Source organism: Lepidochelys kempii, chromosome 7, assembly GCF_965140265.1.
Source record: "Lepidochelys kempii isolate rLepKem1 chromosome 7, rLepKem1.hap2, whole genome shotgun sequence".
Lineage (NCBI taxonomy): Eukaryota > Metazoa > Chordata > Testudines > Cheloniidae > Lepidochelys > Lepidochelys kempii.
In genome coordinates this window covers 60,774,651-60,846,091 of record NC_133262.1, presented here as the reverse complement: position 1 = coordinate 60,846,091, position 71,441 = coordinate 60,774,651, and the positions used below count along the sequence as shown (strand labels likewise).

At 49.7% G+C, this 71,441-nt stretch overlaps 1 protein-coding gene and 1 pseudogene across 2 annotated transcripts; both read right to left on the bottom strand.

The window, feature by feature from the left end:
* Positions 1-21,505: 21,505 nt before the first annotated feature.
* On the bottom strand, positions 21,506-64,330 carry CALY (calcyon neuron specific vesicular protein). 2 transcript variants are annotated; one of them, XM_073353108.1, is made up of 5 exons: positions 63,920-64,330; positions 45,470-45,619; positions 34,211-34,330; positions 29,124-29,237; positions 21,506-22,775 (listed from the first exon to the last, which is right to left on the bottom strand). In XM_073353108.1, exons 2-5 carry the CDS (start codon positions 45,605-45,607, stop codon positions 22,572-22,574), a joined length of 576 nt encoding a protein of 191 aa, XP_073209209.1. In that variant the 5' UTR covers positions 45,608-45,619; positions 63,920-64,330; the 3' UTR covers positions 21,506-22,571. The 2 variants fall into 2 exon arrangements, with proteins under 2 accessions (XP_073209209.1, XP_073209208.1); XM_073353107.1 differs by having other exon boundaries at positions 45,470-45,622; positions 63,920-64,328.
* On the bottom strand, positions 49,272-49,426 carry LOC140915441 (U1 spliceosomal RNA; annotated as a pseudogene).
* Positions 64,331-71,441: the final 7,111 nt, after the last annotated feature.

Here is a 71,441-nt window from a genome sequence, read left to right as displayed (position 1 = left end):
TTAGGAGAACTGGAATGTTAGAGAGAATCATGAACTGCTCAGAGACAATTAATGCAGAGAAGCAACAAAATTCATCAAATATATGACTGGTTATGACTTATTTACTTGGTCTTAAAAGAGAACAACAAGGACCTGAGTCTCCTCCCGGTAAATAACCCCCTGCTCAGCCAATCAGAGTAGAGACTGCGGGGTGAGAGGCTGAGGGTTCTAACCAGAGAGCCCAAAGGATGGCCCAGGTCGCCAGTGGGGATCACTGTCTGAACACTATATCATCCCCACATTTTTGGGTGGACCTTCCACAATGGGAGCTGCAGAGCCCCTACCCCCTCCCCGCGACACACACACACCCCCACCTCCTGGTGGTGGGAGGGGAACAGGGGAAAGGACAAAAGTAATAAGAGATGAAGAGAAAGGAGGGAAGGATGGAGGAAAAGGTAAAACACAAAGGACAAACCCTAATGTCCCCAGTGATTCTAAGGGACAAAATCCTAGGTGGCGAATAAAATTCTGCCACCTTAAGCTAATGTTTTCCATGCCTAGCATTCAGCTGGCACCAGATGGATCAGACTGAACAGGTTCCAAACCTCTCGGAGGCTCTTACCTTCTAAACAGGGACGTCTGTTTTCTAGTAAAATCAGTCAAAGGAAAGGAGAAAACTCGAAAGAGGTTCCTCCTCGTGCTCACATATGTGAACACAAATACTCTCTCAGTCCTCAAAGACAGACCTTGAGAAGGAGACTTGCTGAAGCAAAAGCCACAGGGGTCTCTGAGGTTTCCCTGGCCCCACGCCCCTGTCCTGCCGGCTGAGGTCACTATCTCTCTGTGAGGTCACCAGCTCCCCACCACCTTTGACCAATAGGCTGAGGTCCTGCAAAAGGCTTTGTGATGTTACTGCCACACCCACCCCTCCCCTGCAATGCTAATGTCCTGCCGCTGGCTAGACACTTTGGAGGTTTGAGCTACTCCCTCTGGATCACCCCACTCAATGAGTGTTCATTCTAGGAAGCAAGCTGGCTAGACAGTAAAACATCAGAGGCTGCTCCCAATGCTACACTCAGTTTTTCAGAAATTAGTACACTTTATGGCCAGAAGAGACCATTAGAGCATCTAATCTGACCCCCTGCATATCACAAGCCTCCTGTATACCACAATAGCTACTGTTGGGGCAAACACATTCCAGAAAGGCATCTAGTCTTCATTAAATGATATCAAGAGATGGAGAATCCACCACTTCCCTTGGTAGCTTGTTCCTGTGGTGAATCATCCTCGCTGTTGAATATTTGTGCCTTATTTGTGATATGAATCTGTCTCTTTTCACCTTCCAGCCATTGGGTCTTGTTGTGCCTTTCTCTGCTAGATTAAAGAGTCCTTTAATACCCAATAGTTTCTCTCCATTAAGGCACTTCAACGAGGTCACCTTTCAATCTGCTTTTGATCAGCTAAACAGGTTGAGCTCTTTCAAATCGCTCCCTAGAAGGCATTTTTCTCCAGCCCTCAGAACATTTGGTGGCTCTTTGCTGCCCCAGCTCCAATTTCTCAACATCTTTTTCAAATGAAGACACCAAAACTGGATGCAGTATTCCAGTATCAGCCTCACTGATGCTGTGTCAGCTCCCTATCCTACTCACAGCTCTGCTCCTATGTCTAATGATGGCTCTAGCTCTGTTCACCACAGCATCACACTAGGAGTTTATGTTGAGTGGCTTCTCCACTATGGCCCCTAAATCCTTTTCAGTGTTACTGCTTTCCTGGATACACTTCCCCATTCCGTAGGTGTGGCCAGCAGGCCTTGTTGCTAGGTATAGGACCTTGCATTTGGCTCTGGTCAAACTTGTTTTCTTTGAATGAGCCAGATTGCTCTGCATCACTGCCCTCTCCTCATCAGTAATTACCACTCTGCCAGTATTTTGTCGCCCACCAATCTTATGAGCAGTGATTGTATGTTTTCTCCCAATTCACTGATTAATTTTTTTAAATAATTTTGTCCTTGAGAGCTTCTTCAGACCCTTAGTATGCAGGACCTGCTCCCAACTGCACAGTGAGAAAAGGCTGTCTAGCGCTGCTAGTACATAGGAGATAAACACAGAACAAACACACATTTAGGAGCTGTTTGTTCAGAGCCTATGGACAACAATGTGGGGGTCAGCAGCTTAGAAATGCACTACAGACCTGTAGTGTAGACAGGTCCCAACTGTGTCTCAGTTCCCCACCCTGTAAAATAGGGGCGGGGGGAGAAGAAAACCTGGATTCACTCTATTTGACAGTTGGGGAATCCGAGGCACCCAGCTGTGAAGAGACTCGCTCATGGTCCCAAAGCCAGGAATAGAAAACGGCAGGTCTTCTGATAGCCAGTCTTGGTACCTAGCCCTAGTTTTTCTTGCCTCGCTGCTCTAACTTTAGTCACAGCCTCCATGTCTTTGCCTCCATGTCCCTTAACGTCACGTCACTGCAGAAGAAAGAGTTTGTTCGCCAACTGGCTCTAATGCCTGCGGATGTTGTTCCAAAAGACATGTTCTGGCTCAGTCACATGTTATGGTTGTCTGAAGGAACCCCTTGGTGACATTCTAGGGCCTGAGTTATACAGGAAGGGTGATTAGATGCACATAATGGTCCTTTCTGACCTTAACATCTGTCAACCTATAAATTTTCTGCTGCTAGGAAGATAATTCTGGACCTATTTTCTCTCATTCACTTTCAGTTGGAATAATTTAAATCCAGGCCAAAGGATTTCCTCTTCCATTGTGTGTTCAGCACCTTCGAGAGCAAACAGTTACTGTTAGCCCACAGGTCTCCAGTTTCAACCTGTCCCAGGGTGAGATGGCCAGGAAAGGGGTTGGAGCTCAACTGCACCTAGACCAGGTTATGCAGCTCCCTAGGCTGAAGAGAATACGTGTGGGGGTCATGTGACAAGAAGCAGCATGCGCCTAGGACCCAGGCCTGCTGAGAGATATAAGGGCAGCCTGTGCTCAGCCAGTAGAGAGACGCCAAGAGGAGCAGGCATGGGAGGGGCTTGGAGAATCCTTTAAAGGTCAGGGACGATCCAGGAAGGGGCCAGGCTGAGCACTTAGGACAAGGCCCTAGGAGGGAAAGACAGGGCAGTTTAGGTGATGGGGCAGATTGGTCCTGGAGCCTAAACCAACCGGACTGACAGCCACAGGTGAAGGTGATTGTCAGGGCTTATGCCCTTTGTACCCAAGGTAGATTTGATAGTGGAGAAGACTTATGCCATAAGGGGGAAGTGAGTTAACCCCACAGTCACCCAGTGAGTTTATATCACAAATACATACTTGGAAGGATACATGGATTTTCCAGTCTCTTCTTTCTAGGAGTCCCCAGGGCTAAGGTAAAACCTCTGCTGCCCCTCCCCATTCTGCTCACCTCCAAGATGTGTTGGAGTTTGTCTGTGCTGGGGGCTTCTGTTAGCAGGATCTACAGCTCATCATCCATGTTCTCTGGGCAGGTCTTGCTCAGAGCCTGCCAGCAGAAGGAGACTATGGGTCAGGGTTATGGAACCTGGAGCTACACCTACCAGGATGACAGCTGGCTCTGCAGTCCGTGCCCAAAGCAGCTCTCTGCAGAGGGTCTGGTGCACAGCAGGGCATGGAACAGCCAAGCTGCTGGGAATGGGAGCTGGGCTTCTGGGCCAGAAGAATCCAGGAACAAAAGCACAGCCTGCAGAAAGAAAGGACTGCCCACGGAGGGACAACGTAATGTCCCATGGAGGGAAGAGGCTCTCCCCCACTCCATTTCTTAACCTCATGGGCCGTTCTCACGCTCTGCCAACCCCACCTCTCAGTAGTTCCTGCTGTCCGAGGGAGCAGGGAGCAGAGGCCATCCTGCTGCTGGGACAGAGGTGGAGGATGATGTTCTACCTGCATATGGGTGTTGTCCTTTCTCATGCCCATGGTGAATACACCAGGCAAGGGAAGCTCTCAGGACATGCGATTCCAGCTCCAGAGCCAGGGGCAGCTTCAGCTTGCTGGAAGGCGACTGTGTATGAGAACTTGGAGTTGGGGGGAATGAGACAGACACCAACATAGACATGGAAGTTTGGGGAAATGGGGGAGAGGCTGGTGTTGGGAAAGGAGGGCAGGGATTTGGGAAGCAACACCTGAGGATCAAACACTGTCTAACTGTCAGTTAGGATTATCCCCACTTCAGAGAGGGGGAAAGTGAGGCAGCACGTGGAAGCAGGACCTGGCCGATTGGGCTGAGCATCTGAAAAATTGCTAGACCAAAGATATAAAAGCCATTAAGTGTCAAAAGAACATTCGTCATGGAATTGGAGAGTTCAAGGCTCGCCAGAAAATGTGTAGCATAGGCATAAACCAGCATGCGCTCTGCCACCTCTCTGGTTTTGGAGACAAGGGTACGTCTCTTGGAGAGAGGGGTTAGAGGATCTTTCTCTGAGACACACAACTGTCAATAGTTGGGAACAGAAACCCCATCTGTAATTTTTCTCACTGGCCCTGACACAAACGCCCTAGTTCAGCGCTCCGACCTCAACAGCCTGCCTACAACACAACAGCCCCACCCTACTCTCTGCCAACCTGGGTTTCTACTTGTGGGCACTGGTCCCTCTAAACTGTGCGCATGCGCGCGCCCACACAGATCCTAAGCCCCACACACACGGGAAACACCGCATGCACAAAGATTTGCACAGAAGCACAAAGATTTGCACAGAAGAAATTTTTTGCGCACACAGCCTGTCAAAAATTAGAGGGAACGTTGCTTGTGGGTAACCCCAACATATCCCCAGTCCTGAATTTCATCAAAACCATATTTTCTGCTGTGCCCAGCCTCCTTTTGGAGCACTCAGAGAAGTAATAAGGTTTAAAGACACTGAAGCTCAGCTTATTCCTTTAACTGGAGTTAACAATCACTTCAAGTCAAACAGCAGTGAACGTGAACGTGTTTTACTTAGATTAAAAGTAAAACACGTTCACTAACAAAAGCGAGAGGTTTTAAGTGTATTTAAGTACAAGGGATAAAGAAAAAGTGGTTACAAGCAAATAAAAAAGTGAAAATATGCTTCCTAATGGTTAAGACTTAACTCAGGCTACAGTCTGGTTCAAGATAGATTCCTTACCAACTTGTTTCTTTCCAGCCATGGCTGACTCTCACACACAGGACCATCCACAGAAGTACAAGGTGCTGGTTTCTCTGGTCTTCCTAGAGGAAAGATGCCAGAATGACTGTTTCCCCTTATCTCTCTCAGATTTCATTGACCCTATAACAAGAGGTGTGAGGACCTCATGTGTTCTTCCCTTCCTGCGGGCTTCCTATCCTCCTGCTTATTCATATGTAAATAAGGTTTCCACTTCTTTGATTCCACCATGCTACCTTCCACTCCTATCCGGGAGAAACCTATATTTGGTCACAGATTTCAAAGCATAGTATCAATGAGCATCAATAATTCCTCCTATAGTATTAAAATTGATATTTCACAGATATTAATCACCAGTGTGTCACCAGCTTTCAGAAAAAGATGTTACTTGAGACACTTTACTACAGTTTATTATATATAATCAGTTGATTCAATTGCTTATTCTCTGGGGTTCAGACCCCCTGGCTTTATAGACCAGTAAACCTTTGAAATGTATCCTCAAATAAAGTTCCTTTTCTCCTGCTAGGAAGAGCTGCCATGTGGTCTGGTGAAGACTTTATACCAGTTCCTCCCCTGCTAGTAACAGCTGAGTGATTACCTCCTCCCCGATTAGCTTGATGGCTTTGTTTACCTTTTATGTAAATGCCACCTTCATGGTCTCTGCCTAATGACCAGGCTGGTCAGACAAGCAAATACACATTCTCTTATCCAGGGGCATTGTAATGAGGTGGCTCCCACCTCTTGCAAGTACCCCAATGTTCTTGCAAAGTGTGTGTCTGCACTTCTTTCAGTCTGTGGTGACCCCTTCTGGCAGTTTCTCATGTCTCAGCCTTCCAGCTGAGTCTCACACAGTCTGTATGGAACACAACTCAAACAGACCCCTTCTGAGGTCTTAGTTCAACAAAATCTTTAAGCACTGCTGGCTTAGTAGGGGGCCATGCTCCCAGGAGACTTTTCACCCACTCTGGCCTATTCTGGCCCCAGCTCTCCACCTGGGCCTCTTAACAGTTCAGATCACCTTTGGGGATTTATCACTGGCCAATTGTAGGCCACTTCCCCAGTGGCTTTTTTTTTTTTTTTTTACACTACTCAGGCTCCAAGCAACTACCTGACTCTGGCTCAGCAGCTCCTTTTATATAGCCCTCCTGGGCCCAGATTGGCTGCTCCCTGCAGCCTCTGATTGGCCGCTTCCCATGCAGCCTCTCTATGCAGCTTGGAGGACTCTTCTACTACTCTTTTCATGGAACAGGTGTGGCAGGACCCAGAGGCCTCCTGCTGGAGGCCTCTGGGCCTAGTCCACATGGTCACAGGCACATTGGATGATGCATTACTTGCCAAACACATTTTAAGAACATAATTCTAGCACATATCCATAACTTTGTACACATCCCACACAAGAATATTAATGATCAGCAAGTTATTAGTTTTCCAGTTATATAATATAGGCCACCTTTTCGTATATATCATGACAACAGCACGTTAAGTGTAGATAGCGTGACAAGCCTGACAAGAGTTGCTGACAGAGTAATGAATCACTAATTGACCTCTGTGTTGCACTCATCTTATAGTAATTAGATCACAGTTCCTTACTTTGCTTATGAGAATATCATGTGGGACTATGGTCAAATGCCTTACTAAAAATCAGACAGATCACATCTACTGCTTCTCACCTATCCACTAGGCCAGTAAACCTGACAAAGAAGGCAAATAGGTTGGTTGGACATGATTGGTTCTTGACAAATCAATATTGGCTATTATGTAACACTTTATCATCATCTAGGTGCTTGCAAGCTAATTGTTTAATAATTTGTTCCAGTAACTTTCCAGATATCAAAGTTAGGGTGACTGGCCTATAATTCACTGGGTCCTCTTTGTTCCCCCTTTTAAAGGTAAGTACTATGTTTGCCCTTCTCCAGACCTCTGGGCCCTCTCTTATCTTCCTTGAGTTCTCAATGATAATTGCTAGTGGTTCTGAGATTGCATCAGCTACTTCTTTAAGTACCTGAGGATGAATGTCCTCAGGCTCGCTGATGTGAATACATCTAACTTACCTAGAAGTTCTTTAACCTGTTCTTTCCCTGTTTTGGCTTGCATTCCTTCCACCTTGTTGTTAATATTAATTGTGTTGAGTATCTGGTCACAATTTTTAAATGAAGATTGAAGCAAAATAGGCATTAAACACCTGAGCCTTCTTTATGTCATCCATTATTATCTTGCCTTTCCTGATAAGTAGAGGGCCTACATGTTTCTTCATCTTTCTCTTGCTTCAAATGTATTTAAAGAATATCTTATTGCCTTTTGTGTCCCTCGTTAGACGTAACTCATTTTGTGCCTTAGCCATTTTGATTACCATGAGACTGATGAACCTGGCCTGGCTGCTGGTCCTGTCCAACATTGCCCCTTCTCAGATAAGGTGCCAAGATATGGTTGCTGTGCGGTTAGAAGATATAGGCCATATTATTTGCAGCCTTCACGATTGGCAAGATTCCTTCATGGATTTGCACAATACCCTTCCCTCAGCTATTGACTGGTTAAGACACTTACACTAACATGTTTGACTCAAACAAAGTAAGTAAATGCAGTCACAATACCAAAGTTACATGAATGAATCCAAACTGTGGGGTTAGTCTAGTTTTTCAACTTTTTAGTAATTTTAAGGCTATATTAAGATATTTAAAGCACCAGTTATTATGCCATAGAAATTCTGCTGATAGTGTGTGTGGGGGCAATAGACGATGAGAATATCTTAGGGGGGCTAAATTATTCATTGTGATTCACCACTGTGTGTTACTTCAGTTTTATACCTATGCAACTGCACTGAAATTTAGTGAGTAATATAGAGATGAGTCAGACCCAATATTGGTTACAAATTCAAGCCAATTTTCTGTTCACAAGTTGTCTGCGCATCTGCCCTGATTTCTGCAAATCTCTAGTTCTAGTGCTCACTCCTCCATTCCAAGCTCCTGTCGGGGGAAGGATCTATGACAAGCCAGCATTTGATTTCCATGGGAGCTGGTGTCCTAATGACCAGCCCTTTTTGAACCTCCCTCTGCAGTTATGGCACACTGGACCCCCCTCCAGAACAAGCCCCCTCTACTGGGGAGCCTGCAGGCAGCCCCTGAGTCTCCACCTTAGGTCTCTGCATGAGCATTGATTTTAAGCCAAGGAGTAGGCTCGGTCTGGGCTGGACGGTGTTATCCTTGAAGCAGCTGGTGAGAGTCATTGGCCCCAAGATAGGGCCACAATGACGACTCAGGGGAACCACCGCCATGGTGGGATTGATCAACTCTGACTGGCTCTTACTGCCAGCTGTGTTCCACGTGGGATCTGACCCCGCCCTGGAATGGTCAATCCTGGGTTGTGACTCCAGTCGATGGCCCTTGCATACAGGCTAGAGCATGTCATCCTGAGGGTCTAGGGGAGCCACTTTTTGCCTCCAGCAATAGTTGGGCCCAAAAGCACTGGTGGAGCTGTGGGTAGGCCCAGCTCTGCTCCCTAATCCAACCAGCTGCCCAGGACCCCCCACACTGTGCATACACACCTCCTTCTTGCAGAGCCACTCCATACCTAGGTGCTGGATCTGAAGCACGAGCAGAGGCAGCTGGGAAGGCTTATGGGAACAGACCACCCCATGCTCTGAATCAGCCCTTATAGTGGCATTCACTGCCCTGCCTCTCCTCTCTCTGCTGCCTGCTGAAGTCTGAGCGCTCCCACTCCTGCCCTGGGGCAGTATTGAATCCTGTAGTAGATCAGCCCACTAAAGAGCTGGGATGTTGAAGGGAGGTGGGGGAAGGGGATCAGCCCCATGAACCTCTTAGGCCAGCTATTCCTGTTTGCATCTTATTCTGGATACGTTCAATTTCAAGGGGGTTAACAAGTGAAGGTCAGGCTGCTTCCACCTACATGTGGGGCCAAGACAAGGCAGAGCTCGCCAGTGACTGGCTTCCTGACAGCCACCCATTTCTTCTCCTCCAGCACCTGGCCCTGAATTTTCTGGGCGTCATTTGTCTGAAATCCTTGGCTTGTAACATGCTCCATAAATACTGGCTGGGTAAAGGTTGTTCTAGTCTTTTTCAATGAGCAGCAAACCAAGTAACAGCAACAGCAATCCAAGGACAAATATTCTGCCATTTGGAACAGATGAGAACTGTAGCTCTCTGCGCTGCAGAGGTCCATGCTGTGAGACAGATTTATAAAGCTCAGCATTCAAAACCTTGCACCTTAAAATGAGGCATTATACTTAGGAAACCTAAAGGTAGCATTTGTACAGAACAGAGAGGCTGCCAGCAAGGCGTGGATCTCCTCGGGAGAGCCAGAAGATGAAGTAAATGACTGATCTTTTGAGTTCTGAAATCCATATATGTAACAGTGCAGCTCTGTAAATTGTAAGGGTGCTAAAACATTTAATACAATCATCATCTTTCATAACGAACAGGCCTCTGTGCACTATCTGGCCTGCAAGAAGATAGCTCCTGGGGATTATGAAAACGCTAACAGCTTGTGCCAGGAAACGAACCAAGAAAAACACTGAACCTTTGAAAAAGCTGGAAGCATTTTTCCTTGTTTAGAGGTTTTGCTGAATTATTCCTCAGAGTCCAACCTAGTTGTACAGTAGAGTCTGCTCTGGAAGACTAGCTTGCGAGGCAGCCCTAGGTCTGCCCTTTCATTGGGTAGCTGAGTTAACCTAGTGCTTGAGCACCGTGTAGTATCCTATAATCAGGTCTCATTGGGTTGACCTTTTGGATCAGCATATTTATACATATTTTATAACTGAATAATCCACCACGGCAGCCTCATGCTCAGCAGGTCAATGATAGAGGCCCAAAATGGGCAGACAATCAATTTCTAATGTAAAATGTCTTCCCACTAAGTGGACTCTCTCATGAAGAAATTAATACGTCTGTCTTCAGAGCAGGGTTTGAATAGTGAGCAGTAAATATGGCCAAGAACCATACACAGAACAAGAACAAAACAAAATGTTGAACAGGTGCTCAGTAAGTGCGCACCACCCATCCTGTGCACTGAAGGAGGCGGGGTCCTGTGGAAAAAACAGTATATGATTATTGTATGCAGTGTAGTTGTAGCCGTGTTAGTCCCAAGGTATGAAAGAGACAAGGGGGGGTGAGGCAATCTCTTTTATTCGACCAACTTCTGTTGGACAGAGAGAGAGAGAGAGAGAGACACGCTTTTGAACAACATAGCTCGTCTTCAGGTCTGGGAAAGGAACTCCTAGCTGCACTGCAAAATGCCAGGTTACTCCTGGGGGAATTCTGCACCACTGCGCAACACAGAATTTTACAGAATTAATGTGCACGCAGAATTTCCTTTCCCCACAGAAATGGGCTACAGTGTTACTGGCCACCACTAGGGGCCACTGGACCCGGCAGAGCCCAGCTCGCATATAGAAGACACTGCCAGGGAGAAGGGGAGGGAGCTAGAGAGTTCCTGGCAGCTGCAGTTCCCAGCATTTCCTGAAGGAAGGAGAGGGTGGCACACAGGAAGCTCCATGCAAGCTTGGGACGGAACATCAGGCTGTTTCTTCATCTGGATCCCTGGGGCAGGAGGGAGTGTGGGTGTATTGGCTGGGGGCCCCTCCATGGATGGGTTCTGGGAGGGAGGGGGGCAGGTGTCTGGACTTCTTGCTGGGCTTGGGGGAGGGCTGAGAAACAGGAACTGCGTTGTCATAGGGGTTTCTTTAACTCTCCACTCCTGTGGGGAATTTGTGTGTGTGTCTCTATTGCCACAGACATACTTGCAGTCAGATATTTTGAAATAAATTACCAAAATAATTGAAACACGTGGGATTATAGAGTATTATTTTGACAAATAAAATTTGCAGAATTTCAAATATTGTGAGCAGAATTCCCCCAGGAATACAAAGTGGAACAAACTATTTATGCTAAACAGTTAACACACATTGTAGGGGACCATTCAAGGTAGAGAGGCCCATTAACACCTATGCAATTATAGGACAAGAAGAGTGACTATCATAATACAAAAAGAAAAGGAGGACTTGTGGCACCTTAGAGACTAACTAATTTATTTGAGCATAAGCTTTCGTGAGCTACAGCTCACTTCATCTGACTTCATCTCACTTCATTTTTGCGGATACAGACTAACACGGCTGCTACTCTGAAACCTATCATAATACACACATAGGTGATGTAATGGGGTGTACTCACCTCTCACAAGCCTGCACTCTCTCAGTTTGTGGTGGGTCTTTGATGACTCAGCCCTCAGGCCACAGTAACACAGTCTGAATGTGAGATAAAAATCAAACCCCTTCCAAGATATACGTCCAACAGGGGGCCTATTTCAGCACACTCTATAAGGTCCCTCGAGCTTCAGCCCTATCTCTGGGCTCACTCCTCAATCAGTCCCGCAGGACCCATTGTAGTATCCTGGTCAAACTGTATCTCAGCCCTTTCCTGGGATCTCTCAAATTGTCCCTGCTCTGCAAGCAGTCCCAGCCCTGGTGTAGGGCTCCATCCCAGGAGACTCTTCACCTGTTTGGGCCTTTTTGGCCTCAGCTCTTCAGCTGGACCACTAAAAGGAGTTCAATTCCCCTTCTGGGGTGCCTCAAATTCCAGGCCACTTTCCCAGTTGCCAGTGGGGAGGACCTAGGCCTGCCCTCTTCTCTGGGTCCCAGCCGAGGGACCCTATAGATAGCAGCCACCCACCATGTCCCTTTAAATAAACAGCATCACTGTTATAATTCCCTGGGCCACTTCCCCATGGCCCCAGCACATTCTTCACCCTTACCTTAGGGCCTTGTCCTGATTGAGTCCCAGCAGCAAGACCAGTGCACCTTCAAGTTCCCCGCCAGCCTCTGCCAGCACTAGTCTCTCTAGTGTCCTGTAGCTCCCTCAGCCAGCCAGGCACACCATCCACTCTCCTCCAGCTCTAGTAAGAAACTGAGTGCTGCAGTGCAGCTCCTTTTATATGGGCCTGCTGGGCCCGGATTGGCTGCTCCTTGCAGCTGCTCTGATTGGCTGCGTCCCACATCAGCACTCTAGGCAGCTTGGAGGACTCTCTCCACAGCCCTTTTCTGGGATAGGGTGTGGCAGTGACATGAGACCTTCAGCAGGGGGCCTCAAGGCCTAGCCCACTCCATCATAGGGGGCAAGAATGAAGGCTGCACAAGCAACCTTAATCCTGGCATTTCCTAACTTTTCACTGCTTGACTTTGCAACTTAATAATGTTCTATTAACATAGTTTTTGTGTACATACATAGGATTTACATTTCCATATGTATTGATCCGAGTTCTTTCCTTAGGTTCTTTAAACAGCCATGGGAGAAGGTAGCAGACATCACACATTTGCTCCTCTCCCTTCAGCATGAGCTTCCACTGCTGTCAGGGGGATGTCAAGAAGGACAAGCAGACCCCTGAGTCATGAATGAGTCTGAAGGTCGAGCTAATTCCCAGCACACAGATGCATCAGACTTACCAAGCAGTCTAGTCACACCCTACCAGGCCCTGAGTTTTCACCGGCATTTGCTTCCATATTGTCCTGGTTCATATTTATTGATCTTACTTAGTTCTTGGATGGTCTGTTCTTTCACTGTAGCAAAGTGTCCTAGAATCAAAGTAGTGCAAAAAGCCCTAGAGAGAGCCATTTCCAAAGACATCCTCTAAGATTGCTCCTGCAGCTGCACTCTCTCAGTTCCTACTGGCTGCAATTTTTGCAGGCACAGTCATTTGAAGGCAGGTGCAAATATTCAAAGTGAGGCTTCGAACAACTAATTGCTTCTTTATACCAGCTAGCTAGACATCTTGGGTGGGATTTCCAAAGACACCTATGGAATTTAGGTGCCCAGTTTCTATTAATGCCTACCCTTAGGCAGAGGTGAAAGTAAGTTAGAGGACTTACCGGTACACTGGAGTCCTGAGCAGGGGGCGTGGCCTCAGCCAGAAGAGGTGGAACCTTAAATCCCCAGGCCCTTTAAATCTTGATGGTAGGTCTACACAGCAAAGAAAAACCCAGGTCCGTGGCAGCTGACTCGGGCTGAAGGGCTGTTTGTATGGACTTCCAGGATCGGGCTGGAGACAGGGCTCTAGGACCCTGCAGGGGTGGGCGGTTCCCAGAGCTCGGGCTCCAACCCGAGCCCAGAAGTCTACACAGAAATGAAACACACTCATGGGGCTTCTGCAGCAGGACTGAGTTCACTGTACTGGGTCAGCAATGGGTTTTTTTTTTGCTGTATACACATACCCTTCAAGCATTTAGTCTGATTCCATTAGCATTAGCTCACTTGGGCTCTTTAGTCATCCACTCCCTATCCCTAATTTGGAGTACTGGTCAGAATTTTCTGTGCAGAAAATGTTTCTGATGGAAAATATGGTTTCATCAAAAACAGTTTCCTGTGGGAAAATTGGAATTCCAGCAGGAAAACTCCGGAGTGTGAGAAAGTGTGGTGATTTCCAACTGGTTAAGATTGCAAAGCAGTATGAAAATGTAGGTTTGATTCCTCTTTCTTATTTTATCAAATCCTCCGGTGTAAGACTTGGAAACTCACAATCAGAAAATCTTGACAGGGGATTCAAAAATCCCCATGGGAAGAATTCCTGCTTTCCAGGCAGCTCTACGAATGTGTTTCAAGATCTGATGCAGCTAGAGTCTCAGGCCTCATCTACAACAAATTCTTTGCCAGTACAGCTATCATCTATACTATCTGTACTAAGCTGTTCTGGCAGAGCCCTCTAGCATAGGGTCAGCTTATGCCAACAGAAGGCATTTTTTGCCCAGCATAACACCACCATTCTTATGACATTAGCTATGCTGACAGAAGTCCTCTTCTGGTGGCACAGCTGTGTCTATATGGGGGTGTAACAGGGTCCATGACCTGCCCCTCCTCCGGGGGCCCACTTGCTGCTCAGAGAGGCTTCAGGGTTGTGCAACACCCATGTCTTTACTTCCTTACAGTTATCCATCACCAGTATCCATCTATTTACAAGCTTTACAGCTCCCTCCCAGCCTTTATAGCCTTGGCTTGTCAGGCCAGCAGGTGTTGCCAATCCTCAGACCAGCATCAGGCCTTTTCATCAGCCCCCAATTGGTTTCCCCTGATTGGAGCTGACTGCGCAGGGGGCTAATTAGGTGCTTTTGCAACAGCACCCTGCTACATACTTCCCCCTTTAAGCCAATGCCAGGGCTGACCTTCCTCGGCCCTGCTTTTCTCAGCCTGGGGTTCCACTCTGGGAGTGGCCTCCCTGCCCAACTGGGTGGTCCCTGAGCTCAACCCTGTGGGGTTTTGGCATGCCCCACCCACAAAAGGGGATGGGCCATGCCACAAGTCCACCTCCTCCCAGAAGTCATCACACCAGTCGCAACCTTGGGCGGGTCGCCCCAGATGTTCCATCTCCCCCACCAGGGAAGGAAAGAGATCAGAGCCAACTGCCCTGAGCCTACCCAATCCCCGGTTCGGGCCCTCTCCCTCTTGGAGTTTAGGCCTCCCCCTTGTGGGTTTCTATCCTCTGACCTTTCTTTAGCTTCTCTGCCTCTATCACAGGGATTCCCTCCCCTGGGTGGTCCCGTCCTGGGACATTTGTTCCTTCATTGGTCCTTCCTGTAGGGTCCCTATCCTGGCTGTGTTGTCTAGGGTTTGTATCTTTCTCCCCTTGAGATTGTGGGGACTCCCCTTTCTCAGGGTCCACCCCCTAGGGGCCTTGCCCCCTCCCTCCAGGGTCCTCTCTCTCGCTTTCTCCATTGGTCTTCCCCCCTTGCCCTCTTTCCCTTTTGCGGAAGGGTTCCAGTCCAACCCCAGGACCACGGGGTAGGGCAACCCCTCTATTACCCCCACCGGCTTCCAGGCAAACCTTCCCTGCACCTCCAAGGGTACCTGGGCCACAGGACTATACTTCCCATCCCCATGGATGCATTCCACCAGCATCCTTTCCCCAGGGATAAGCCAATGCGGCTTTACCAAGTGCCGCTGTATGAGGGAGCGGGTTGAGGCCGTATCCACTAGACCCCTCTGAGGCTATCCCACGCCTCTTCTTCCCCCCCACAACCTTGGTCCAACCACAAAATTCAGCGTCCCCACAGTCCATCACCAGGCATTCAAGGCTCTTATGCCCTGGCTGTCCACAGCACCAGCATACAAGTTGTCCCGGGCGTCTAGGGGTTCCCTTGTGCTCCTCCCGTCGCTTGTCTACCGGCTTCCCAGAGGGGTGCTCACGGGGTTTCTTGCCTCCCTCTGTATCTCACAGGGTCCGATGCTCCCTCGAGGGGAAGTCTGCCTCTGCATATTCCTCTGTCCTTTCCACGGTGGCTTCTGTGGGGGCAGGCTAAAGTTACCACAGCTAGACCAGCATTCTATCTGGGAGGCACTGTACAAACTGTTTGAGTATCACCTGATCCGTAATCTGCCCCACTGTTTGGGCATCGGGCCTCAACCACCACGTCACCCAGTCCGTCAATCTCTGGGCGAAGGCCTGGGGCTGCCCGAAACTTTTGCCGGTATTTCTCTGATGAAAGCCCCAGGCAGTTCAAGATGGCTGCCTTCACTGTATCATAGTCTCTAGCCTGGGCATCCGTCAGGGCCATATACGCCACCTGCGCCTCCTCAGCAAGATATGGGACTAGCCGCAGAGCCCAGCTTGTCCTGTCCCATCCTGCACCCAGGGCCACCCGCACAAAGGTGCCCAAAAAGGAGTCAGGGTCATCTGCCGGGGCCACCTTACAGAGGCTAAGGCCCAGGACTCCCCTCACAGGACTCAGCAGTTTCTGCAGGAGCTGCTGCTGCACCGTTGCCTGTTCCTTGAGTCCTGCAAAGTCTGTTGTTGCTCGGCCTGCCAAGCCAGTAAAGCTTGCCCTCTCCAGCTGGTAGGACTGCTGAAAGGCCTGCAGTGTCTTCTGCATCTCCCTATGTTGCTCTGTGAGCCACTGCAGAGTGCCCTCCATCTCCGGGTCACCAGCAAAGGATCCTGGACAAGCCCCCATGTGTAATAGGGTCCACAACCCACCCCTCTTCCTGGGGCCCGCTTGCTGCCCCAATGAGGCTTAGAGAGGCTTCAGGGTTGTGCAACACCTTTGTCTTTATTTACTTAAGGTTATCCCACCACCAGTGTCTATCGATATACAAGCTTTACAGGATTATTCAGTCTCATTTACAGACAGCATCAGCCTTCAGCTGGGAGGCCTCCAGTTCCCTCCCTGGCTGCCCCCTTATAGCCATTGGCTTGTGAGGCCAGCAGGTGTTGCCAATCCTCGGGCCAGCATCAGGCCTTTTCCATCAGCCCCAATCTATTTCCCCTGATTGGAGCTGACTGGGCAGGGGCTAATTAGGTGCTTTTGCACCAGCACCCTGCTACGGGGCCGGGGCGGGGAGGGTGATGGCATAGATATGATGGCTAGGGGCATGTGATTTTTTCACACCCCTGACCAAGGTAGCTATGGTGAAAATACTTTGTAGTGTAGACCAGGCCTCAGAAATCTCAGACAACAGAAGATGTGAAGGTGTGGTTGGTTTTCCATCTGATGATTATAGGAACAACGAGGGTCTCATGTGACATGGCCAGAGGCTTCCTGATGTTTGGACTGTGTTAAATTAAATATTTAAACAGCTGACCTGTGCACTTGCTTGTTCACTTCTCAGTCATAGGAGCTTCGAGGATCAACCAGTAAAGGTGGGCTGGTGTAGCTAAGCCAGATATGCTGAAGTCAGAACTTTCTCTTGTGGCCTCCTTCAGCAGTAGTTCAAAGAGCAGCCAATGTTTGCTTGTATTGCAAACTCACCATTTCAAATTGATTTTCCCTATGCTGTGCCTTGGCTTGCATTGTAGATCTAACAGCCTGCCTTCTCCGCAGCATTGATCTCCACTTCCTGGGATATCTACACACCATGCTGAGCAGAGCCCTGAGCATGTCCCTTCTAACTCAGCCCAGCATGGCGGTGCGATGCACATGGAGAAGTGAATTCTCCACGGCACTTGAAGGGTCTGTTTATTCTGCTATGCAGCCTACACCTTAACTGATTTTCCCCAGTGAACTTTTCAGATCAATTTGTGCCTGACCCTGCACCCCTTACTCTGCCAGGCAGTTCTTACTCATCTCATTGGCTTAGTGGGACAGCTAGGGCTGGCAAATTTCTAATCACACAAAACCGAACACCCTAGCACCATCCATGCCCCAACCCCCTGCCACGCCCCCCGAGGCCTCGCCTCCCACTCACTACATTCCCCCTCCCTCGGTGGCTCGCTCTCCCCCACCCTCACTGGGCTTGGGCAGGGGCAGGTGGTTAGGCTGCAGGGGGGTGAGGGCTCTGGCTGGTTTGGAGAGGTTTGGAGTGTAGGAGGGGTCTCTGGGTTTGGAGGGGTCTCAAGGCTGGGGCAGGGGGTTGGGGTTGGGGATGGGGTGTGAGCTTACCTGGGCTGGCTCCCAGTCAGCGGCACAGCAGGGCTGAGGCAGGGTCCCTGCCTGTCCTGGCACCACGCTGGGCCTCGGAAGCAGCCAGCAGGTCCAGCTCCTAGGCAGGGGAGCCAGGATGCTCCATGCACTGCTCTCGCCTGCAGGCACCGCCCCCATCAGCTCCCAATGGCCACAGTTCCCGGCCAACGGGAGTGCAGAGACAGTGTTGGGGGCAGGGGCAGCGCGTGGAGCACCCTGGCTGCCCTGCCCAGGAGCTGGACCTGCTGGCTGCTTCTGGGGATCAGCGTGGTGCCAAGACAGGTAGGGGCTAGCCTGTCTTAGCCCTGCAGCACCACCGACCAGACTTTTAATGGCCCGGTCGGCAGTGCTGACCAGAGCTGCCAGGGTCCCTTTTCGACTGGGTGTTCTGCTCGAAAACCGGATGCCTGCAATCCTAGGGACAGCTCATGGAGGCACGGACTACATGCGTATGTAGCTGGAGGGCTTTAGTATGTGATCCCCATTCTTATGACATTCTGTGGGTTGGGTAGGACAGAGCCTGTGTATAAAAGGGCGATGCTCAGAGAGGGAGGAGTCCCACACTCAAGAAGTGAATAGTGTTCCATGTTAACGCCCCTGTTTTCTGGAGAAAGAAGGAAGTGTAGGAACTGCATGCTGGAGAGCTAAGCTGCAGTGCATGGCTCTTCAGCTATCAGGGATTGGATCTACTTCGTGCGTTTGGTCAGCGGGCACGGACGGCCCCGCTGACCCAGCGGCGGGACTTTCGCCTCCCGCCACTGTCAGGGCCCTGGGCTGGAACGCAGTGGAGTTGGGTGGGCCTGCGTTCCCCTACCCCGGCGCTCCCCAGCCTGAGGGGCATGCTACTGACTCGTGCCGGCGCTCCCCGGCCTGAGGGGTGCGCTACTGACTCTGGCCGGCACACCTTCCCCGCTAATTCCCCAACGCCCGGAAGGTGTGGCTGAGGCCTGCCAGTGAGACCATAGCTCTCCATCGCCCTTAGGGCTCGGAGGACCGACCGAAACCTGTCACACCCTCCCACCACACTCTCCTAGACTGACATGGAATTCCCAGGCAGATACTTCCATTTCCTTTGTACTGACATGGCCCTGGGCACAGCTAGAGAAACAACTCCTGGAAGAAGGCCTGATGTTTAAGTGTTACAAGGTCCCCTTGGAAATTGTACTGCAGTTGAAAGTAAACCTTTGTTCCTGTCTAATTCCTGACTGGGCCATGTACTCACATCTATAATTGTATTCTGTTAGTGTATATTTCTGAGCAGAGTACTTCAAATTGCTTTCTTACTGCACTCATGTCATTACATGGAGTATCAGGTACCTATCTCCATTTCCTGTCTATTTACATGTAAATATAACTGTACATAGAAAGAAATAAGAACGGCCAGACTGGGTCAGACCAATGGTCCATCTAGCCCAGTATCCTGTCTTCTGATAGTGGCTGGTGCCAGCAGCTTCAGAGGGAGTGAACAGAACAGTACAATTTATCGAGTGATCTGTCCTCTGTCATCCACTCTCAGCTTCTTGCTGTCAGAGGTTTAGGGACACCCAGGGCATGGGGTTGCATCCTTAACCATTTTGCCTAATAGGAAAGCAGACCTGAAGAAGAGCTCCATGTGGCTCGACAGTTTGTCTCCCTTACCAACAGAAGTTGGTCTAGTAAAATATATTATCTCACCCACCTTATCTTTCTAATTAGGATTATGTTTTCCAATGTGCATTTATCATCATTAAATTTAATCTGCCACTTTGTCTAGTCACCCAGTTTTGTGAGACCCCTCCCTTGTAACTCTTCACAGTCTGCTTTGGACATCTACAAACTTTGCCACATTGCTGTTTACCCCTTTTTCCAGATGAACAGCCCTGGTCCTAGTGCAGATCCTTGGGGGACCCTGCTATTTACCTTGCTCCACTGTGAACTATTTATTTAAGAAGGCCTGAAATTTGTGCAAGTCCATGGAACTTCTGCAGAAGAGAAAAAGAAGGGGAGATTGCTGGGAATTGTAGCTATAATCTCTGCATACAGGACAAAATGCAGCTACCAGCATATGTCACTTCTTGGTTCTCCACCAGTCCTGAGGTTCAACAAGGCCACCTGTATCCAGTGCAAAAAACTTCTTGCCAAAGCTCTCTATTCCTCATTCACCAGGCAGCCAAGAGGACAGAGCACAGATCTGTGTGGATTATGCCTGGAACTCCAAAGGGGAGCCGTGTTCTAGCCACAGCCCTTCTTGGGGCACCTGCATGGTGCTCTTCAGAGAGCAAGAAGTGGAGACTTCTGCAAGCTGTGCATATCTCCCACCTGCCTGAAACCTCCCTGCTCCCAACTGCTGCATGACTGTACCAGCTCGGCCAGCACTTGGCACAAGCACGCTGAACTCTGCTTTGGGGACAAGGAGTTCAGCAGATGCTGGGAGAAGAGTTTTCCATGTAAACGTGAATGATACCTAACCCTATTGGGGAGGGACATCCAAGACAGCTGACAGACCAGAGGGTCTCACAGGGAATCTTGATCTCCACCCATCACTGCAGAGAGCGGGGTGTCTCCCCCACAGGTGAATGATAGACCCAGAGTGGGCTCTTCCTGGCTGCAAGCCCAGGGGAAGATGATGAGAGACTCCCTTCTGGGTCACCATATGGAGGGACCAATGAAAACATGCAAAGTCAAAAGCGGACTCAAGAAGCTGGGCTCTTTTACCAAGACTCGGAAAGTCTCCCTGCCAAGTACAGCTCAAAGCCTTTCTGTCTGCGCACAGGGAGGGAGTGCAATTGGATTGGTCTGTCATCTTTGGCAAAGGATGAAAACCAGATGGAGAACCCACCGACAAACTCCAAAGGTGCAGGAAGTGACTTTAGCGGCTGGCTGAGGGAGTGTTTGTTCTTTCCCTGCCGCACTGTACTGGGCCCTAGAGGGCACACTGATGATTGGAAAGGTCTCATATTATTGCATTAGCTGTTACGTGGGTCAGCACCATGGAGCTAGGGGTTCTCCATCACTCCAGGGAACAGCTAAAGAACACAGGCAGCATGTGGGCCTGTGGCTAAGGCAGGAGACATGGGTTCGAGTTCTACCTCTCCACACCCCCTCTCTGTGAAACAGAGTGACCATACTGGGCTCCTTTGTTCAGTGCTGTGCAGCATCAGAGCCAGGAGTGTGTTACGGTCATGGATGACTTTTGTTCTAGTTCCAAAAGTGGATAATAACGAACGAAGCCAGAGGTTAGAGAGAGAGACAGCCCACCCGGCGGCATGCACTGAAAAATCTTGACAACCCTGCAGCATTGTAAACCTTCTCTGTGGCACCTGGCAGCCCCAGAGGTGCTAAGAGCCTGTTGCTACTGGGGAAAGGCTGAGGAGGCTGATTCTCCTTGGGCATTCTCCCAACCACTCTGTTGTACAAGCAACTCCTACAGCAGAAAGGGAGTAAGGAAGTGTTTGAATATAGATTAGGGCAAGCCCAGGGTTTGGGCTCTGATTTTGAGGCTCAGTCTGGACAGAGTCTGGGTTCAGACTCCAAACGAGCAAAACTGGCCCTTTTCAGATTTGCATTGAACCCAAAACCAAGAACCTGGGGGCGTGCAAATGAAATATTTAACAGCACAGATGTTTCAACAGGGAGGACAATTGTGTGGGGCATTCCTTAAAATCAGACATGCCCTAGTTCAACCAGGAGTTCTGGGCTGGTGCAAGAGTCACTGGGTGAGGCTCTCTGGCCTGTGCTATACAGGAAGTCAGACTGAGTGATCAGAATGGTCCCATCTGGCCTTAAAATCTAGCTCTGAAGCTATTAAATTCCATGGCACTTTTCCCCATGCCAGAGCAATGACTGCATTGGGCTCCTGACACAGGACCATGCTGCAGTGACAGTGAATTTGATTATCACTGTTTACACTTCCGTGTTAGGTGGCTGGACTTGGCACAGCTGTCAGCATTGCTGAGTTCTTGCAAAGAAAGACTCAAACCCCCCCCCCCAAACCAATTACAACCGGGAGAAGAATGAATAAGCCACGGTGAAGATGAACATTTATTTTTACTTACAGAAAAGCTGCTGATCACCACATTCATTTTGGCACTTGGAAATGCTTTGTTGCAAGGTGACAAATCACAATCTCTATAAAAATGTACAAAGTGGTGTAAAATCGCCAATGATGTTCCACAACGCGAGGGCCTAAAATCAGTATACACACACACACACACAGACAAACACACGGTGCAAACGAGAGTGGTACAATGATTTCACACCAACCAGATCCTACAGCCTTGAAGATGTGTTAATGACCAAACAAAAAAGGTACCCTAGCCAGCAGCAATGTAATTAAATGGTGTCAGATTTAGCCTGGTAATTAGCAATCAAATTGCAACCAAGACTAGCGAAGCATAAATGACATTTAAAAGCTTAACTCAAATTAAAGTGCAATGCGTGTTAACATTTGCCTCCATACAGCACTGGATAGCAACGCTGAAGCACTTAGCTGCTCTAAAAGGTTGCTGTTTTTGTGGTGTGCCCATAGCCTATTTTCTTCCCTCCTGCCATGAAGGTGGTCATGGGCACTCAGCAACCACCGTGTCAAAAAACCATTAACGAAACACGACTGGACAGGGACCGAAAGGTCCTTCTGGGGCTAATGCAATGTGTGCAGACAAAAGCTAACCCCTATATAGCACGAAGAAGAGTATTACTTCAGTCCATCTCAAATTATCCATGGAGGTGCAGAAAAACGCATCTCAGCCTTGGCATGGCATGGCGTTCTAATGGCTACTCGGGCACCGCGCCGACAGATTCCCCCTGCAGCCCCCGTTATAAATACACAGAAATAAAGAAAAGCAAAGAATAACCGTTCAGACAACGTTTTTATGCTCAAGAGATTGGGGGAGGGGCATCTCTCAGAATGGAGCAAAATCTCTTCTCTGTGCCAGAAAGAAAACAATTTTGTTCCTGCCCTAGGCGCCCTTTCAGCATTGTCTTTTTGTTGGTTGATTTGGGACACAAAACTAGCTTTGAATGGGTTAATACTCTCCTTGAAGTTAATACACGCACTCCCGGAACCACAGTCCAGGTGTGTCTGGCTCCTGTCCCTTACTGCTGAATGCCAGCCGGATCCTCTTTGCCTTTCTCACCTTCCTTCAAGGCATTAATGACCGGTAACCAAGGGGATGGCAGTTCAGGGATGGTTTTCTTGCCTTGATTTAAGTGGTTAATGGCCGTGTAGAGACTTCCTTGGGGTCCCACTTCCTGCTCCGAATAGTACATCTCCAGTGCGGCGGGAGTACAGTGCTTGTGCTGGGGAAAAGAGCAGAAAATGCCATGAGCAAATGAGACCTGCAGGCTTTGGTTAGAGAGCAGAGGGAGCAGTGACACTGGCTGGGCCCCAAGCTCCCTTGTAACCAATAACTGTGCTGGGTCATGCTCTTCCATGTGGCAAGAGAAAGGATGCAGATAGCTCAACCCACTGCAGTGCCTGCTGATCCACTCCCTGGGGCGGCATCTCTTTACACTGGCATAACTCCACTGACAACACGGGTTCCTCTGGTTTGCACCAGGAAGCAGAATTCTGCTCCCTGTCCAATTGTCCGAGCTGGGAAACAGGGTGGGTGGGCTCTGAATTCTGCCGCGGTGACCATTCCCCTATATATGCTGGGTTCCCTTGCCTGCCTACGTCCCCCATGATCCCCCTCTTGGTGCTGGGAGGCAGCCGCATCATGGGAGTTCGTGGCTGTGTTGCATTATGGGAGATATTATCTGGTCAGGGAGCCTGGCCCATAGAAGATATGAAGTAGTTGGGACCTGAGGCATCTTAACTACAACTCTCTTGAGGCCCTGCATCAGGATCCCCATGCTGAAATATTCATTTTGGGAGTATCTGGTTTTTCCACAGAAAACAGGCACTTTTCTTGAAAAGCCCAAACCCCCATTTTCTGTCAAAAATCATTTCAACTGAGAATTTTTGACAATCCCAAATTCCTGAAGCCAGGTGATTTCCCCTGAGTTTGGGATTTAACGGCAAACATCTTATGCAGAGCTGGTTCCAGCTTCTGAGGGGTCCCCAATCTCATCGAGCCACTCTCCCCACAGGAAGCACACGCAGGAGTTAGGACAAGAGAAAGGCTGGGCCCGCCCAGGGAAGGAGCACAGTGGGGAATTTCAAAAGCCTCTAAGTGATTTAGTAGCAGGATCCCGGCTGCTGTCCTACGTCAGATAGGGCCTTTCCATGCCAGGACAGCAAGCGTATGTTTAAACACGGCAGCCAGCCCTTTTGAAGTAACCTGGTTTAAAACTCTCGTGCAGGCAGGGCAGATTGCATTTTAACCCATGTTTGCTGGTGGCTCCCCGCTAGGGTTCACCTTGACCAGCTAACACGTGTTAACTGCAACTTGCCCTGGCTGCCCTATAGTTTGAGAACATATTAGTTCAAGCCTGCTAGGGAGCGTGTCTTTAAAACTTGCCTTTTATCCTAGTGGGGAGAGGCCTCAGATGTCCTTAATGTGCTAGATGGGCCAAATCCTGCCTGCCTGAGTGGGGTAAACCTAGACTATTAGCTTCAACGGTGTCAGCGTGGGAGGCAACATGGTCTGGGAGGTAGATGGGGAAGGGTAGGGGGGCTAAAGGGGGAAGGAAGGACGGGGGGACCTTCTGCCTCATCTCTGCCCCAGCAGTGCTGTCACATGGCGGGGGAGCCTCTCCAGCAAGCTCTCAGTTCCTTTGTTTGTAATGGGCATGTGATTGTTCACTGCAGCCGAGGCACCCAGCACTGGCCAATAATCAGGGCTGTGACATGCACACAGATATCAATAGCAGTGAGTGGAATTGGTGAGGTTTGAACTTATGCGCTCCTGGATCCCAGCTCAGTGCATCTTCCCTGCTTTTGCCCCTTTTCTGAAGCCCTCAGAGAAGATGGACACCCTGTGCTCAGGGACCCATGAGAAGATGGTCTATGCTGTCCATGTTGGCCAAGTGGAGGAGGGTGGGGGAAGGGGGCCACTGCTGGGCACCTTGCAGTCTCCACAGACTGGCTGAGCAGAACTGGGCAGCCCATGGTGTCCCATAGGACTTGCTGGAGTTAGGCAGGGATCCCCACACAAACGCTGCTGGGGACAGACAAGTCCCCCAAAAGACCCCGGGGCTGAAATCCCGGCCCCACTGAGGCCAGGGCAGTTTTTGGGGCCAGGACCCCCAGTATCACCCCGAGCTCTATGGGTCTTGCATGGCACACTATACAGGAGGAATCTGAGACTGGTCCCAATGAGCTGGGTTAGATGCCCCCTCATAGTTCTGACCCTTGGGACTCTCCAGGGGGCTAGATGTTGAGCTGGGGCCTGCCCTTGTCCACCCCTCACCTGGCTGACTTGCCTCCCAACAGGCCAGTCTGTGCTGTGCTGATGGAGCGCCCAACACAGCCTGCCCCTGCCACTGCTCCCTGAGCCTGTTGCTGGGGAAGCATCACAACAAACCAACAGCTCCCACTCTTTTCAACACGCTGGCCAAGCAGGCCTGACATTTCCCCTGCCAGCTGTTTGCCTCAGGCTGATTTTGGGAGGGAAATTTCAGTCAAAACAGTTCAGCTGTTTCAGAGAACTGCTTTGCCCAGGTTAGCAAATTCTTTTTTAAATTTGGCCAAGTTATAAACCTTCAAAAAATCGCATTTCACACATGCTCCATAGAAACTTCATAGATGTTAGCAGGCAAATCTCCAAAGGTTCTGCCCCCACTGAGCATGCTCCATCCCCTCACATCTCCCCACTGCCTCCTGTGGAAAAAATAGTCTGTGATCACATCATTACAAACTGTATCAGAATGCATATGCACAAGGGGGCAGAGTTAAGGTTGTACAGGCAGTCTTCATTCTGGCATTTCCTAACTTTTGAGTGCTTGGCTTTGCAACCTTAATTTTCTTTTAACTTGTGTGTGTCTGTCTGTCTGTGCATCGATGTGTGTAACTTATCATACATGTTAACAACAAACAAAATCTATGTTTAGTGACAGTTCAGGCTGATGCAGGACATATCCCATCCGTCCAAAAACTTAAAAGCTTGGAAATAAGCAGTTAAGTGGGAAGATTCCTGCATTCCTTGCCACCTCCAATGCTCCACAGAGCTCACTTCCATCTTCAGCCAATACTTGCACAGGCCCCAACGGCATCAAATTTGCATCTAACACAAAACCTTACCAGTGATCTCAGCTGTGTTAAGACAGAATATGTTCCCAAATGCATGGAATGTGTGACAGTCAGATGGGCTGATTTGGTCATATAATAGATATGAGGTCACATTTAAAGGGTTTGGGTTAGTGACAAGTCTTAATGCAACATTAACTGCCACTGAATGTAGTTTTTGTTTGCTAATTTCACACTTTTTTCATCCAGCTTTGGAGTAGCTGAGCTGTTCCCAGAATTGAGGAGAAGGGGAGCTGCCCCTGCCTGAGAATCAGAGGGAGAAGCTATGGTGCTGGGACTGCTTCTAGGTCGACCCTTCAGAAGGGTGTGAGTAGCTGAATGACATGCCTCATTCAGTTCTGTGTCTGTTAACATTGTATCCCATTGGAAAGTTACTGAAAGAGCAGTTCTCCCTGTTTAGCGGTCAGCTGGAGGGATCATAGAATATCAGGGTTGGAAGAGACCTCAGGAGGTCATCTAGTCCAACCCCCTGCTCAAAGCAGGACCAATCCCCAACTAAATCATCCCAGCCAGGGCTTTGTCAAGCCGGGCATTAAAAACCTCTAAGGATGGAGATTCCACCACCTCCCTAGGTAACCCATTCCAGTGCTTCACCACCCTTCTAATATCCAACCTAGACCTCCCCCACTGCAACTTGAGATCCTTGCTTCTTGTTCTGTCCTCTGCCACCACTGAGAACAGCCGAGCTCCATCCTCTTTGGGACCCCCCTTCAGGTAATTGAAGGCTACTATCAAATCCCCCCCTCACTCTTCTCTTTTGCAGACTAAATAACCCCAGTTTCCTCAGCCTCTCCTCATAAATCATGTGCCCCAGCTTCCTAATCATTTTCATTGCCCTCCACTGGACTCTCTCCAATTTGTCCACATCCCTTCTGTAGTGGGGGGACCAAAACTGGACGCAGTACTCCGGGTGTGGACTCACCAGTGTCGAATAGAGGGGAATAATCACTTCCCTCTATCTGCTGGCAATGCTCCTACTAATACAGCCCAATATGCCATTGGCCTTCTTGGTAACAAGGGCACACTGCTGTAATCCCCAGGTCCTTTTCTGCAGAACTGCTTCTTAGCTAGTCGGTCCCCAGCCTGTAGCGGTGCATGGGATTCTTCCATTCTAAGTGCAGGACTCTGCACTTGTCCTTGTTGAACCTCATCAGATTTCTTTTGGCCCAGTCCTCCAATTTGTCTAGGTCACTCTGGACCCTATCCCTACCCTCCAGTGTATCTACCTCTCCCCGCAGCTTAGTGTCATCTGCTGTGGCACCCTCTGTGCCATTAATCACTCCCCGAAACACTCCCTGCCTCTCCTGGACTTTCCAGAATTAGGTACCGCCAGGGGAGGCTGCAGCAGCAGGTTGCCCTGCATTACACCTGCCAGGCTGCCTACTGCACAGCCCCTAAACACGAATCTTTGTAGCCTGGGCTGAGAAGCCAGACTCCGCAGGCTCGGATTGTCACAGACTCATAACCTGTGTGGACTGGGCATGGAGGGGGACACGAAGCGAATGCACTGGCTGGTGGGTTACAGTGTGTGATCAGCGAGAGAGGAGGGAAGCCTGGGTATCTGGGTGACACCCCACAGTTCATCCCAGCTTCACAGTGCTCTCTTCACGGCGTGAGCATGTGCCGCCCCACCCACACAGCACGTCAGCACTCGACCTTCACACCCCTCACTTAGGGAAATGTGGCCTGACCAGAGAGGAGAATGGGAAGCTAGAGGCACCCGAACTACAATGCCCACAAGGCACCTTGGCAGCACCTCACAATGGAAATATTTTGGTTTTCAGGCTGCCCGTTTCTGGACCTTTCCTTGGAAACCAGGCACTTCCCATGAAATATTTCATTCCCTCAAAACCCCAATTTTCCATCAAAAAAGATTTCTGACCAGCCCTACCCCAGCTGCCTTGGCCATGCCCCTCCCCAGACAGCAGCACTGAGGGTGGCCATGGGCCCCTGGCAGGACCGGAGTTGTTGGCACCTTGTGCCACTGCTGTCCCCTCCTTGTGAACTTTCCTCCAGGTGGGCTCCTCCCACTGGGTCAGCACCAGCTTCCACTGGCAAAAAGCCCTGCACTGAATTGGGCCCTCGGCATGGTCTCTCCTTACTGCCCCCCACCCGCCCCCAGCCCGACATGGCAGGCTGCATCCCTCTGATATTCTGCCCTCCCCCCTTCCCCCCCACAGGCCAATTACAGGAGTCAATGCTCACCGGGAGGAAGCACAAGGAGAGTTCTGCTCCAACACCACACCCTGGAGCCCCTCCCCCCCCGCCCTTTGTACCTCAGCTGCCCAGCAGTCACAGCCTGCCGGCCTGAAGATGGGGGGATATTCCGCCCCATGAAACCACCCACTTGGCTTCTGCTGCTTGTGGCACAGACACAGGGTTTCTTTTCCCAAAGCAGTAAACATGTTTCCACTGGGAAAGGGCCAGTCTTAGTGGCATCCTGCACCTCTGCACTGCGCTCTGAAATCGCCCAGCAGGGGCACCAGCTGGAGGCCAGTCTGGGTGTGTACAGCAATGGTGTGCAAATGGCTCACAAAGCCAGAGTGCTGCCAAGGGGGAGAAATAACACACTGGACTGATCCTGGGCAAATGCAAGCTAACCAGTGGTTGGGAGAGGGTGTGATACACACGTACTCAGTAAAAAGAAAAGGAGTACTTGTGGCACCCTAGAGACTAACCAATTTATTTGAGCATAAGCTTTCGTGAGCTTGGAAAAAAGCCCTGGAGGGAGAGCTAGAAGTGTGCTGGAAAGCACAGCCCCAGTGAGCTGCCACACAAAGCAGTAAAACAGCCCCTACGTTTTGGGCTGCATACAAAAGGGCATCAAGTCAGAAGAGGGAGCTGATTCAGATTCCCTGGGGATAGACAGGTACAACACAAGAGCACCAAGTTCAGTTCTGGGCATCGCAGTAGCAGAAGAAGGTAGGCAAATCGCTACACCAATCCATATGCTTGTACCACTGGGCAAATTGTATCAGCAGATCTCTCCTTCAGATCGCTCATGGGACACTTCGCCCCAGTCAAGAGGAACAGGCATTTTGCTCTGCAGGTCAGATGCTTGCCGGGGTCCCTCTGGAGGATGCCTGCGGATGTGGGGTGTCCCAAGGAAGAACACAGCCAGCGGCTGTGACCAGCTGGTTACACCGCTCACCCACGCTCAACTCCACCTCCATGTGAACATTGCTTACAAGACACTTACTGGGAGAGACAGGCCAGTGTCGGGGTTTGGCAATTGGCCTTCTCCCAACAGTCCCAAAGGGAGCTCATCCTGCAAAGCCGAGAGCATGGTTAGCGGAGGGCCCTCAGTACCAGGCAAGATTGGGGCCCATACACGAGCCTGGGCTCAGCATAACGCAAACATTTGACACTGAGGAGATAGCAGCATTCTTCCTTGCCCAGCACCACCATCAGTAAGGCGATAACTGAAACAGGCCGGAGGGAGACAGGGGTCATCTTACCTTAAACACAAAGCCCTCTGGGCAGCTTAGCTGGTCATACCACAGCGCCTTGTACATGACCAGCATGAGCAGGCAGGCCAGGAAGGCCACCGTGATGAGAATCAACCCTGTCAGCTGGAAGGAAAGGGAACAAAACAGAACAACTGGCATGAACCCAGATGAAAATTTTTGGCAAAAATCCCCAAACCTGAAGGCACTGACAGACAATGAGAGAGGGTACCCTGCCTTGATGAGACCACCATCATAGCCAGGCCAGGTGTCCACACAGACCTTATAGCAAAAGGGGAGGTGTTACCTCTGTATATGACACTGGTGGGACCATCACTGGATACCACGTCCAGGTCTGGTGTCTGGACTTCTGATCAATTGGACCAACTGGAAAGGGTTTGGAAGAGAGCGACAAAAATGATTCAGGTCTGGAAACCTGCCTTGCGGTGACAGACTAAAGAAACTCAGTCTGTTTCATTTATCTAGGAGAAGGTTAAGAGGTGACTTGATCATGGTCTACAAGTATCTCCTTGGGGCAGAAATTTCTAATAATAGAGGGCTGTTTAATCTTGCAGAAAAGGGAGAACAAGATCCAGTGGATGGAAGCTAAAGCCGGGCAAACTTGAAATAAGGAGCACATTTTAAATGGAGGTTAGTTAGTCCCTGGAACAGCTCACCTAGAGACATGGAGGGTTCTCCATCACTTGGAGTCTGGAAAGAATGTCTCTTTCAAAGGGATTTGCTCTAACTCCACTGCATGTTCTGGGCTGCCTGCAGGAGTCACTGGCGGGAGGGGGGCTCACTAGCCTGTGGTGGGCAGGAGGACAGACTGGATGGTTAGAACTGTCCCTTCTGGTCTCTATGGATTCCAGAGGGAAGCAAATGGCCATTGCAGCTGCGGGGTGGGGAATACATGTCGACCCAAGATAAGTAGATAGAGTGACGTCACTGGCAAGTTACTCATACCCTGCTGGGGGAGAAACGGCCCCCAGGAACTGGCCCTGACAGAACGTGTGTGACATCATTTATAAATCGCTCAAGAAAGCCGCTTCTCCTTCCACAGCATGGGATGGAAATGCCCGCTGCTGCTGGTGCTGCAGAGCACGGGCAGTGTCACAGCACCTGCCTCAGGCACACCGGCTAAGACCAGGCACCCAGTCTGCGTGGATATGAAGAGAGAAAGTCAGCAAGAGAAGGCTCATTTTCACTTCCAGACCTTGCCTGGCTGGCTCTGGGCGGTGCAAGGTCTGATGTTATTTGCAGCAGTGGCTGCAAAGAACTTTCACTGCTTCCTCCAACAGAAAGCTTCCTGTGGGGGCTGGCTTGTTGGTTCTGAAGTTCTATTTTTGGCTGTGACTCATAGTGTGAGAGCTGCTATTTACAGCTGCATTAAAGCACCAGGGCCCAGGTGTGAGTCAGACAGTGAAGACAGGGATCTCTTGCGTCATCTCTGCCCATTCCAGATTGTGCCACTTGTGCAGAGCCAGCCTCTGTGGCTCAGCCTCTGGCCTCTCCATCACCCGCACCGGTGCAAACTCCCTGATCCCACAGGGGTTGTATACTGTAGATGAGGGCACGGTCAGAGCTCTGCAAACACCTGATTTTCCAGTTCGCTGCCCTAACCAAAATGTTCCCCAAAAATGGTTTTGAGTCCAACTAAACATTTAGTTTCATTTTTAGAGCTTTAACCTTTTTCAGTTGTTTTTTTTTCCAAAATAAAATTGAAATCCATTTCAAAATGAGACGTCGTCTCAAAAGGAAACATTTTATTTGGAGGGATTTTTATTTATCAAAACAATTAAGCGAATTCAACACAAATTCACAGAATGTTTTGGTTGATCTAAATCTGCCTTTTTTCAGTAAAATAATTACTGGAAATTTTCACCCAGCTCTGGGACCGACCTCCCCGCAACCCCGCTCCGTGCGGGGATGTGCTGCAGCTCCCAGACTTATGAGGAACTCACAGGTGGAACTCAGAGCCAGTGGAAACTTTGTGAGGGTCACACAGCTTCTGAAGACGACTTGGGCTTCCTCCACTCCCCAACAGACCCAACTGCTCTGGCAGACCCAGTGGATTCTAACACAGCCCCTTCTGTTTCTCCAAAGAGTGGCCAGCCAGCCCACTCCCTTCACTGTGATTCCTAGGTAATGCTAGGTGAGTGCTACGTGGATCCCATGGCCATTTATTTCACCTTGATGCTTAGACGTGTTGCAGAGCTCCGTACGGGAAGCAGGAATTCCCCACTACCAGAGCATGCTGCATTCAGGTACATGACTTGAATGTGACTAGGTCACGGTCCTGGTTTTTATAATGCCAGAGGGAATTTTCCATATCCCACGGGAACCTGGGGGAGAAATGGGCCTCTGGGACCAGGCCAATGAACAGAATACACCAGTACACCAGGAAGATGCTGGTGAGGACACCAGAGTTAAGACCGAGCTGAGTTTTGCGCTCATACAAGGGACACATCCTCTTTGGAAGAGCACACCATATCCTCAGCGCGCAGCCTTTGAGTATCGAATGGATTGCCTGGGAATTTACAAATGTACCCATACATTAGTGTAGAAGTTAAAATTAAACTACAAACGAGTCCTTTAGGAAATGAAACATGCTGCATCCGACAGGTTCTTGTCCCAAATGGCCTTATTAGAACAGCCCAGCCTCTTCAGGCTTCCCATGTAGTTAAAACTCACTGAAATCAAGTGATAGACTCCATTTGAAGAAATTAGGTTATAATTTAACACAGTTATTGAGGCTGTTGTATCTAATTGTTGTGATTTTTTGCAAACCAAAAGATACCCCAAGATGGAGTTAAGGCTAAGAGTACGTCAGTAATTAGGGTAAAAACATTATAGGGATGGTGCAATTATCCCCCAAATAAGTGTTATGAATCCAGGAAATTCAGAGGGAAAGTTTAACTTAACAGAAATCCTACCATAGTAATAGGATATGGAAAAGCATCCAAACAACCTTAACTCGGCTGTGCAGAGATGCCGTGCAATCACCCTACATTTATGCACATTAGCGGGTTTACTCCCAGATAAGATGAAGCTGATCTTCAGAGACACATTAGCTCGTTCTCTTTTTCTTTTCTTTTTTTTCTTTTTCCCCTCAGAAGATATGAGGTGGAATCTGAGTAGGGGGAGGGGGCAAAGGAAATGCATCATGAGCCTGGTTTTCAGACCGGGCTCTCGGTTTGTGGATGCAAAGACACAGCTAGATGCACCTAACAGCTTTAACCAACCCTGGGCACATGTCACCGCAGGAACTAACCCATGGCTGTCAAAGAGGTGGTCAGGTTGAGACTGGACTGAAAACCAGGCTGTGTTTGTACAGGTGTGGATGTGGCTATGGCCTCAGCACACCGGACCAACAGCCCAGGGTCTGGTACCCAACAATAGTCAGGACCAGAGGCTGCAGAGGGAGGGGCAAGAAAGCATAATGGGCATGTCTGGAATAAGCTGTCCGGGGAGAGAGTGGGGGTGTCTTCCTGACCCATCTTGTCTGGTTAATGCCCTGCCTGAGGGTGTGTGTCTCTTGTACCTTACTGGGAACGTTATTGCACTTATACAGTCTGACACAGCTCAGGGGTTTCAAGTGTCCACAAAGCACATGTGGGGGAATGAAGAAAGCTACGGTCAGATTCCCCCTGAGCCAGGGGCTACTCAGTGTGAATAGGGAGGGCAGAATATGGCCCCCAGAGACCTCTACATGCAATGGGGAGAAGGATCGAAATTCAGGAGTGAGAGGTAAGACAGTTGAGTCCTAAAACGGGCCCTAAATAACGTGCAGCTAAGGACAATGATCCTGGAAAAATCAGAGGGACAAGAAACAACCAGTGTGGCTTCTCAAGGGACCAGAGACAAAGCACGCCAGGGAAATTGGGAGACTGCAGAACCTTTGGATTTGGGCCCCCCCAAACAGTCTGCATGTCTGGAGGCAGAAGTCACCGGACAGCTGGTTAACCCAGTAGCAGTGAAACCGGCTCATATGGAGTGTATTATGCCAGTCCACATCAGCCGTGTGGAAGGGATTCTGCTGTCACTGCCCATTCCACCTGGTGTTCCCTGCAGACGCCCCTGCCAAGTGCATGTCAGAGCCAGGGGGTGTGTGAGCCTGGGGGGCAGGAACAGCAGCAGTGACCAGCTAGCCACACCCTTGTGCTGAAATGGTTACAAACCCCTCGTCCCCAGGCTCCATCCTGCCTCTCCTCTAAGCCTGAGGTGAATGAACTACAGGGATCTGTGGTGTCCAGGCTTATGGCACTGCCCCAGGCCCAGGGACCCCAAGGTGGAGGGGCTCAAGAGATGGGCAAACGCTGCAGCTCTGGCACTTGGTTTGGCAGAGCACTGAAAATTCAAACCCAGCTTGTCTGAGTCTGCCCCTCACCCACAGCTCCACTCCTCTGCTGTCCCCTGAACAAGCCCTTTCCCAGCAAGCCCCATTTCCCTCTCCCTCCTCCATTGCCACTTGAGCCTCTGTGGGATGCTGGGGGGTGGCATCTCCTGAAGAAAACCAGATCCTGTTCCTGGGAGCAGCCCCGCACCCCATCTGTGCTGTTGGACTAGGGCCCCTTCCTGCCACACTCACTGCAGTGACCTCCTGGGGGGCTGGTCAGCACCAGGGCCTCCTGGCCATCCCTAGGGAATCCCATGCTAGCCACCTCCTCCTGGCTTGTCTGTAGGACTGTTGTTAACCCATTCTGCTCTCCAGCAGAGGAAGCAGCCCCAGGAACAGACCATTCTACAGCGACAGGCCCTCCCTTGTCCCTCTTCCTCTTCTGCACTTTTGCCCTCACACCACCCATGAGAGAGGCAGGATCTCCACCAGCCTTCTGCCCGTGGAGAGCACAGAGTGGCCCATGCACTGTTCTGTAAGGAATGTAAATCGGCTTGCTCTGGTTTCAGGCTGCTGGCTTCTCCCCTAAGGACAAAGAGTGGGAGGTGACACATTGGCCCCTCTCCTGGCTAAAACAGGGCTGGTCTGAGTTAATCTGGATTATTCAATTTCCCCATTTCAGTGTCAATGTGAGAGACAATCCCTCAAATCACAATCCCTGCTGAGGTGGGGTGGGAGGGGAGACAGGAGAATGCTTTACCTTGACCTTTTCTGATACTTCATCGTACAGGTTTATGTTCAGTTTTTTAATTCCGGGGACATGCAACTTTCTCTTCTTCTTCTGCTGGAGCTGGTACTCCGTTCTGGTCTTGACAATCACCTGTGAGGAGAGGAATCAGTGAGCGGCGAGCTGTATACAGCCGGACAAGGCTGCATGGAACAACTGCTCAGAGAGGCAAAAAGCAGAGCAGACTTTTTGCTGGAAGATGCCTGGTATTTGAGCTCACAAGGCCTGGGGCAACGGGCCTGGGCCACTTGCAAGTAGTGATTCACCAATGCTGCCCTGAGTTTGCTGTGGGATCTCACCATGTTTGGGGCTTCCCTAATGGATCGTCATGGCTGCTCGGGGGCCGAGGGCAGAAAAAGTAGTAAGGCAGCAAAGCTCAGACCAAGAGAGAGCAACCTGTAGCCTCCTCCTGCCCTAATCCCCACAACCCAGAGCTGCTGGCAATTCCAGGAGGGCTCAGCATATTTCAGGAGGGAGTTCTGCTCCCAGTGACACTGCAATAAGTGGCCGCCCAAGAGTCTTGCTCATTTGGTAGTGAGGCCAATAGCCAAAAAGCAAGCTGACCTCCAGCCAGATTCAATGCAGGGCAGATCACCATTTGCTATCGTGGATGCCTAAAGATAGGCAAGTAACTCCATATGTGACCTGGTTGTCAGAGGTGCTGCGTACCCCCTGCTCCTACCAAATGAAGCCAGAAGGAGCCAGTTATTCAGTGTTGCTTACAATCTCTGACTCACATGCCTGGGTGTGGATTTAGGAGCCGAACTTCTGGTCCCTACATTTGCCAAAGCTGGCCTAAGTTCAGATTCCATGGTGCGAGCTGTGGTTGGCTGCAGATATGGTATGGGGTGCAGAGAAAACACACCGTGGCCATCAGGAGCCAGGCTGAGCTGGGGCTAGCAAGAGACAGAAACCATGGTCATTATTGTCACAGATGACTTGGGGAGCCTGACTTGAGGGGCTGGTTTTCAGCAAATTCTGAGCAGTTGCTCTCCGGAAACAGGTCTCTTGCAAGGCATCTCCAGGCCCCAGAAGGGAGGCACTCAGAGTGGGCCATCCTTTCTGTACTTGCCAGCTGAGCGAGAATGACATAGAAATCATCAGTGGAGACGGATGGTTAGCCAGTGGGAACACAATGGGCCCGCCAGCCATGAGTACAATCTCTTGATGTTGATGCATCACTGCACTAGAGGAAACAACTGAATGCCCTACCCCGTTCTCTGCAAGGCCCCCAGTGCAAGGTATGTAGTTCTGTGGGGAGCAGGGGGTGGGGATTCCCCAAGGCGATGATGTGCTGGCAGAGTCACTCACAGCCATGACTGCAGCCCGTGGTGTGGAGGGGTAGCAATTCACATCTAAAACTGGGCACCCAAAAGACCTTTCTGAATGCACACTAGGGCACAAGGCATCTTACAGCGACACAGAGTCCCCAGCAGAACAGCCTGGCGATCCCCAGCCAGTGAGGAAGGATCATGCTTTGAATGGTAAAATGATTGCCTAGATGCTGCCATAGATGAAGAAAGCATTGGAACCCGCCAGCCTCCAGCAGGGAGAGCCACTGCATATGCTCCCTACAACACAGCACCCGGCTCCAGCAGGAGAGGGTCCTTCTGGCAGGCCTAGAAAGAACGTAAACCCAACAGACAGCAACGCGGGATGGCCAGATCTCAAGGGAACACGTCCACAGCCTCTACAAAGGAATCCAAGCCAAAGACACTTGGTTTGACACCCAAACAGCCTCATTAAAAAGAGCCCTCGCTGCACCCGAACATACCATCGAGATCTACCCACCTGCGATGGGCCAGTCACTCCGGACACGGTTACACAGCACTGGGCGCCTCCAGGAAGCACCATCGAAGCTCGTGGGTGGTATCCACACAAGCGCAGAAATGGCGCAGGTACGCCAGCGCCACGGGGAGACGTTCAAAGGCGCACAGGACGGCAAGGCCCCCTGCTCCCACTGACTTTCAATGGCTTTTAAGTCACTTTGGCAAACCCCACCCATTTAAACTAGCCCCCCAGTTGGGAAACTTCCCTGAGAGGTGGTCAGAAGGGCTCGTCACCCAACGTATGAGCAGGAGAGTGCCCATGACCCACAGAGACAGCTGTGGTAACAGCACTTTCTGCAGAGGCTGCTGCAGAATCCCAGGTAACTGACCAGCAGTGACATAACGTGGGAAAGCCGAGCAGATGGATCCCTGCCAGAGAAACCAGCAAGCATCCATGGCTGGGCCTCATGGTGCTCATTAACAACAGCGTACGCTACAAACCCATGCACCAGGTAAAGCTCTGCACTGGCTTTCTAGGCTCCAGAAAGACTCTGTCTATTCTGGCACTGAAACCTGAATCTTAAATCACGACAACATTGACTCTGTGGGAAAACGTACGAGCTGATTAAATCCATGAACCGAGTCAGAATGGTATGGTGCAAACACGAGCCACGTGAACCAGTCAGGGAGCTAACCTCAGCCCTGCTCTTTCCACTATGTACACTGAGTCCGGACCGAACCTCGTGAAACAGATTCCTCTGCCTGGGCTCCTGCTAAACAACTCGAATTTAAAGGGCCAGAACGTCAGGTCTGGCTGAGCAGTGCTTGGCTCAGAACCAGAGGGGAGGGGAGGGAGCAAAGGCGGCTTTAAGCCTTCCCCCTTACCCTAGGGGCAGCCAGGAGCACAGCATAAATTAGAGCAGTCACAGGGCTCTATTTACACTCTGGTAACAGCCTCCTAGTGACCATGCTACTGGCTGGTGATGACCAAAACAAAGGCCCCATGCCTCTCCCACCCTCAACATGACCCCTACACCAAGAGTGACCCAGGGGCCTCTTGATGCCGGCTGGCAGAGGGGATGCATGGAGCTTTACAGGGATCCCCTGGTTGACGTACATCCCTAATAATTCACCAAGGGTGGCATGTCAGGTCTCTTCTGAGCGCCAGTAGCCCACTGGTCCTCCTGGTCATAGTGAAACGCATGTACGGGTAATAGTTAAGAAGTTATGTATTTAGAGTGGGAATTATGTCCTTAAAGCCTTGATATTAAAAGCAGGTCACCAGGAAGTGACAGGGCTTGGATAGATTCTGTTCAGGCAGGGGCTGGAGACACTTATCTCTCTGGCTGGTCAGGTGTGTCCCATGCATTGCATGTATCACAGTGGAGGCCTCTCTGCGTTACCGAGCCTGATGCTAATCAGAAGAGTGCAAAACCTATGAGAGGAATGCTGCAGGAAAATACAAAACCAGCAGGGGGCGATCTGTTAACAAGCAAAGACAATGGATTCTTGGGGTGTAACTGGGAATACTGAGGTACAGCCAGCATCCTTTGCCAAGGAGCCAAACCCTCAGCATCTTCTGTCTTAAGAAAGGGGAGTGGGGATCAGAGCCAGCCTGGCTGGCAAATGCTGCAAAGACTTTATGGGAGGTACAATGAATTAGGCAGGACAACATCTTATTAATTCAATCTGAACTCCAGAGGCGTGTTTTGTTTTGATTTGATGTGCAACCATTTGTTTCCAATACTTTGACTTGCTGCTACTCAACTCTCTACACTTTATTCAATACACTTGTACTTGTTTTCACGATAGTCAGATCTAAGTGCTGTGTGTTAGGCGGAACTGTGATCTGAGATGGAACTGGTAGGCTGGGGGCACTGTTCCTTTGGGATCAGTGTTTCTGTGAATACTGTGAGTGTCCACTGGACCAGGGGCTGGACACTCCAGGGGATGCTTGGAGGGCTCAGCGGCTGGAGCGAGCCCATCGCTAGCTTGCAGAGGCACAGTGGAGCCTGCAGAGGCTGACCGCCCTGGGCACTGCATCACAGCGGGGGATTCATGTTCACAGCGTCATAGATCCCAAGGCCAAAGGATCACTGTGATCATCTTGTCTGACCACCTGTGCAGCACAGGCCAGAGACCTGTCCCTGCCCCTAGAGCAGATCTTGTAGGAAAACATCCAAGCCTGATTTAAAAATTGCCAGCCATGGAGAATCCACCATGGCACTTGGTCAGTTGATTCAATGGTTAATTACCCTCGCTGTTAAAAAAGTGCACCTTATTTCTGGGAAGGCCAAGAGGAAATGAGATTCGGCTGGCACACGCAGGTCCACACCTGCCAGGGAGTCGCTGTACAAAGGGATTAGCCTGCTGGCCTGTCGGTGCAGTTCTCTATCCCTGAAGCTCTGCAGGAGCATTGTAAATGGGATGGAGTGGGGCTGAGAAACTGGCCCAAAAGCCTTCCCTGCACCTGATGTGGTCAGACCCCAGCACAAACTGGGGGTGAGCACTCTGCCCTCCCTTCGCTTGGGGCACCAGGCAGCCGAGAACTGGGGCCACAGGGTGTGCAGAATGCTGGTGGCGGGGTCCTGCTGTTGTGACAGTCAGCACCCTGGGGATTGAAGTGGGGACCTCCAGGGCAAAAAGCAAAAGGCTGCGTAGCTGGGGCTGTAACAGGCACATAGCCTCAGCAGATCAGTGCAGTGGGGACCTGTCACACCCACTCCCCAGCACGTTACACTAGTGTCCTCTCATGACCGCTCACAGGAGAATGTGCCAACCAGGGATAACCTGGAAAATAACAAACCCCAGGATAGTTCAGAGTCAAGCCCTGAAGTGTCCCCACGAAAGTCCTCTCTGCCTGCAGGCACCCAGCAGCAGCTGATCACAACGTGTGCTACACGCATGCTTCACCAGACGGAGGGAGGCCTGGTCTATGTTACACGGTTAGGTCGGCGTACGCTGCCTCGCATCAACCTAGCTGTGGACGTGTCTTCACTTCAGTTTGGCTCCCGCCCATTTCAATGCCTCTTGATGCCGATTTAGTGACGCCACCTCCCTGAGCAGCATGGAGTCATGCTCAATGTCATTCGGTTGACGAGGTGTCAGTGTAGACACTGTGCTGCTTATGTCGACTGTTACTGGCCTCCTGCAGCCGTCCCCGTGCTGACAATGCAATCAACACAAGCACTCCTGGTGAGGCCATGCACCGCTGACACAAGAAGTCGAGTGTGCACACACACAAGCGATTTAATAACCGCGGTGGCTGTATGTGACATAAGTTAGGTCGTCATAATTGTGTAGTGTGGAGATGGCCGGAGGAGCTGCAGACTGTCTGTCATGGCCCTAGAGAAGCCCTACAGACCTCCTGTGCCATAAAGAAACCACTGGATGAATACAGCCCTTGGCTGATGCCCTTCTGCCACGTCACCCAACTCCTTCTCCAATAAAGAGCGAGGTCTGGGCCCAATGGTAACAGCCGATCACCCTGACTGAGAGAAAACTCCCAAAAGCAAATGTGCCAACAAAGTCTGTGCCCTGAACTCCTGGTAAGAACAGCTGTGATCCCTCGATCAACACCGCATGAGGACACCAGCCCCTTGGTACCACCCCAGCTGCAGCAGCAAACACCCCCCAACCCAAAGTCACACACTCAGTCCAGAGCGAGCCCTCATTCATTTCTGTACATCCTCACCCAAAAACTTGGCTCCTCTCCATCTCCAGAACCAGTGACGCTGGAGGCCAACAGATGAGTGACTGGCACCAACAGAGATAAGGCAACAGCAAACTATGACTCCCTGCCCATGACCGGCAGCCTGGCATCGGGCCCCCAACAGAGATGTGCGCAAAGCCAAGGCAAACTCTCACCACATGCCGAGGGAGAAGTGGGACACAGGAGACACTGGGCCATATTCTCTGGTCAGATACAGCCTCTTATGCGGCATGGAAAAGCTAGAGATTCCCAGCAGAGCTCCCCATGCTGGGGACTCTCTGATCACATAGCCACTTTCCACACCCTCTCCCCATACCAATGGGAGGAGAGGGTGCGGTCAGGGTGTTGTGGGCCCAGGCTTATTCTGGTGACATTACAATAAGTCCCCTCGGGTCTAACCTTCTCCAGGGCTGGGCAGCCAAGGGGCTTGAAGCTGTCGCTTGCTCTCTGCACTCCCACTCTCCGCTCTGTCCAAGCGCTCCTCTGCTGCAGCAGAGAACGGGGGCCACGAAGCACAAACCGGGAGGAGTGATGGAGAAGCCAGGGCCAGGGGAGACTGAAATGCAGAGACACTCGCTCCCCACAGTGACTGACCCCAGATTAGCAGAGAGGAGCAAAGACTGTCCATCCAAAACACAACTGAGAAATTGGGCTTAAGGGGAGAGACGCCAGAGACAGCCCAAAGTCCCCAACCCAAAGGCACCAACTCTGGCCATCAGGCAGAGGGCGCTCAGCCAACAGCTGGTCGGCCATTTTTCCAACAATGGTTTTTGGTTGGAAAAAGCCAACTGCATGAGCATTTCGATAAGGCCGACATGGGAGGCTGAGTCCCATCAGGTTTACTCTGGTCAAAGATGGTTTAACATGCATTCCTGACAGACACGCCTGGATGGTCCGATCAGAGGTCTGTGAGGGAACACAGGCCTCGAACACATGCCACGAGTCCTCAGGTAGTGCTGAGACCATGGCCACCCCCCAGCAGCTCACCTGACTGGCTGGAGAAAGGGGCCAGCAAAGCTATAGCTCACAAAAGGCCCCAACTACCCACAAAGCTCCTGACTGGGGGAGATGTTCAGCCCCACCGATTGGCTGGGGAGCTCTACTTAAACCAGAAAAGAGGCACAGGAAGTTGTCTGAGCAAGCAGAGGAATCATTGGCTGGCTGCTACTATGGACATTTTGCCTACTTGCCTTTCTCCTGAGCCCTGCCTTCCCACCTGTTCCTGGTTCCTGTTCTCCTTATCCCAAATCGGTGTCTGTTCCCAGTTCCCATTCCTACGCCCTACCCCCACACCGATTCCAGCTGTGATCTTTGGCTTGGCACCTGACTGTCTCCAGCACTGCTTGACCCCAGGAAATGGGCAGTAGTTTCCCAGCAGTTTCATGCCAGGGTAGCTGGCCCAGCAGAGCCACCCACTGATTCTGGTCCTCAACTGTCATCCCAATACAGTGACTGCAGAGATGTCTTTGAAAAAAAGAACGCAGACACCTTGCCCTCGCACAGGGACTCAGCTTGCCTGATCAAGCTATAACCAGTAGTAAACATTCTGTTCGGGCACCTCTACGCCATGTTGGAGTCCGATCTAGCCACGCTGCATACCTACTTTCAGGAGAACCCAGCCAAGGGCTTTATTTGTAAATCCATGTTGACTGGTGAGGCACTAGTCCTCTGTTTAAAAAAAGATGGAAGCCTCTGACTACGTATGGACTATCAGGCCCTGAATCAGGTCACCATTAGAAACTGATACCTGTTACCACTAATTCCTGAGCTAATAGACTGCATGAGCATCGCCTGGGTATTTACAACGCTAGAGTCTGGGGGGCATGCAGCCTAGTACGCATTAGAGCTGGGGACGAATAGAAAACCAGCTTTTGAACGCATTAAGGTCGCTTTAAATATCTCTTGATGCCCTTTGGTTTGACAAACACACCTGTGATGTTCCAGCATTGTATTAATGGTGTGCTCCAAGACATTGTGGACCAATACAGGGTAGCAAACCTGTATGACACACTTATTTTTTCAGACAAGGACGAACACCATAGAATGCACGTCCATTCTGTCCTGAAGAGGTTATGCCAGCATGGCCTATGGGCTAAGCTAGAAAAATAGGCCTTTCCTCAGCCCCCATAAAATTCCTGGGGTTCATCCTATCCCCTGCTGGTACTGGCCTGGACGTGTGCAAGGTAACAGCAGTCCTCCAGTGGGTGGTGCCACAGAGCGTTTGTGAACGACAGTGTCTCCTGGGGTTCATGCCAAAGTTCTCAGAGAGAATCACCTCTCTCACTGCCCTGTTCCACAAAAACACCAGGTTCCTTTGGTCTCCCAAGGCCCAGCAGGCCTTCAAGCAATTCAAACTCACAATTACCTCTGCTCCGATATTGGTCCACCCCGACACCTCGCACACCTTCTTCACCACAGTGGGTGCTTCCAATGTGACAATCAGAGCAGCGCTATCCCAAAGTGCTGTTCTCAATAACTGCTACATCCGTGCCCGCCTTCTATTCTAGGAAACTCCTACTCACAGAGCAAAATAATGAGCTTTTGGATAAAATTCCTAGCAATTAAGACTGCCTTTGAAGAGTGGCGTCACTATCTAGAAGGGGCCTGGTATCCTGTCCAGGTGTACACTAATCATACAAGCTTGAATATCTGTGCAGTGCCAAGGCCCTCAACCAGTGACAACTTCAGCGGGCCTTTTTTGTTTTTTTTTTGCCCTTTGATTTCAAAACCTCCTATCATCCAGGAAAAATAGCAAGGCCAACACTTTGTCCTCGAAGGGCAAATATTACACTGACCTAAAGGACTTGAACCCGAAAACCTCATGCATCCTCAAGCCTCATACCTTTCTGGGTGCAGCTTCCCACCAAGAAGATTGCATAACCTACAAAAAAGGTGTATATATGTTCACCCCAGCCTCTGAGGACTACAGTCTTGCAGGTGAGTCATGACTCCCTCCTGGCAGACATTTTGGCTGCTTTAAAACTCAGCATCTCTCTCTCAAGTCTTCTGGTGGCCTCACATGTGGGTTACAGTGTAGGCCTGTACAATGTAAATGTCTGCTCCAAAACACTGCACAATAATCCCCTTGGATGCCTACAACCCCTCCACACTCCACCTGACCCCTGGACAGTCACTGCCTTAGATTTTGTAGTAGAACTACCCAATTTTAGTGGGTTCATGACCTTCCTGACAATTGTGAACCACCTCACAAAGATGGCATGCTTCATCCCCTGCACTGGCCTACTCTCCTCTCAGGAAACTGCCTGGCTCTGGGTGGACCAAGTTGCCTGCTTCCATGGTCTCCCACAGCGCATCATCTCTGAGTGTGGTGTGCAATTTATCTCCTGCTTCTGGCAAGAAGTTCTCTGGATTTTGGACATCTGGTCCTGCCTTGCCTCCACCTACCACCCTTGGACAAACGGTCAAGCAGAGAGAACCAGCCACATCCTGCAGCTGTAGATTTAATGCTACGTAAACTTCCACCAGAATGACTGGTCCTTGCTCCTACCTCATCCAGAGTTTGCATACAATAACTCAGAACATGTATCTATGGGTCAAAGCCCCCCCACCCTTTTTTTTTTCAAACTATGTGTTCCACCCTTGGTTATACCCAGAGCTACCTGCAACTTTCCACAACCCAGTAGCCCTGGACTGGATACAACAGATATATCAAACCCAAAGTGACCCAAAAGTTTGCCTGGAGGACACCTAGAAGAGCTAGAAACAACATGCAGACCGATGACAACAGGAGGGGCCCGCCCTTCCACTAGACCAGAAGGTATGGCTCTCAATGAAAAAGCTACACGCAGACAGGCCATCTCATAAGCTGAACTACCAGTTCCTTGGCCCCTACCAAGTTCACCAGCAAATCAATGCAGTCAACTTGAACTCGACTTTCCCGGTTCTCTCTGAATAAAACAGTTTTCCATATTTCACTCCTAAAACCCCACATTCAGGACCAATTCCCTCACCACTCCAAACTGCCCCTCCCACCAGTACGTGTGGGAAGGGCAGTATATTGTCCAGAAGATCCTTGAGGCCAGAATCAGATGGGGTTGACTCGGTTATTTTGTGAATTGGAAAGGCTATGGTCTTGAAGAGCGCTCCTGGGAACTGGTGGACACTGTCCATACTCCTGGACCTGGTCAATGCCTTCCACAAAAACCACCCTGGAAAACCTGGCCCATGACCGCCCAAGGGTGCTCTAGGAGAAGGAATGAGGTGTGAGATGGCAGGCCTCGAACCCGGGCAGTACTCCTCAGACTATGGCCACTACCCAGCCATTCCCCTGAATGACTGGAGAAGGGTGCCAGTAAAGCTCTACCTCACAAAGGGCCCCGCCCACAAAGCTCCTGACTCACAAAGCTCACAAGCCCACCGATTGGCTGGGAAGCTCTATATAAACCAGAAAGAGATACAGGAACTTTTCTGAGCAAGTATTAGAATTTTGACTAGCTGCTACTATGGGAAATAGGACCCTGCCTATTTGCCTGACTGTTGAGCCCCGCCTTCCCACCCGGTCCTGCTTCCTGCCTTCCTGCCTCACTCCAGCCTTGTCCTCCAGCCCTCCACAGAGGCCCCAGCAAACACACAGGGGCTGAATCTCATTCACACCAAGGAGCCTTTCCATCATTTGCTCTGGCAGGGTACATATGCACACTGTAAGGCCCCTTTACAGGGGCACAGCAACATATAGCGACCTTAGTGCAAATGAAACTCAGGCCCAGGGCCTTCAAGACTTGCTGTTCCTCGTATTTCCCAGGCAAAGATGGGCTGCTCACCTCTGCCACAACCGATGGCTTGTCTGGTGGCTCTAGCCCATTGTTGTGTTTGCCAACTGTTCACAAAGAAGTTTGGATTTCCCTGGATTGGTTCGTTTCTACAAAAGTGTTCATCCCTCACTCCTGGGAAACAAAAGTGTTGCACAGAACCAGAGACCTATTTGCACACATTGGCTTGCACACTGGTTAGCCAGCATGTAGATGACATGTTTGCTCAGTGAGCCCCAGGGGGAGGAACCTACCTTGGGAGAGCGAGGGGCCTGCAGTGATGGGGAGATGCAGCTGCTATCAGGGTGCTGCCAGTTCTGAATGTTAGCTTTAGTCTCAAAGCTTAGCTACGAGCTAAGCACAGCATCTGTCCATGTTCTGGAACCAGCAAATAAAGAGGCACAGACATCATGGCCAGAGAGCAATTCTGGGCCAGGTCCCCAGCTGGCACAAAGAGCCCAATTTACACCGTCTGAGAGCTTGGCTCTCCTATGGAAAAAGGTGAGGCGCCCCTGGCTAATCACGCCCCCACATAACCGAATCCATAAGAAACTCAATTTTATTCACTTCATTTTTTTTTCCGTTTCGGAAAAAAATTGCATGAGTTAATTTTCACTCACGAAGGAAACCGTGGCCCCTTTGTCATTGGCCCGGGGTGGATTCTGCTGCGCTGACTATCGTTGAGTTCCCCTGCATGCGTGGGGGCATGGCTGCGCACATCCTGACTGGCACAGTCCAATTCTCCTTGAGCAAACCCAGCCCCAGCAGTGGGATTGCGGGCACAGGGGGCATGCTGGGCTTGGCTGCTGGTTTCACACACAGCACAGGGCCCTGGGAAAATCAGGAAGTGGTTAATACCTCCTGAGGGGCAAATGGGGCCGCAAAGCACCACCGCTGCCCCATCAGACAGTGTGAGGGGGCCAGCAGGGGCAGAGGGGACTTGCACTTGGTGTTGGCCACCGAGGGGCGCCACTGGTATTACCTTGTCAGGGAAGGGCTGCTGTAGCTGATTGACGTCCAGTGGTGTTATCAAAGGGATGTTGTCAAAGCTGTCATCACTGCTGCCGGCGCCCTGCTCCTTGTCCGGCTTCTCGCAGAGATTGCTGCCCAGTTTCACCATGGTCAGATAACGCTGCTGAGACGGAAGGAGGGAGAGGCAACAGGTCAGACAGTTGCTCAGTTTCCAGAGACAGTTGCTGGTTACCCGTTTTGTCAGGCTGTGATCACTGAAGCATCGCTCTGTGTTCCCAGAGAGGGGCTGGGTCCACACGTTCAGATCTGGACCCAGTGCCACCAGGTTCGGAGCTGGGTGGATCGGTGACTTTGTACCATGCCTGTTGCCAGCTGTTTGCATATCCGAACAGCAGTAAGAGGACTCCACCCACTGCCAGCCTCCCCTTCCCAGCCCCTTAGCTAAGTGCCCAACACTGACGCCCAGTGCCTGGGGAGCAACTGTGGCTCATGGAAGGGGTCTAGTCGGAGTGACTCGGGCAGAGCAATCCCTCTGCCTCTTGCTGCTTGCACAGCTCCCCTACAAAGAAACCGTAACACTGATGGAATGACTACACTGCATTCCTTCCAAGACTGAACACTGCCGGCAGGCTGAGAACAGGAAATTGCAGGCTGTATGTAACAGCACCTCCGGTGATTCCTGCCATGACATTATGAATGTGCTACCGGTCAGCTGCCCAAGCCTCCCAAAATCTCTCTCAAAGCCATAAAAACACACACCACACAGGCAGAGCGCAGCTCTCCTGAACTAGCCAGAAACAAACTACAGCTCAGAACCAACCTGACTGGAGCAAGGGCTCATGCATGCATGTGCCAGCGTCTCCAAGGGTTCAAAACCCATCAGTCGGGTCCCAAAGTCAGGGTACTGGGTTAAAACCAGGAGGTTTGTTTAATAGTCAATGCTGGGTTTGTTTTGTTGCCCCTAGGACACACTTGGGTCATGCTTTCCTAGGCAATCAGAAGGGCTAAAACTTTTTTAAAAGTGAAAGCTGGGATTCCTCTGACTCCAGAGCTGGGGCTTTACGAAAAGCACCAACTACTTGTTGCAAGTAGTTGTGACAACATTCCCAAAGTTGGCAGGACGGGAAGTCCATGGATTTCGGCAGGAGCTTAGCAGGTGCTCTGAGGGCAGCGTCAGGCCCCTAGAGCAGAACCAGCCCATACATGGTAAGTATTTTGAAATAATTGGCAATCAATCCATGGGATGTGCAAAAGTCCAGTGAGCACAAGCTCTTCAGCACTTAGATACAGAGGCCAGGCTTGCAGGCTGCTCAACCTCTCCAGTTATTATTCAAAAACTCTGCTGAGGGTTGGTCACTTTCAAAAATCTGTCTGCTCCATTGAGGTGCTTTAAATAGGAGCTGTCAGATGCTGAACTCTTTGAAAATCTGGCTCCAGGTGCCTAGATATGGGTGGGCTTCGGAGCCTGACTTTAAGCATTCTGCTTTGCAAGTGTCCGCTTTATTTTCAGCATGGTTTTGTGATGTCGTTCAGAAATGTGAGCAACTCAAAGAGACAAGATCAGCCCCAAAGAGCTCTTTCAAAACACCTGACTTTTTCAGCCCTAGGATGCAAACACCTCAAAGACATGGTGACAACAGATGTCAAAGAGATGAGGATCGAAGAGACTGGGGCATGGAACAGTAATTCCTAGATTCCAAGGCTAGAAGGGACCACTGTGACCATCTAGTCTGACCATAACACAGGTCAGAGAACTGCCCCACAATAATTCCTAGAACAGTTCTTTAGAAAAACATCGTGATTTAAAAATTGCTAGTGATGGAGAATCCACCACGACTCTTGGTACATTGTTCCAATGGTTAATTATCCTCACTGTTAACAATGTATGCCTTATTTCCAGTCTGAATTTGTCTAACTCCAACTTCCAGCCATTGGATCATGTTATACCTTTCTCTGTTAGATTGAGATATTATTAATATTTGTTCCCCATGTAGGTACTTACAGACTATAATTGAATCACCCCTAACCTTTTTGTTAAACTAAATAGATTGAGCTCCTGGAGTCCATCACTATAAGTCAGGTTTTTTAATCTTTGAATCATTCTCGTGGCTCTTCTCTGAACCCTCTCCTACTTTTCAACATCCTTCTTGAATTGTGGGAACCAGAACTGGACATGGTGTTCCAGCATCGGTTGCACCAGTGTCAAATATGAAGGTAAAATAACCTTGCTACACCTACTCGAGATTCCCCTGTTCATGCATCCAAAGATCGCATTAGCCCTTTTGGTCACAGCATCGGACTGGGTGTTCGTACTCAGCTGATTATCCAAACCTCTACCCCCATGTCTTTTCCAAACTCAGGTCTTGTCTACATGAGTGAGGGTATTGCCATGTAACTATACCAACTAGCTAGACCATCATTACTATACTGGCAAAAGTTCTCAGGCTACACCTGGCCTCAGGCTGTGCCCTGCCATTGTCCATGAGTTTTTAAAGCCCTAAACAAAAGCCGTCCATTCCCACCTCCAATAGCACAAACCATCAGTCATAGGGTCAGTCCTTAAATAAGAAAAGAACAAAAAAAAAGGAGGGCCAGTTACAGCTGTTTGAACACCTTCGCCACACATTTCCTGACCTTCTGGGATTCTTTCCCATTTAAGATTAGCTCTAAATGCCCAGGGTTTCTGATTCTTGTTTAGGGAATAATTGCAATGTCCCTGGGAAAGTGTTCATCATTAAATCACTAATATGTACTCTCAGCCCTCACTCCCACAGAACATTCCCTCTCCTGGGAATGGCTTAAGAGATCAGGATGGGGAGCGGCTGGGGCACAGAACAGCCCCCAGTTCAGAGCCCCGCCATAATTGCTATTGTCAGTTATTTGTTCACAGGCAATTTCCATACATTCCTCCTGCCTGAGCAGTGCTCAGGCCTCCCAACCCTCCCATTCTACTGACACAGGGTCCCAGCGGCTCTCCCTGTCTTTCTGTCCATTTCCTTCTCCTTTGTCATTGGGGGAGTGTCACAGGGTCAGTCCAGAATCAGATTCCACTCTAGGAGAAAGAGAGCAGCTTGTGCCAGGTGAAGTCATTCATCTGTTTATGTTCCTTCCTTCTGATTCCTTATAGGGCCTTATGGGATGTTAGATAACGAATCCCAGCTGCTGGCTCTGGTGTACGGCAAGACAGGAAGATGGGACAAGGGCATGGCTGGGAAGGCTATTTAGCATCCAGGGTCACATCCAGCACCCAGAACTTCTCTGACCCATGAAGCTCAGCAGTGACCCGACAAGCCACACAACCTCTCTAGAGTCAGAAAGTGCTGGATGTGTGCTCCCTGCGACCCAGCACTGTGCATGTACCAGCTGGGGTCCCAGCCACAGACAGGGGTGCCAGGAGCAGGGACCCCTCATTAACCAGCTATATCCACTTCCCGAGTGCATCAGGCATCGCTATTAAACCTGCCCCCCGGGCCACATGCTCTTCCTGTTTACAAGACCTTCTTTGTAATAAACCTCAGTCCTCCCCTGTACTCCACAATTATAAACAGCCTCTGCGCCATCTACACAGACTGATGCATGATGAGAGAGTGATTCCTTCTGCCCTGTACCTCTGCACTAACGTATGGCACAGAGAGGGCCGGTGTAGTTGGATTGGTAACTGGTTAAAAGACAGGAAACAAAGGATAGCAATAAATGGCCAGTTTTCAGAATGCAGAGAGGTAAATAGTGGCATCCCCCAGGGTCTGTACTGGGCCTAATCCTATTTGTGACAGGGTCAGGTCAGATGACTGTAGGAGAGTAATTTTTTTTTCCAGGGGAGAGCGTGAACGCAGTCCCCCACTACCACAAATTATGCAGTCGAGTTTCCCACATTTGGGGAAATCGCAGGGGTCAGCACACCCGCAGTGAGCCTCATCCTGGGAAAACCACCTTCATGATCATGGTGTCTCCCCTGCCAGGTAAGTATAGAAGACAGATATATTAGCCCCAGACTAAGTAGGTCCCTTTTCCCTGGATAAGGTAACAGGGAAGGTTCCAGAACAATCAGGAACCTTCTGCAGATAATTAAGACAGGCTGATTAGAACACCTGCAGCCAATCAAGAAGCTGCTAGAATCAATTAAGGCAGGCTAATCAGGGCACCTGGGTTTTAAAAAGGAGCTCCCTTCAGTTTGTGGTGTGCGTGTGAGGAGCTGGGAGCAAGAGGCACTAGGAGCTGAGAGTGAGTATGCGGACTGTTGGAGGACTGAGGTGTACAAGCGTTATCAGACACCAGGAGGAAGGTCCTATGGTGAGGATAAAGAAGGTGTTGGGAGGAGGCCATGGGGAAGTAGCCCAGGGAGTTGTAGCTGTTGCACAGCTGTTCCAGGAGGCACTCTAGACAGCTGCATTCCACAGGGCCCTGGGCTGGAACCCGGAGTAGAGGACGGGCCCGGGTTCCCCCCAAATCCTCCCAACTCCTGGTCAGACACAGGAGGAGTCAACCTGTACTGTGAGTTTAGAAAAACGGCCAAGCTGAGGGCTGCCATGAAGCTCCAAGGCGAGCAAATCTGCCAATAAGCGCAAGACCCACCAAGGTAGAGCAGGAACTTTGTCACATATTCAACATATTCATAAATGATCTGGAAAAAGGGGTAAACAGTGAGGTGGCAAAATTTGCAGATGATACAAAACTACTCGAGATAGTTAAGTCCCAGGCAGACTGTGAAGAGCTACAAAAGGATCGCACAAAACTGGGTGACTGGGCAACAAAATAGCAGATGAAATTCAATGTTGATAAATGCAAAGTAATGCGCATTAGAAAACATAATCCCAAATATACATACCAAATGATGGGGTCTAAATTAGCTGTGATCACTCAAGAAAGAGATCTTGGAGTCAGTGTGGATAGTTCTCTGAAAACATCCACTCAATGTGCAGCGGCAGTCAAAAAAGTGAACAGAATGTTGGGCATCATTAAGAAAGATAATAAGACAGAAAATATCCCTATTATATTGCCTCTAAATAAATCCATGGTATGTCCGCATCTTGAATACTGTGTGTAGATGTGGTTGCCCCATCTCAAATAAGATATATTGGAATTGGAAAAGTTCAGAAAAAGGCAACAAAATGATATGGGGTATGGAACGGCTTTCATATGAGGAGAGATTAATAAGACAGGGACTGTTCAGCTTGGAAAAGAGACAACTAAGGGGGGATATGATTGAGGTCTCTAAAATATTGACTGGTGTGAAGAAAGTAAATAAGAAAATGTTATTTACTCCTTTTCATAACACACGAACTATGGGTCACCAAATGAAATTAATAGGCAGCAAGTTTAAAACAAACAAAAGGAAGCATTTCTTCATACAATGCACTCCTTGTGGAACTCCTTGCCAGAGGAAGTTGTGAAGGCCAAGACTATAACAGGGGTCAAGAAAGAACTAGATAAGTTCATGGAGAATAGGTCCATCAATGGCTATTAGCCAGGATGGGCAGGGATGGTGTCTCTTGCCTCTTTGCCAGAAGCTGGGAATGGGCGACAGGGGATGGATCATTTGATGAGTACCAGTTCTGTTCATTCCCTCTGAAGCACCTGGCGTTGGCCACTGTCGGAAGACAGGATACTGGGCTAGATGGACCTTTGGTCTGGCCCAATATGGCCGTTCTTATGTTTTTATGGTGAACGCCACCCAGTGAATGAGACACTGGGATTTACAGGGCTGATTCCTTCAACAGACAGAAAAATCATCTGGTCAGTGTCTGATACCCAGGCCTGCTCTCCTCAGAGCCATGAGCCAAGTGCACTCAGAACGCATCGATTCCAAGGCCAGAAGGGATTATGGTGATCATCTAGTCTGACCTCCTGTAGAACACAGGCCCCAAAATAATTCTGAAACCAGATCTGTTACAAAGACATCCAATCTCAATTTAAAAATTGTCAATGATAGTGAATCCACCACAACCCTTCGTCAACTGATCCAAAGGTTAATTACTCTCACTGTTAAAATGTACACCTTATTCCCAATCTGAATTTGTCTATCATCAACTCCCAGCCATTGCATTGTGTTAGACCTTTCTCTGTTAGGTTGAAAAGCCCTTTATTAAATATTTTTTCCCATGTAGGTATTTATAGACTATGATCAAGTCATCCCTTAACCTTTTCTTTATTAAGCTAAATACACTGAGATCCTTGAGTCTATCATGATAAGTGATGTTTTTTAATTCTTTAATCATTCTCGTGGCTCTTCTCTGACTCTTTCTAATGATCAGCATGCTACTTGAACCATGGGCACCAGAACTGGACACAGGATTCCAGCAGTGGTCGCACTCCGTGCCAAATCCAGAGGTAACATAACGTCTCTGCTCCTATTCGATTCCCTGTTTATTCATCCCAGGATCACATTCATGCTTTTGGCTACAGTGTTGCACTGGGAGCTCATGTTCAGCTGATTATCCACCTTGACCCCGCAAGTCTTTTTCAGAGTCCCTGCTTCCCAGGATAGAGTCCCCCATCCTGTAAGTACAGCATACATTCTTTGTTCCTAGATATAAACATTTACACTTAGCCATATTAAAAGGCATATTGTTTACTTGCACCCAATTTACAAGCAATGCAGATCACTCTGCATCAGTGACTTGTCCTCTTCATTACTTACCCGCAGCCCCCCTCAGTAATTTTTTTGTCATCTGAAAACTTATCGTGATGATTTTATGTTTTCTTCCAGGTCATTGATAAAAATGTTAAATAGCATAGGACCAAGAATCCATCACTGTGGGACATCAATGGAAACACACCCACTCAAGAATTATTCCCCTTGTACAATTACATTTTGAGACCTATCAGTTAGCCAGTTTTTAATCCACTTCATGTGCCCCATGTTAATTTTACATTGTTCTAGATCTTTAAACAAAATGTCATGTGGTACCAAGCCAAATGCCTTAGAGAAGTCTAAGTATGTTACATCAACATTATTATCTTTATCAACCAAACTTTCAATTTTATTAAAAAAGGTATTAAATTAGTTTGACAGGATCTATTTTCTATAAATCCATGATGATTTGCATTAATTACGTTACTCTACTTTAATTCTTTATTGAGCGCCATATCAGCTGCTCCACTACCTTGCCCAGGTTCAATGTCAGACTGACAGGCCAATAATTACCCAACTCATCTCATTTACCCTTTTTAAAAATTGGTACAATATTAGCTTTGTTCTAGTCTTCTGGAACTTCCCCTGTGCTCCAGGACTTATTGCAACTCAACATTAATGGTCCAGTGTGCTCCTCAGCCAGCTCTTTTAAAACTCGTGGACGCAAGATATGTGGATATGCTAACTTAAAAATGTCCAACTTTGGTAGTTTCTGTTTAACATGCTCCAGAGATACTAGTGATATGGGAAGAGTGTTATCACCATATGATGAAAGTATATCATCTGTTTTTCTCTAAGTACCAAACAAATATTTATTGAATACCTCTGCCTTTTCTGCATTTTTATTGGTAATTCTACAGTAGAACCTCAGAGTTACAAACACCAGAGTTACGAACAGACCAGCCAATCACACACCTCATTTGGAACTGGAAGTACACAATTAGGCGGCAGCAGATAAAAAAAAAAAGCAAATACAGTACAGTATTATGTTAAATGTAAACTACAATAAATAAATAAATAAATAAATAAATAAAGGGAAAGCGGTATTTTTCTTCCGCATAGTAAAGTTTCAAAGCTGTATTAAGTCAGTGTTCAGTTATAAACTTTTGAAAGATCAACCATAATGTTTTGTTCCAAGTTACAAACAACCTCCATTCCTGATGTGTTCATAACTCTGAGGTTCTACTGTACTACATCCATCCAGTAATGGATTGATACCATTGTCAGGATTCATTTTGTTCCTAATATGTTGTAAAATCTCCTTATTGTCCTTAACTCTGCTGGCCATAGATTTCTCCTTGGTTTCATTGACTTCCCTTATCACTTTTCTACAATTCCTAACTTCTGATTTATATTCATTACTATCAGCTTTTCCTTTCTTCTATTTGTTATGGGTTTTTTTTAAATATAGCTGCCTTCAATTCCCCTCTAAACCAAGTCATTTTTTTTAAACCAGTATGACCTTCTTCCTCAATTTTGGCCCAACTTTAGTTGGTTTGTTTTCCTAAAACAGCCAGCTCTCTAGAGACAAGGAAACTTTGGGCTGCATTTTGCAGATATTTTATAGAAAAGTTTAAGAAAATGATCTGGATCTGAATCTTGTGGCTTACGTTCCTTTCTACTAAATATCCCAGGAAATCACAGCTGTATACAGCATTCTTTGCTACCGCATTGCATCTCTGGTGACTTTATCGCAGGTTTCATGATTTGTGGTGTGTTCCTTAAAGCCCTGGCTGCTGGAATCAGGAAATGGGATGACAACCACTGGCTCTTATTCTGCCTTTGTCTGCTAGAGGAAAGAGCCATTTATACTCAGAAATCCTCTCCGTGGGTAGGTACTTGCAGACATGATCAAGTTACCTCTGAACTTTCTCTTGGATAAATTAATAGATGGAGATTCTTTTCTCTCTCCCTATGTCTTCACTGTGAAGTTAATTCAGGTGATCAGCAGCCAGGTGAGTCTAGAGGGTATGAGCAGTCACTTTGCAAAGCCCTATCTGATTTACTGGGTCCTAACTGATGATGCACTCCCCCATGTGTCAGGTTTCAGAGTAGCAGCCGTGTTAGTCTGTATCCGCAAAAAGAAAAGGAATACTTGTGGAACCTTAGAGACTAACAAATTTATTTGAGCATAAGCTTTTGTGAGCTACAGCTCACTTCATCGGATGCATGCAGTGGAAAATACTGCGGGGAATATCCCATGGTTGTCTGTGCTGCAGTAAGAGGAACCACTCTACGATTCTTTCCCATTGAGTTATGGGAGAGCTAGTCCGTCCTCCTGGGCACACACCGGGAATTGTGGGAAGGCAGTGGAGGACTATCAACACTCCAGTGATTTAGGCTTGTTGACACAAGTATAGTTATGCTGACCAGTTTCCCCGCATAGATGAAGCTTTAACTGGCTAATGCCAAGTAGGGGGTGTTATCAGCCAGAGCTTGACTTCTGTTTTCACTCAAACCCCCATGCCCAGGTTCAACGAGCGACCAAACTCAGGTGAGAGGTTTGTGTGTGGGGACGTGAACAGGAGGAGTGTTGTTCTGAAGAAGGACTGTCTCTGGCCCAAAAAGGGATAAGATGTTACTAAAAGCCTTATTTACTGGTACAACATTAAATAATGAAGTGTGGACAGACAGAAGTGCCATCGACTTGAGCGTTAGGCATCACTTTGCCCGATCAATTAAACAAACAGCAAAGGAAGAAAGACAGGAAAGAAGAAATCAGGTGGGGAAGGAAACATGACACATGGAGGGGTGACAGCAATAGACCAAGTCTCACAGCCCATGTGGTGTTCAGGATTCAGCCAGTGCTAGTAGAGGTGGAGATGTCATCTGGGTCCCTCTCTCTGGCCTCATCTGATTGGGTCCTCTCTCAGGATAAGGATGACAAATGGCCCGTGGCATCATGGTGGATCCCAGGATACAGTGGTGGTGGCATGATGATAACAGTGGCTTCCTCCAGTCCACCCATCTTCACTCCAAAGACTCTTTTTAAGGATCCCAAAAGGGAGCAATAGGCAAAATAGCCTACCTGTAAGGGACCAGGGCATGGGCAGTCTGGCCTAGTAGTCACAGCTGGGCTGAGGTCCTGCCCACTAGGGACAGGCATCACTGTGCAGGAGTTGGAGGGATCACAAAGCCGGGTCCCATAAATCAGAGTTAGAGTCAGAGTTAGGCCAGGGTCAAAGACCAGAGGCAGTACCAGGCTAGAATTGGGAGGCAGAAGTTGGGGTCAGGCTGGATTCAGAGACAAGGCAAAGTCTGTGAAATTGCCCCCAACAACTTCCTAGGTCAACCCCAGGGGTTAAGTAGGGACACTTGGCCAATCGGTGTGGCACAGGGTACTGTCAATCTGGGTCTTGTGGGTGGTACCTCTTGCGGTGCCTATTCTCCACTGTGCTCCCTGGCTATACTTCTTTATAGGCTCTTCGTGGTACTTTGGGTACATCAGTTACCCAAGGCTCTACAGTCTTGGGTTCTAAACCCCAGGTCCTTGGCTAGTATCTCGTTATTTTATCCACCAGTTAGGCCTAATCGCCAACCAGAGCTGGGTAATATTTATTTATTTCTGTCAACAGTATTCCTGAAAAATGCATTTTTTTTGGTCAGATGAAACTATTTGTGAATTTGGGTCCAATTTGGTGAATACTTTTGGCCCAATGACAAAGGAGGAAAATATATTTTGGAAAAGTTGAAACATTTTGGTGTGATAATTTTGAAACAAAATGTTTCAAAGTTTCATTTCAGAGAGCACTGACAGTCTGGGTGTGACTGGAGTGTCCGAGTGCACTGATAGTGTGGTTTGCATGTGGTTGGAGTGTCTGAGGACACTCCAGTGTTCTCAGAGTGTGACGGGACTGTCCAAGTGCAATGACAGCCTTGTCGGGGTGCGACTGGACTGTCAGAGAGCACGGACAGTGTGGGCTGGGTGTGAAGGGAGTGTTACAGAGCACGGACAGTGTTGTCTAGGTGCAACGGGGCTGTCAGAATGCCCTGCCTGTGTTGCTGGGTGTGACTGGAGTTTGGGAGAGAACTGTCAGCATTGTCGGGGTGTGACTGGAGTGTCAGAGATCACTGACAGTGTTGTTGGGTGTGACTGGAGTGGACTGACAGCATTGTCAGGGTGTTGTCAGGGCATGAATAGAGTGTCAGAGAGCACTGACAGTGTGGTTGGGTGTGACTGGAGTGTGGGAGCGAACTGACCGTGTTGCCAGGTGTGAGCAGCATTGATAGTGGGGTGTGGCTGTGAAGGCAGCAAGGAATGAAGGAGATTTTTCCTTCCCTGAAGAATTTCCTGCTGTTAGGGACAAGTCCTGATGCCATCTGTACTGTCACTCCACATAGCCTTCATTGGTGTTTTTATTTACTTGGCACCAGTCGCCCTTGTGTCTGGGCAGGACCAGGGCCCTGATACAGCAAAGCGCGGATCCTGGCGGTCTATAACACACCTTAAGCACTATTCCAGGGGAGACTCTAATAGTTTTCTTCCTCAGTGTGATTTTTGCCCAGACAGACTCTGTCTTATCCTTTCCATCACTTCTTATTTCTTTACAGTCTACCTCATCATTGATATACAGTGCTACTCCACCACCTTTGCCTTTATTCCTGTCTTTCCTAAACAGCACAGACCCTTCAATACCTGTACTCCGGTCATGACGACCATTCCACCATGTTTCTGTTCTCCCTGTAATATCTAGTTTCACTTCCTGCACCAGTAGCTCTAGTTCCTCCATTTTGTTACCTAGGCTCCTCGCATTAGTGTACAAACATCTTAATTTTTGCTGTTTGGCTTCGCTCACATTCTGCACCCAATTGGGCACAGACATTCTACCGCCAATATTACCTATTAGATTGGTATCCACACTGCCCTTCCACCTTATGTCCATTCTCCTACCCACAGCTGTATCCTTTCTTACTTCATTTTCTTCCCTCTCAAAGAGAATAACTGGCGTGGAGATTACCTGGACATCTCCCCCGAATTCCTAGTTTAAAGCTTTCTTGATCAGTTGTGCCATCCTCCATCCTAGAAGTCTATTTCCCTACTTACTCAGGTGAAGTCCATCCTGAGAGAACAGTCCTCTGTCCATGAATGCTTCCTAATGGCCATACATACCAAAGCCCTCCTTATAGCACCACTGCCTGAGCCATCTGTTGAGCATCATAATCTTGTCACATGTTTGTTGCCCTTCTCTAGGAACAGGCAGAATCCCATTGAAGATCACCCGAGCCTCGATTTCCTTTAGCGTCTTCCCCAGCCTGGCATAGTCTCCCTTGATATGTTCCAGCGAGAATCTAGCCCTATCATTTGTTCCCACATGAAGGATAATCAGTGGATTCTTTCTGGCTCCCATTAGGATCCTCTTCAGCCTCAGGTCCACATCCTGTATTTTAGGACCTGGCAGACAGCACACCCTTCTGTTCTCTGGATTAGCTCTTGTTACAGGCCTGTCTATTCTTGTCAGTAATGAGTCCCAAACACGTAGACCTGCCTTTTCCTGGCAATGGTGCGATTCTCCAGTCTATCCCCTATCCCATCAGGCCACAAGGCCTCTCGATTCCTATTGTCCCTTGCAATCCTCTGCAACCCATCTCGTATCCTCCTGGGGCTCATATTTGGTGTTATTATCTCCACTGACTCTTGCCCTCTTCCAATAGGACTATCTGCTCTTCTCTTTTTCCTTGCCCTCTCACCTTCAGTGACCACCTGCTGTGCCCCTTCTTCATTTTCCAACTCTGCAAACCTGTTCCTGAGCTCCATTTCTCCTTCACTGCCCAGTCTTTTCCTCTGCCTGGTTCTCCTAGTCACATGCTTCCACTGTCCACTTTCCTCACCCAGCAGTATCCCCTCAGAGTTCTTCGGTCCTGCTTCCATCTGCAAGTCTGAGCTTTTCCCTTCAGCCTCCTCATGTCTTTGCTCCATCATCTGCTCGAACCCCCTTCTAAACTCAAACTGAGTCTCCACCTGCATCTCCAATCCTAGGATCTTCTCTTCCTTCAGCTCTATCAGGTGGCACTTCATGCAGACGAAATTCTTTACAGGTACCCCCTCCAGGATCATGTACATGCCACAGCTTCTACATCCAGTCATCTTCATAGTGTCTTCCACTACTTGGATCACTACCACTGCTGCCTCGGTGTCTGTCATAGCCTTCTCACCTAAGTCCTGTTAGTCTGGGAAACACAAACCAAACCAAAACACCCACCCACCGCAAAACAAACCCCCAACGAGCACGAAAACACTACCAGAACACCACACACTCACTTCACTAGCCTGTCTGTTCCTTTGCCTGGCTCTTAGTCTTCCCCCAAAACTCCCCTTTCAAACTCCCCTGTTTACAGCTCTGTTTGCTGGCTCCTGTGCGGCTGCCTGACTGGTTGGCTACCTTTATAGGACCCCTAGTCAGAGAAACGCCGCCCCCTAATCAGGGCTCAGCTTCTCTCCCAGCACACTGCCCCTACAAGCAACCAGCTCCTGGGGGGAATCAGGATTCATTTGTAACTAAGGCCAGAGAGCTATGTTTAAAGACGATCACAATTATTGATTGAAAACGTTCAATGCCACCACGGAAGTAACAACCAGGCAGTTTCCTCCCTGGGGTTTCCAGACATGGGGCACCAGTGCTGAAATCACAGCTCATTACAAGGATTCCAGCAGCAACTCCCTATTCACTGGGGCTAACTCTATGGTGCCCACGCTCATACTCAAAGTATTTCATTAGGCGCCCATCGATCACCTCTAAATCTCGCTGTATTAATCTGTTCGTGCAGAGCAGGGCAATCTGTTAATGATGCTTCCCTGTGTGGCCGGCCCACCCCAGCTGGAGAGAAGAGAACGATTTCCTTAGCAATCAGCATTTTGTTATTATATATTCATAAAAGAAAAACGGCTCTAACCAATCCGTCAACAACAAACAACCATACAAGGTGGTGCGATCCCCAGGGCAACTTAACAATGACACCCCACCAAGCAACCACGCTCTGACAATGTTGGCTGACATTTCCAAAGAACATGGCTCATCCCCCCAGTTAGTACCCCCAAAGAGAAGCAGCCATGTACAATGGGAAATCACCCCTTCCATTTCAGAGCAAGTTTGGGTGCATCCACTCACATACACTGCTGTCTGCTTTCTCTCCACACACACCCCACTAGATTTTGCTCTCTAGTGCATAATAACTCCACAGAATAACTCCATTGAAGTCACAGATTTAAGGCCAGCAGCAAGCCTTATGGTCATGTAATATGGGCTCCTGCATAGCACAGGCCAGAGAATTTCACCCAGTGATTCCTGCATCCAGCCCATATCTTGTGGTTGAGCTAGAGTATTTCTTTCAGGAAGAGAACTCAGTAGAGCTATTCTGGGTTTACCCCTGTGAAACTGAAAGCAAAATCCCACCCACCCACTTCTGACTTCAGCGGGGCTCCCCAGAGCATCAGTCAGGACAGAAATGGGACCTGCCTTATTTATTATTATAGCTAGTCCCAGCGATCAGCTATAAACCATGGGCCAAATCCTCAGACGCTGAAATGTCCACAGCCCCATTAATTTCAATGGCGCAATGATGATTTCCATCTTCTGAGGATCAGCCCCCGTGTCTGCAGAGAGTTGAGTTGGTCTGAGGGGCCAGGTGGGTTTCCCATCACTTCTGGCAGAACCACTGGACAGGCTCCCAGGGCCCAATTTTTATAGGTGTTTCGGAGTCTGTCTGCATCTTCGGGTGCCCAAATGACTTTGGGAATTTGGCCTCCAAGGTACATCTACACCGCAATTAACAACCCACGGCTGGCCTGTGCCAGCTGACTCAGGCTAAGGGGCTGTTCAATTGCAGTGTAGACGTTTGGGCTCAGACTAGAGTCCAGGCTCTAGGGCCCTGCCAGGTGGGAGGGTCCTGGAGTTCAGGCTGCAGCCCTAGCTGGAACATCCACACTGCAGTTAAACAGCCCCTTCGCCAGAGTCAGCTGGCCCAACTTATTGGCCAGGTATGTACCATATTGGCAGGGCTGGATTTACACCTTACACACCCCTAGGCACAGCATCTTCAGCACCCCCACCCCCGCCTACAGCTGACTTTTGTGTCTTCCGTAAAAAATGAAAGGAAAAGAAAGGTAAACACAGCCTCCCCGGGAAGGCAGAAGACCCTCCGCCACAGATGGCGCTCCCAGCCCGAGTCGGGGCACAGCCCACCTGCCCCAGGTGAGGTGCAAGGCGGGGACTGTACCTCTCCACATAGCAAGTGGTCCCCGGGTGTCTTCTGTCCCTCCCACAGCCATGTTCCAACTCTGCCCATGCAAGTGAATGGTGTTCTGGCCACACTCCTCCCTCTGCCTCCCCGGTACGAGGTGAAGGCAGTGGGGTGGCTGAGATTGGGAAGGTGCTGGAATGCTCCCAGCACCTTCAGCAGCCGGCCTGCCCGGCCGCGGCTCACAGCACCTTTAGCAGCCTTAGGGTTTCCAGGTGTCTGGTTTTCAACCGGAACGCCGAGTCGAAAAGGGATCCTGGCAGCTCTGGTTGGCACAGCTGACTGGGCCGTTAAAAGTCCAGTCGGCAGCACAGCCCTGCCCTGACTCTGTGCTGCTCCCAACAGCGGCTGCCAGAACCCTGTGGCCCCTAGGTGCAAGGGTGGCCAGGGAGGCTGCGCATGCTGCCCCTGCTCCTAGTTCTGGCTCCATCGCTCCCATTGGCCAAGAACCGTGACCAATGGGAGCTGCGGGGACAACGACTCCAGGTGCGAGGGTAGCATGCACCATGCAGAACCATCTGGCCATGCCTCTGCCTTGGGACTTCAGAGACCTGGCTGCCACTTCCTGGGAGCTGCAGTAAGTGCCGCTGGGACCCCGCACCCTGTCCCACACCCCAATCCCCTGCCCCAGCCCGGAGTCCCCTCCTGCACCCAAACTCCCTCCCGGAGTCCCCTCCCCAACACCCCAACACTCTGCCGCAGTCCTGAGCCCCCTCCTGCACTCCAAACCCCCCCACCCCAGAGCCCACACCTCCAGCTGGAGCCCTCACCCCACCCCCACCCCCACACCCCAACCCCCTGCCCCAACCTGGTGCGAGTGAGGATCGGGGAGAGTGAGTGATGGAGGGAGGAGGGATGGAGTGAGCGAGAGCAGGGCCTCAGAGAAGTGGCAGGACAGGGAAAGGGCCTCGGGGAAGGGGCAGGGGTATTTGGTTTTGTGAGATTAGAAAGTTGGCCCAGGCCAGGAGCTGCCTGCCTGCAAGGGGGCTGTATGTATTCGCTTTTTAACTTTTAACCCACTTTTAACTTTTAGATGCCCCTAGAATGCCAACGCCCTGAGGCACAGGCCTACTGTGCCTAATTGGAAATCCGGCCCTGCATATTCGTTTATATATGAGGAACTGGGGGGTCAGTGATCTGACCAAAGCCAGAGCGAGCGACAGAGGCAGGATTGGGAGCCCTGGCTGTAGCATGTGAGCTGTGTGGTCTCATATAGACTGTCATGCTTCCCTTCACAGCTCTCGCCCAGGCCACTCAGCCAGCACAGCTGGCTTCTCTGGGGGCAAGAGCTCAGCAGCAGCCAAGTCCGTGGATCGGTGCAACATAGCCCTCGTGCAGACGAGGGGATACGAGTGGTGAGCGAAGGTGACAGTGGCCAGGCAGGGGTACAGTTACAGATAAAATGCCACGCCACTGCTGGTTTTTGCCAGTTAGGGCTTGCTAGCAACATTAGTAATGCAGCAGTGCAGGGAGCTGATTGCAACGAGCTGGGACCCTCCCCCCCACCCCAGAAGGGAGAGCAGAGGAGGGCATGCCCTGGGAAACTGGCATTCTCTAGGGCACTGTCATGTTTTCCAGCCAATTCAAGGCTGCCCTGGCCGATATCCTTGGCTATTCTACACAAAGCCTAGTCCACAAACCCTTCTCCCTGGGGAAAGCCACAGATGGGTTTCAAAGGAGTTATACCTGGTATGAAATTGGTCCAATAGTAACTTCCCTTGGAAAAGAGCCCAGAGTGATCAGTTGCTTTGGCATCAGGCAAGTCTGCTCCCTCACTGTCCCAGCAGGAAACACCTGGCCTAGGTGCAGCCTTTGTGTCACGACAGACATCAATCGCTGTGCGTAGCACATGCTTGTGAATAATGCTGGCTGTGGTGGCTCCCCGGTGACAGGGGGCCTGGCGTGTCCAGGTATCTGATTGGCCAGCCAGCACGGGCCGCTGAGAGATGAGCAGACACACACCGTTATCCGACACGCCCTGGCTCATGGAGCCTCTGGCCAGGCCAAAGGATTTTCCAAAATCTCATGAGTGCGTTAAAGGTTCGTATCCACCTGTATGTGACATCTGTCCTCTGGAAGACATACAGGCAATGCTCTCTACAACACTTGGGAAACATTTACTGGCCCACTTCCAATACTAAGCCAGTGAAGATGGGCACAGAACACGGCTGCTGGGGGACCCCGAGAGCGGCAGTTATCATGCTAGAGTTCCATGCACCTGCAGTAATGCTGGCTGCACTATGCTTGCTTGTTTTTTTCCCCATTTGATGCTACCAAAGCACTTGTCCAAACCTAACACAATGGCTGAGAAGAGACAGAACAGAGACAGAGCTCCTGGCAACCTTGCTTTGGGCTGACAGCTGGGGCTCGACACCTCTCATATTGACTCCTTTGTCAGCGACTGGGTGGAAACAAGCTAGATCTGCTGCTTCGGCCAAACCTGCTACATCAGCTGTGTGAGTAAGGTCCAGCCCCACACCCATGATGCAAACGAGGCTCAGGTTATTTCTGAGACTCAGCACGCTAGTGAAAGGAGGGGCAAGGAAGCAGAGTGCCTAAAAATAGGAATCACGGTTTGCCGATAACGACATGAAGCGATGAAAATGCTCTCCAGCCTTAGCCATTCTGGTGGGGACACAGAGCACCAGTCGCTGCTTATTGCAGAGGGGAAGAGGTAGAAGTCGAGTGAAGTGAATGCCTTTTCCTGCGCAAACACACAAAGCCCATGTGCAGATGTCCGTCGGCATTCTGCATTTCATCAGCTAGGCGTACAGAGCCTGAGTGAGCCACACACACCAGCCCATGCCGCAGTCCCGGATCCCAGAGCCATTAAATGGGGGAGGGGTTGAACCTTTGGCTAAGGGGGGAAAATAGCACCATTTTCGTTGCCTGTAGCAAAGTGGCTGCTGCTTAGAGATGCAGTCTGCCACAGATAGCAGAAATACCAGCCAGCCGGCATCTCAGTGTGGACTGCCACTGAGAAGGAAAATCCAGGTTCATCTGATCAATTTCCAACATCCCCACCTCTTTGTGTCTCTGAGCTCTGCAAGGGCGGAGGCTGAGAGCACAGTGTGCTGGACACCCATGCACAGAGAAGTTTGACAAAGCCAGGTTTATAATCCCATGGAGTGGCACTCTGAAAACACCAGCCAGTACAATAGAAAGAAAAAGCAAATATTCTGCTGTGGGCTATTTCCAAACCATCTTGTGTCCCTGTGTGTTGTTGCAAAAGCAGCTTTCTGTTGGAGACAGGGAATTCCCTTCAATCCTTGTGAGGCAATGGTGCCGCAGCTCCTCCAAACTTCACCTACCGAACCCATGGATGTATCAACATCATTTCCTAGCCCTGAGCCCATGCTGTCCGGGCTGCCGCCTGGATCTACATTGCCTCCCTCCCAGCCCTGAAACCTAGCCACACACCACTCCTGTCTCCTCCGGCTAGATGCAAAGGCAAAGGACAGAGAAAGCCACCTGGGGTACTTTGCCAATCCCCATCTATGCAATTAACATGCAACCGACACAGCGCCCCAGCTCCACAGGGACCATTCCCACCACCCCCGCCGGCCTGCTAGGAAGGATTCAGAAATCACTTACGTGGTGGAAAACGCTGCTGTTCTCCCTGCAAGGATTCTGCCTGTAAATGCTCTGCTGGGGTGAAGGCAGGCTGGCTGGTTAAGACTGGTTACCTAGGTGATGTATTCCAGGGCTGTGGGAAGAATTCGAAAGCTTCAAGGAGCAGCCTGGCGCTTTAAGAGCAGAGCTGCTCACAGCCTCTGCTGGCTCCCTGCCAGTTGAGGACCTGAAACATGAGGCCCTTGAGAGCCCCAAACAGCTGTCGCTCCCAGCTGTGACTGGTCTCCTGCATCATCCAGGGGCAGGGACAGGGGGCTTGGTCTTCACAGTGACCCCCGGGGCTGTCCCCAGGGCTGAATGCTGCCTTCCTGCCCTTCCCTGCAGGGCTCTGGCAGCTGAGTGATGACCGAGCAGGAGGGGCAGGTACAAAGTGCCCTCCTCGTCCCTGTGCACCCGTGGCACCAGCGAGTGCAGCCTGCCCTCTCCTGGACAGGGCTGGGCAGGAGCTGGGCCATGGCACTGCAGGGCAGGGCTTGTCCTCCACCTGCTGAATGGCAGTGTCATGCGCCCGCTTAGCCTGTGTCCAGGGAGGCTCTGGGTGGCATCATGCCTCCAGAGGGTGGTAATATGAGTCCTCACTGCCAACCTGGGGCCTTCACTGTGCCCTCTGGCTCTTTGTGATCATGCTGCTTCATGGTCCCCGTCTCTTCCCCTGACCTCGCAAAGGCCCTCAGCGCGGGAGCAGCCCCGCTCACGGGCTGCTGGTAGCTGAGTGCACCATCCCCTGCCTTGCTGGACTGGGGTCCTGCTGCAGCGCAGCTCCCCAGCAAGCTGACTGTGCACCTGGGGCCAACGGAGACGGGCCTCGCTGGTCCTGGGATGGAGCGATTGACCCTGCTGTGTGACTGGGGTCAGGGCATACTGCTGTCTCTTCCCATCACCCCCTTATTCCTGGGGCTCAGAAGAAAATTGAACCTATGACAGAATTGGGGCAAATGAAGCCCCCTGGGGCTCTCAATCAGGGGCTGAGCTGGGGGCTGCAGCGCTGCCAGACCTCCCTGGAAGCAGTGGTTGGGGCCGGACTTGGCAACCTTAACAATGTTTTTAACATAGCTCTTTGTAGGGGAATTTCCTAGTTTTGTAAAATAAAACTAACTGAAAGCGCCAAGAAATTCCATCATGTGTGATGGCCCCGTCCCCCTCCCTATGCCATCCAAGAAGTTCGCACCCAGCTCTTCATCACCGCAGCACACACTGCTACCTCTTGAGCCAAAGCAATAACCCTGCTCACTGTTCGCAGATCTGGAAGCAAGACAGAGAGCAGGGCTCACGGGGCTTGGGCTGTTTAATTGTGGTGTAGATGTTTGGGCTTGGGCTACAGCCTGAGCTCTGGCACCTTCCCACCTCACAGAGTCCTAGAGCCTGGGCTCCACCCTGAGCCAGAACATCTGCATCGCAGTTACACAGCCCCTTAGCCCGAGCCCCGCAAGCCCGAGCCAGCTATCATGGGCCAGCCACGGGTGTGTAATTGCAGTGTATATGTATCCTGAGTGATCAGAATGGATCCTTCTGGCCTTAGCATCTATGAATCTCTCCTTTTCCCATCATGCACTAGAGCATTTTCTTTCCATTTTCTTTCTCTCCACCTTCATCTCCCCACCTCTGACCTGTCACCCCCACACACTAACACCCCCCAAAACATGCACTGTGATTGTCCAGTTATAAACGTTTTTAATTCAGATTCCTTAGCTCTGTCTGATTTGATCTGACCCAAGTGTTGCCCATCTCTGAAACAGAATGGAACCAGCTCAATCATGATCCCCAAAATGACTCTCTCTTAGGGAGTCATTCTGGATGGCTGGTGCAAGGCACAGCCAGGCACCTCCAGGCATAGCATTGAGATTGTTTTGTGTGCTGGGATTCTGTACAATGGCCAGTGTGTCATAATACCACACAGCACAAGGTCAGAAATGCTGAGCGTGAGCCACAGTGCACACCTGAGCAGTGAAAAGTACAAGAAAATGGCACTATGCACCATGGCCACTGCACTCCCATGATGCACCCCAGTGACAAACCATGAGCAGAGATCACTGTGCCATATGGGAGATGTAGTCCGGCTGGGGAGCCTAGCCCATAGAGGAGAATGTGGTAACTACAACTCCCATGAGCCACTGCAGTGATATCTGCAAATAAAAAATGTTGGTGTACGTCTTTTCTCATCTTCCCAGTGCATCCCAGCTCATCTTCTCCCACTTCATCTTCCCTGACTCCAAACAGAAGGAGCAATAGGCTAGAGGACTTTCTTCCAGAGAAGAATGCCAACAGGCCTTGCTCTTCTTCAAGGAACTTGGTTTGTCACCTATGAGCTGTAAAAGTCATCATAGGATCATAGCATCCAGTCCTCACCCACTGGTGAAAGCACTGTCACCTCACCCACCTACGTGACAGCACGGCAGAGACAGAGAGCCTGTTCTGCCTCCCTTCCCTTGGGTTACATTCTGCCCCCCACCTTCCTTCCTCCCAGCCTCCCTCTCACTCTCTTGCCTTTTCAACATCTCCTGAAAACAACTGCACTGCATCAGCACAGCCAGCTGAGAGGACCAGTCCTGCCCTGTCTTAAAAAAACCCTGAAAACCACCCCAAGAACGTCCCTGGTTGGGACACGAACCAGGGTCCAAACAGTAGGTGTCGTAGTTGACCTGCCAGCCAGAGTGTCCATTTGTAACAGCCCAGCACTCCAACAGCGTCCCCGAAAGCCCTGCTGCCCCCACCTTCTCTATCCTATATCTCCTCCACCTTGTGTCAGTCTGGGTGTTAGAAACAGGAGACATAAATACCCTTTGCCCATCAGGACTGGCAGGAAAATGAACTCTTTCCTGTTCATCACAAAAAGCTGTTAATAACATAAAATACCTTTAATATTTTGCCTCCAAAAACAAAACAAAGTGATTATGCAAAACAAATTTCATTAAAACCTATTAAGTATTTTTTATTCTAATTCAGTATAAAAACCTCTTTTAATTTCTTATGTTTAATCAATAAACTTTCAACTTTAAAATAAATGCTATTCTTTTTAAACCAAGGCCTCTTATAGTGAGGCAGAGTGGCCTCCATCTGAGCCTGACAGGGAGGGACCATGCCACTCCCCCTGGTGGGGGGAGTCAAACCAGCCCCGCCCCCTATGCCCAAAGCAGAGTGGCATGGCAAGAAGTATAAAAGACAGGCCCTGTAGCTCAGTTGGGTTGGAGCCTGGGAAGAAGGTAGATGTCTCCAGCCTGGTGCAGAACTCTGGAGCCAAAATTGCACTGTGCAACACCCTGCCCCTGGAGGAGACTGTCCACAGAGAGGAGTTGCCAGGATTGCCGGCAGCTGTGTACCCTAAGGAGATGGCGGACCCTTGGACTATGGAGCCCTGCTCCCAGGGAAGCATGGAAGCATGGAAGCATGGAAGTAGCCCAGGGAAACCAGGCTTTAGTCTGGTTGTGCTGCCGGAAAACAAGTCGGTGTGTTTGGTGAGATCCCTGCTGACCCAGTGGTGGAACCATCCACCACTGTTAGGGCCCTGGTGGAGTAGATATACACCTACACAGACACACACACGAGCGCACACATATATGCAAATACCTGCATGTATACACAGGCACATATGCCTGCACCTGCTTTCACACACACAACATTGGGGCTGTGTCTGTCTCAGACCTGTCCCTGTATGTGATCCTGAGAAGCCCCCAATGCCTGCTGGCAAGGGGGTTACCGGAATGTCCTGATCGCTGTCTGTACATGCTGGTTCACCACAGAATGTGGCTGAGGTCTCAAATGAAAGCTGGGGTCATGCTGGCCATTAATGTTGTGACAGGTATGTACAGATCCTATGTAAGGAGTTATCTACAGATACAGAACAAACGTTCCTGAAGTCTGGATCAAGGCAGAGCTGACAAACAGGTTTTTGCCAGACAAAATGTGTTTATTCACCTGTCTTTCGGTCAGCCATGTAAACTAAGCATTGTAAGTTGGCACCATGGAGGCCCCTTTACATACAGCATCAACGGCGGTGATGTGAAATCACCAGGGAGGCAGCGCTCTGGAGAATAAGCTATGGAGGGATTATCCTGAGTCAGGAACAGACAAAGACCATTGGGGGATATGCGGGGAATGATCAGCCCTCCATCCTGCACCTCAGAAGTAATCTGGTGGGGCAATTACACTCATGAAAACAGGATCACAACCATGGTTGAAACGCTGCAGAGGATATGTGGGTTTTCCTCTATCCTTAGTATCTCTTGAATCTCAAATGTTTCATAATAAACTTAGGGCTGTCTTCACTATAAATCTAGCTCAGCACTGCGATGTTATACAAGGAGCTGATCCTGAGTGACTCATACAAGCTGGGGTGCACACTAGTCCCTGGGGAAGAGCTGGCCTGGTATTTCTCTGAGTATTCAGTGGAGTAGAGGCTGGACGTTACTGGAGAATGTTTAAAGGGGTGCACCGATCGTTAACCCACAAAGCATAGTAAGGGCTGGCATTGCCCAGAGGAGAGCGTTTGGGTGGCACACATGCTGATGGGGTCAGGGAACTGACACCCAGTTAAACACAAGCAAGTCTCGCTAGAGGCAAGGGGGTAACAAAGTGACTCATAGTCCTGGGCACCCCGAGAACTGTCACACTATAAACAAAGACAGTCAGAACAAACTGAGTCAGAATATTGACTTGCCTATACACCAAGGCTTGGAGCTTGAGGAACAAATCAGAGGAACTGGAATTGCTCATTCATGCACTTCAGTTCACTCTAGTTGCTATTATTAAAAGCTGGTGAGAAATTTGCACCATTGGAACGTTAAAATCAATGGTTATAACCTATTTAGTGGGCAAAAAGTGAGGGGGGTGGCACTCCATGCCAAAAATGGCATTACCTGTTTCTGAGTCACTAATAACTCTGATCCATATGCATTCAAGATAATTTTCTTTTATGTCCTAGCAGGTAAACCTCAAGATGGGGTGCTAGTTGGTATCTGCTACAGGCCACCAAATCACACTAGGAAACAGGATGACCGCCTCCTTGTGTGTCTATTTATAATGTGTAGGAAACAAAGCTGGGTGATCACAGGGGGCTTCAATTTGTAGGCTGGAGTAGGCTGGAGTCTTGTGCTCCCAGTATTAAAACATCCTTGGAATTTCTAAACATTATAGACCAGGGGTGGGCAAACTTTTTGGTGTGAGGGTCACATCGGGTTTCCAAAATTGTATGGCGGGCCAGTTAGGGGAGGCTGTGTCTCCCCAAACAGCCAGTTGTGGCCCGGACCCCGCCTCCTATCTGACACCCCCTGCCCTCGCTTCTCACCCTCTGATGGCTCCCCCAGGACTCCTGCCCCATCCAACCCCGCCCCCCATCCTCTGACGCACCCCCCCCCCGGAACTCCTACTCCATCCACCGCACCCTGCTCCCTGACCGCCCCAGGAAGCCCCACCCCTGACTGCCCCCCGCCACCCCATCCAACCCCTCCTCTCATTCCTGACTTGCCCCCCAGGACCCCTGCCCCATCCAACCCCCCTGTTCCCCGCCCTCTGACTGCCCCTCCCCCCATCCATACCCCACCCCCTGACCACCACCCCCAATTCCCCTGCCCTCTATCCAACCCCCCTGCTCCCTGCCCCCTTACCGTGCTGCCTGGAGCACCGGTGGCTGGCGGCGCTACAGCCGGGCCGCCCAGAGCACCAGGTCAGGCCACGGCTCTGCAACTGCGCTGCCTGGCTGCCCGGAGCATTGTGCCGGCAGCGCAGTGCGCTGAGGCAGCAGGGGAAGAGGGACAGTGGGGGAGGGTCTGGGGGTGAGCCTCCCAGGCCAGGAACTCAGGGCCCAGGCAGGAGGGTCCCGCGGGCTGGATATGGCCTGCAGGCCGGTATGGCCTGCAGGCCGTAGTTTGCCCACCTCTGTTATAGAGGATAATTTCCTAATTCAAAAAGTGTTGCAGCCAACACAGGGAAATTGTTTCTTATACTTTATCCTAACAGATAAAGGAACTGATAACAGAACAAAAATTAAAGGGAGCTTAGATACAAGTGAGCATGCCTTGATCACTTTTATGATGTGCAAGCAGAATAAAGTCCAGACCAGTAATATATGTACTTGGTGCTTTAATGGGGCCAATTTCACAAAGCTGAAAATAATTGAACCAAATCAGCTAGGAGGAAGAATTTAACCAGAAAAATGTAAATGATCATTGGGAATCATTTAAGAACACCTTCCCATGCTCAAAAAGCCACAGTCTTACAACTGAGGAAGAAGGACATGCTGGTTTTAAAAAAAATGACCTGGGATAGAGTGGAAGTGAAGGTGGCTGTAAAATATAACAAAGGGAGGAAAGGAGAAGTTGATAATAACAAATATAAATCAGAAGTTAGGAACTGTTGAAAGTTGATAAGGAAAGCAAAGGGACACAAGGAGAAATCTATGGCCAGCAGAGTTAAGGACAATAAGGAGTTTTAAAAATATATTAGGAACAAAATGAATCCTGATAATGGTATTAGTCCTTTACTAGATGGAAATGATAGAATTATCAATTATAATGCAAAAAAGGCAGAAGTGTTTAGTAAATATTTCTGCTCTGAATTTGGGGAAAAAACATGATATAGCTTCATCATATGGTGATAACACTCTTTCCATTACAGTAGTATTGATGGAAGATGTTAGCAGAATCTACTGAAGTTAGACATTTTTATATCAGCAGGTCCACATAACTTGCATGCAAGAGTTTTAACAGAGCTGGCTGATGAGCTCTCTGGACTGTTAGTGCTGATTTTCAATAAGTCTTGGAGCACTGGGGAAATTCCAGAAGACTGTGAGAAAGCTAATATTGTGCCAATTTGTAAAAAGGGTAAATGGAAAGGCCCAGATAATTATAGGTCTGTCAGCATGACATCGATCCTAGGCAAGATAATGAAGTGGCTGATACAGGACTCTATTAATAAAGAATTAAAGGAGGATAAAGTAATTAATGCAAATTGACATGGATTTATGGAAAACAGATCCTGTCAAACTACCTTGGTATCTTTTTTTTTTAATGAGATTACAGGTTTGATTGATAAAGGTAAGAATGTTGATGTAATAGACTTCCGTAAGACGTTGGCTTTGGTACCATACAACATATTGATTAATAAACTGGAAGGATATAAAATTAACATAGCACACTTTAAATGGATTAAGAACTGGCTAACTGATATCTAAGGCTGGGAATTTAAAGGGTGTCTAAGGGAGTCACATCTCCCAACTTTGCAAGTGGCTAAAGCGGGACAGAGTAAAAACCATCAATACAGTAATTATGCTTCTGAGGAAGGGTTGGTATAATGCCTATAACAGTAACACATTCAAAATAATGAAAGCAATATTTTTCATCTGTCTCCATCACTGACAAACATCTCAGCCCCCAACCCTACCACCCCCTAACATCCCCCATTCCTCCGCACAGCCTCCACAACTCACCCCACCACCCCCAACATCCCCCATTCCCCCACAACTCACCCCACAGCCCCCAACACCCCCCAT

What these genes read in the sequence shown, in the direction of transcription:
- CALY (XM_073353108.1), bottom strand. Translation starts at nt 45,607, where the DNA reads ATGGTGAAACTGGGCAGCAATCTCTGCGAGAAGCCGGACAAGGAGCAG. An exon ending in AGCAGCCCTTCCCTGACAAG is followed by an intron (nt 34,331 to 45,469) that starts GTAATACCAGTG and finishes CTCTCCTCACAG; the next exon opens with GTGATTGTCAAGACCAGAAC. An exon ending in CAGAGGGCTTTGTGTTTAAG is followed by an intron (nt 22,776 to 29,123) that starts GTAAGATGACCC and finishes TCTTTTCCCCAG; the next exon opens with CACAAGCACTGTACTCCCGC.